The sequence below is a fragment of the Lemur catta genome, chromosome 7, assembly GCF_020740605.2.
Source record: "Lemur catta isolate mLemCat1 chromosome 7, mLemCat1.pri, whole genome shotgun sequence".
NCBI classification, from domain to species: Eukaryota; Metazoa; Chordata; class Mammalia; order Primates; family Lemuridae; genus Lemur; species Lemur catta.
In genome coordinates, this window is record NC_059134.1 from 46892810 (window position 1) to 46953757 (window position 60948).

The 60948-nt window shown below is 39.6% G+C and overlaps 1 long non-coding RNA gene across 1 annotated transcript; it reads right to left on the reverse strand.

Moving 5' to 3' along the window:
* Nucleotides 1-29243: 29243 nt before the first annotated feature.
* Nucleotides 29244-60678, reverse strand: LOC123642250. Its single transcript, XR_006736413.1, has 3 exons — nucleotides 60516-60678; nucleotides 52109-52234; nucleotides 29244-29595 (listed from the first exon to the last, which is right to left on the reverse strand). It is a non-coding gene; the product is annotated as an uncharacterized LOC123642250 (long non-coding RNA).
* Nucleotides 60679-60948: the final 270 nt, after the last annotated feature.

Consider the following 60948-nt stretch of genomic DNA (forward strand, 5'->3'; position numbering starts at 1 on the left):
TAGAACCACAGCGAGACCACAGGCGGAAGAGCAAAGGTCAGACCAGGCCTGAGGGTCAAGGTCCCAGTCCTTGGCTTGTTTCCTTGAAAAGAGCAAGTGCAGAGAGGCCCTGGAGTTACAGAAATCTGAGGGGCCTAGGGCAGGCGAACGAGAGGCCCATTCCAGGGCCTCCATTCCCAACTGTCCCAGGTCCTCTTGAAAGGGAGACCAACTAAAATAACCTGGAAAAGGCGCTTACAGAGCAAAAGCACAGCCAGTTGCTGTCTCAAAGCTAATTTTAAGAATGTCCTTTCTCTTGAAATTTCATCACCATGACTCATCGCACCGCAGGCCAAGATTCTGAAGCTCTGAGTCAGATGGGGCACTGGGAGCTGAAACTCAATGGGAGTGTTACCTAAATAAAGCCTGCAAGCCCAGCCTGCTGGGATACATGCTTAGAAATCTGCTAATTCAGCAAAGCACACGCCCTTGCACCTCTGCTGTTCACACAATTGCTCACACGCTCGTTCCTGGGGCTGTTGGTGAGATACGTCTTCTTTTAGACATGAGGCCCCGTCCCTTTTTCTTGAACCTTCAGTTAGTATGTTCTTATATGTTCTCTGCTAATTTAGTTCTTTTTCCACATCCAGTCAGCACTGCTATAGGTGCTTTTTTGATATCTGCAGCTAGAACAGGTGTGATGATTAAAGAACAAATTTCAGGAAGGATCTAGGGTCCCCTTTTCTAGATGCCAATGAAAGAGAATGGTATTTAAATTTGGATCTGAGAATGTCAGAGCTGGAAGGGGCATCAACTCATGTCATTCACCCTCCCTGTCACTATATAGATAAATCCAAGACTTAGATGTCAGCCAGCTTGCCCAAGGTAGCACAACCAGTTAGGAAGAGAATCTAAATAAGAAGCCAAGGTCTGCTCCAGCCTTATCTATTGACTAAATTGCCTCTGTTTTTATTTATTATATATCCAGATTAATTCCTGGCCTCTACAAACCCACATTTGGGTGTTACAGGAGGGGAGTCATTTCAGGACGTGCAGGAATGAGAGTGGAGGAAAAGTTCAGGGCTGACCACCCACTCCTTGCTGTCTCTTGAGCTCCAGGCCAGTGACCTGAGAAGGTGGCTGCCATAACCATGGAGGTGGGAGGCCTGGAGATGCATCATAGGAGGAACGAGTGGGATGGGTAGGGATAGCCTGGGGGCCTGGAGATGCACTCTCTCCTCAGGGGTGGTGGCAGTAGCAGGTTAACCAAAGCAACAGAGACAAGGAACTTGGACTATGGAAGCTTTGGCTCGTTGACTGAATTGGGACACACAGTGGATGTCGCCATTATTGTTTCACAAATGAAGAGGGACATGTAGTCAGAGAGTAAGAGGGCTTTGGCATCAGGCTATAGAAATCAGAATTTTGGGGGTTGTAACAGAGGCCCACTCACATGAGCTCAGGTGGAAAGGATTGTTGTGAGGCTACAGAGACCTGGACAGGAACCCAAGAATAGGCACTGTAGTGTGGCCACAGGCCTAAAATCAGGACTCTTGTCAGGAACTGGAGGTGGCTAGCTGGAGGCTCCATTCTCTCTGGCTCTGTGCCTATGTCTCTGTCTCTTCCTCTCTGTCTCTTGGTGTCTATCTGTGTCTCTCTAACGTTTACACTCACTTTCTTTTGATATCTGTCCTTCTTTCTGTGCATCAACTCTGTCTGCCCCCTCTGCTGCCTGTGGTTCTGTTAGGTAGATAGTGAGGGATTCCGGGTCTCCCAGGGATGAAAGTGGGTATCTGCCCTGAGCTACTGCCGTACCTGGGGGAGGGAGGAGCACCGTATGAATCTGCCAAACATAACTCAGCATGCCAGCTGCAAAAGGATGCAGAGGACACTCTAGCCTATGGGCCAAACAGCATAGGTACCATAGAGTCCAGAAAGTGACCTAGAACAACCCGCATGCATAGTAAGGCTCAGGTCATGTGACTCCCACCTGTCTAATCAAAGTGGTTCCATGGTGACATCTGAGCAACTAGGGAGGTCCCAATCCAGACACTATAAAACAAGACACAGACCATAGTGGGTCCTTTTTTGGCCCCTGCCTTTTGCTCTCCCTTTGCTGTGACAATGGGTCTGGTTGTCATCTGTGGTATATGTATCATGTTCTGTAAACCTATATCTTGCTCTTGTCCTGTAATCCTCTCTTTCTCTCCTCAATAACCTTCATTTTTGAGCTTGCCTTACTTTGGTGTGTCTGGTCATTCCTCGGCCATGAGCACACTAAGAACGACATTTCAGACTAAAACTTGACAGTTCTCCTCACTTTAGTCTGCACACGGCCAGAATGGCCTCCCCTGCATTTAGTTCACCCCATTAATCTTTGACTCAAGCTCCATAGCTAATTGGCTGTGATTTTTCCAGATTCTAAAATCATAAGAAAGGGACCAAATTGGCCCAGATCACATTTTGAAATCTGCCCACACAAGTCACAGTCTGCTGGCCACTCCGTGGATGAGCTGCCCTTGTGTCAGATGGCCAAGCCTTATTCAATTGCCGTAGCCACAAGGGACAGCCATCAGCAGGGAGTGGGAGCAGTACAGACTATGGAGAGATAGATTCCAGCTTTGCCACTTGGAGGACCTGTGACTTTGGGCATGGCTCCCTTCTTCTCTGAGCCTTATGTTCCACAACTATAAAATGTGGGAAATAATACCTACTTCCAAGGTTTTGAGAAGGCCAGACAAATATATATCTAATCAACCCATGCCTTGTACATGGCAAATACCCAATAAATGATTGCTCTTATTGAGTAGTATGATTTAAGAGAACCAGAGTCTTGGGCATTCAGAGCACATCCTGACCTACAGCCTTTTGAATTTCTCTCTTTTTCATCTTTATTAGGAATCTTTTTTTTTTCTTTTTTCTTTCATGTTTCTTAATTTTTCCCTTGTTGTCAGTGCTGTAACCCAATGCTCGAGGATTTCACAACAGGATGCATTGGAAGCAATGTTTTCCATTTGGTTATGACTTACATACCCTGCCCTGCTGTTGTCAATATCACTAAAAGGGTGGAGGGTGTGGGTTACTGTACTGAATAATGCTGTGATCTGTGTTTTTGAAAACTGCCCCAACAAAGGAAGGAAGTTGTCTATGATGACACTGCTGGCTTTTATAACATAAATATAAAAATATGAAGTTCTGTGTTATTATTTGGCAAAAATCCCAAAATTTCCCTCAAGAAGCTCAGGCCAAGTTGAAAGCCAGCTATGGAATGCAGAGATATATTTAATGAAAAGCAAAAATTACTCCAGATGCCAGAAATTGTTATAAACAACTATTTTGCCAAACATACACAGTCCTCTCTCTCTCCCTATCAGTCCCCTATCTGTCCCCTGTCTGTACACATGGCAAGGGCACTGCCTGGAAAGCCCGATGTGTGAGATGTCTGTGAGAACGCCGGGGGGTGCAGACTGGTCTGGGGGGAGGTAGGCTACTGGGGACTTGGGAAATTGGAGAAAGAGTTACAGATGGGGGAAGGGTCAACAGATGGAGACCTAGTCCTAGCAGAGTCACAGTGGAGGCCGGCCTGTTCCAGACTGGAGCAGGGATGTGTGATGGAAAACAGAGAAAGAATCTGTCATAAAAGTCTGAGTCATTCCAAAAATTTCAGTAAAAACTGTGGCATGGCCTGGGCTGGCTCCATGGGCATGAAACTTGTTTAGTCACATAGGGTCCCACACTCAGAAAAACCCTATGCTTTGTTCAGTGTTCTATTGTTGCTATCTTGAAATTCTTAATAATTTTTGAACAAGAAACTCTACATTTTAATCTTGCATGGGACCTTAAACATTTTAGTGCTGGCCCTGGCCAGGGAGAATTGAAGCAAAGACTCATTTCCAGAAATTCAAGCTGGAAGAAAAAATGAGAGAAAGATAAAGGAGTGACCCCTCTTGGTTTTCAGGGCAGGGGGCAGGTACAGCCATCAAGTGATTTTGGAATCCAACAGAATCAGGCAACAGTCAATGACCTATCTTGAATGAGCAAGGACTGTGGCAACAGCTAACACCCCCAGTAGGGGCTGTGCCCTGAAGTGTGCCTCGCTCTGGGTGATGTGCTACACGGAGCTCCGGCCTTGGGAAAGCTGCCCTTGTGGTAAGTGTCAATCCTTATCGGGTCAGCGCGGCCACAGGGGCAGGGTCATGGGCACAGCCAACCAGCAGGGAGGGAGAGCAGTAGCGGCAAAGCACAGGTAAAGGAGGGTTCTATTAATAGACAGGTAGACCGAGACAGATTCCACTTTACCACTTACAGGGGTTGTGATTTTGGGCAAGGCTCCTGAGTTCTCCGAGCCTTGGTTTCTTCTTGTGTAAAATGAGGGAAACAATAACTATTTACAAGGTTGATGAGAAGATTAGATAAGATACAGCAAATAAAGTTCCTACCACTTTGCCTGGCACATGTAAATACTCAATCAACGGTTGCTATTATAATCTAATATTGATTTAAGAGAACCAAGTTTAAGAAAAGTAGGTTCTATTTCCACTGACTGTGACCTTGAGCAAGCTACTTTACATCTCTGAGACTCAATTTTCTCATAAGTAACAGGGAGATAGAAACCCAATGCCTAAGATAGTGCCTTGCACATAGTAGGTACTCACTAAATATACATTAAATGAATGAATGAAGCTATATAACTTGCCACACTGTGACAGAGGATCTGCAAGCTATTTGCAAAGCTGCAAAAAGCTTTGCAACTATAATAATTATTTTTTGTTGTTGACTTTAGAGAATCAGATTTATATCTTCTGGAGGGTAGGACTCAAATGTGTTTGAGATCACCTTACCATGAAAATAAAATAACTTTCTGAGCACTCAGCTGCTTGGGGATTTGGGTCACTCTTTTGTTACTGGCATCATTGCATAGCTAACTAATCCCAATGTAACCAGACTGGGCTGAGAGTTTTTGCCTTGCTTCCACACTCTCCCGCAAGCCTTTCTTTCTAGCATGAAAGGGAAATACTGTGATCACAAGGATTACCACAAATCAAAAAGTATAATTAATGACAAAACATTCAATATGTATGTGCCTACATCAGATGGATTCAGAGCATGTCATTTCTTTTCATAATAGCTCATGAAGCATGAAGAGTATTTAGGGAGCAAAAAAATCTCATTTGTTAGCCTCAGAGATGCCAAGAGAGGAAATGCCTTATGTACAAATGAAAAAAAGCACATATTTTTCTTTCTTTGAGTTTATATATTCCATATGGGATAAAAGGAAACCCAAGTGTCACCACCATACCAAGTGCCTTGGATGAGAGGAATTCCAGGCTTCAAGGATGGAATAACAGCGTGGACATTCAGAGGCCAAAGGTGAGCCTTACCAGAGATTGAGTATTTTCTTAAAGGATTACATATTCTCTGCTTTGGATGATAGCAGTGTGACATGTTTAACAATTGCTACTGAGGGAGACTTGGCTAAATATCCACCAAAAATCTGTGTTCCTCCCTCCGCTGTATAGAGTTGTGGCTTTTCAGGCAGAGGCTATGTCTCCCAGGCCTCTAGCTTTAGGTGTGGTGTGTAGATAAGGTGTCATGATGAAATGTTAGTAGAAATGATGTGCTCATATCTTCTTTGGAGAAATGTAAATACAAATCCTTTGCCCATTTTTATTTGGGTTATTTGTTTTTTTATTGTTGAGTTGTAATAGTTCTTTATTAGTCCTTTACCAGATATATGATTTGCAAATACTTTTTCCATTTTATGTGTAGCTTCTTACTATCTTGATAGTGTTCTATGAAACACAAAGTTTTAAATTAATAAAATCAATTTATTTTTTTCTTTTGTTGCTTGTGTTTTTGGTGTCATATCTAAGAAGCCATTGCTTAATTCAAGGTCACAAAGATTTATACCTATGTTTTATTCTAAGAGTTTCAAAGTTTTAGCTCTTACATTTTGGCCTTTAAACCATTTTGAGTGAATTTTTGTATATGGTATGAAGTCAGAGTCCAAGCTTATTTTGCATGTGGACATCCATTTGTCCCAGCACTGTTTGCTGAAATGACATTTCTCTATTGAATATGTTGGCACTCTTTTTGAAAATCAATTGACTAGGGTTTATTTCTGGGCTCCTAATTCTATTCTATTGATCTATATGTCTATCCTCATGCCAGTATCACACTGTTTTGATTGATATAGTAAGTTTTTTTTTGTAGTAAGTTTTGAAATCAGAAGGTGTGAGTCCTTTGATTTTGTTTTTCTTTTTCAAGATTGCTATTCCTTTTCTGGATCCCTGCATTTCCATTTGAATTTTAAGATCACCTTGTCAAATTTTATAAAAAAAATACTAAAAAGCAGCTAGAATTTTATTAGCATTGCATTGACTCTGTAGATCCTTTAGGAATTATTGGCATCTTATATTAAATCTTTCAGTCCATGAACATGGGATGTCTTCCCATGTATTTAGATATTTAAATTCTTTCAACGTTTTATAAGTTTCAATATACATTTCTTGCATTTTTTTCATTGCATTTATTCGTAAGCATTTTATTCTTTTTGATATTATTATAAATGGAATTGTTTTCTTAATTTAATTTTAAGATCATTCATTCTTAGTATATAAAAATACAATTGATTTGGGTGTGCTGATCTTGCATCCTGAAATCTTGCTTTACTTGTTTATTGGCTCTAATAATTTTTTGTTTGTTTGTTTGTTTGTAGACTCCTTAGGATTTTCTATATACAAGTTCATTTCATCTGAGATGAAGACAGTTTTACTTCTTTTCTCCCAATATGGGTGCCTTTTATTTGCTTTTCTTGCCTAATTCTTATAGTTAGAACTTCCACTACAATGTTGAATCGAAGTAGCAAGAATGGACATTCTTGTCTTGTTCCTGATTTTAGAGGGAAAGTTTTAAATCTTTCACCATTAAGCATGATGATAGCTGTGGGTTTTTCATAGATGCCCTTCATCAGGTTGGAGAAATTCCTTTCTATTCCCAGTTTGTTGAATGTTTTTTCATGATAGGATGTTGGATTTTGTTTAATGCATTTTCTGCATCTATTGAAATGATCATATGGTTTTAGATCTTTATTTGATTAAAATATTGTGTTAAGATATTTAATTTTTATATGTTGAATCAAACTTGCATTCCTGGGGTAAATCCCAATTTATCATAGTATATGATTCTCTTTATGTGTTGCTAGATTTGGTTTGCTAATATTTCACTGAAGATTCTTGCATTTATATTCATAAGAGATATCTGTTTGTAATTTTCTTTTCTTGTGATATCTTTGTTGGTTTGGGTATCAGGATAATACTGGCCTCAAAATGAGTTGGGAAGTGTCTCTATTTTTTTTAAAAGAGTTTGTCAAGGGTTAGTGTTAATTCTTCTTGAAGGAAGTTTTGGCACCAATGAATCTATTAGTTTTGGGCTTTTCTTTGAGGGAAGTGTTTGGTTACTAATTCAATGTCTTTACTTATTACAGGTCTATTCAGGTTTTTTATTTCTTCTTGAGTCAGTTTTGGTAGTCTGCAGCTTTCTGAGAATTTTTCCATTTCATCTAGGTTGTTTAATTTGTTTACATACAATTGTTCATAGTATTCCTTTATAATTCCTTTTATTTCTGTAAGGTTGGTAATCATATCCCCTCTTTTTTTGCTGGTTGTAGTAATTTAAGTCCTCTCTCTCTCTCTCTCTCTCTCAGTTGGTCTAGTTAAAGGCCTGTCAATTTTGTTGATCATTCCAAAGAAAAAAATGTTGGCTCTGCTAATTTTCTATAATAGTTTTCTCTATTTAATTTGTTTCTACTCTGATCTCTATTATTTCCTTCCTATGCCTGCTTTGGATTTAGTTTGTTCTTAACTTGAGGTCTTTCTTTTTTTAGTTTATTGATTTGAAGTCTTTATTTATTTATTTTTTAAATATAGTCACGTACAGGACTCACAAATTCTTGCAGTAACCTTATGGAGAGGCGGAATTGCCCCCACTGGAAACTGGAAGAGTTTAAATGACTTATTTAAGGTCGTGTAGCCAGTCAGTGGCAGGGTTGGAATTATAATGTCAATCCTGTTAATGGGAAACAAGGAATTAAAATTCAAATCCATCATACTTTTCTCTCTGCCACATTGCTTCTAGAAGCATTAAAATACCCCCTAGAGATTTATAGCACCACATTTTATGTCACATTATCTTACACTATTCTGTAAACATTATGACCATTGTATGTGTGTGAGTGAGTTTTGATAGCTGTAATCTGTGTGTGTGTTTTGAAAGTTCAAGAAGAACATATTCCTGGAGGGCAGAATTTCTATATCTGTCCCACCCAGAACAATAAGTATTGTAACATTTATATACAGTAATAGAATCTACTCAGTACATTTTCTCTTCTATTGTCCTATTTTATTGTCACCAAAATCCTACTGACAAGTGTTACTCCTGGATCCAGAAGCTCAGAAATGTTAGTATGTGCCTAGGTCTGTGTTAATAAGGGGTGGATTACAGACATCAAAACAGGTGACCCATTCCAAATTTTTTGTGTTCTCTCTGTTTCACATATTTATTGCTATAATTTAGATGAAATGGAGTGATTTAAAAATAATTTTTAGATTTTGTTTACACAGCTCAGAATGCTATTTACATGTCCTGGCTTTTTACTGCTTTTCTTCTCAACTCACATCCAGTTCATTCTCCTCTCCTAATACTTCATCTCACATTTCATCGAATAATTTATTTGTTCATTTATGTGGTCAAAATTCATCAAGAGCCCGTAAAAATGGCAGGTACTGATGATACAAAGATGAACAAAAGGGGTCCTTTTTCTCTTGCTAAGACCCAGAATATGATACCTCAACATACGGCACTTTGGCACGCTGAGTATTTTGAACTAAAGGAGACTGAAAGGCTTCAGAAGCAATGTCTCTCTGAAATTTCCCTGCCCTCCTGTCTCTCACTCCTCTTTCTCCCCTAAAGCAAGTCATAGAACCAGAAACCACAATCCCTTTTCTCGGGTGGTTCATAGAAACTAGAACTCTCCTCCAAAGCAAGCTATAAAATTTAGAAAGATCACTCTCTTCCTTCTTTCTTGAAGAGCCTCATTCTAGAAAGGTCATGCTTAGTACTATGGAGGAAGTAATGCTATGCAAAAAGGCCAAGAAGAATCTGAACATACAGGCCTTACTGGGGTCACGCCCCCCTGGCCCAAGATCTATTTCCGTTAGATCATACCCTTTTGTCCAATCACATTTCTACATAGCTGTTCATTCTTCATCGAACTTAAGCATAAAAATTGATAGTTTTCTCTGGGTTTATTTATTTATTTATTTTTGAGACAGAGTCTTGCTCTGTTGCCCGGGCTAGAGTGCCATGGCATCAGCCTAGCTCACAGCAACCTCAAACTCCTGGGCTTAAGCAATCCTTCTGCCTCAGCCTTCCGAGTAGCTGTGACTAAAGGCATGCGCCACCATGCCCAGCTAATTTTTTTCTATATATATTTTTAGCTGTCCAGATCATTTCTTTCTATTTTTAGTAGAGACGAGGTCTCGCTCTTGCTCAGGCTGATCTCGAACTCCTGACCTCAAGTGATCCTCCTGCCTCGGCCTCCCAGAGTGCTAGGATTTACAGGCATGAGCCATCACACCCGGCCTTCCCTAGGTCTTTGAGTTTTCATTTTTGAAGGTTCTCATGTCATGTAAAACTTTGATTAAATAAATTTGTTATGCTTTTCTCTTATTAACCTGTCTTTTACTATAGGAGTGTTGGCTGTGACCCTTATGATGGGTAAGGAAAGGTATCACACGTTCCTGCCCCTATACCCAAGGTATAGGAGCTGGTTCTTAAAGGATGAATAGTAGGAATTTCATATAAATGAAGGGAATTCTACGAAGAGTGAAAAGTATGTACAGAATTCTTTTTACCTCCATGGTTCTTCTCTAGTATGTCTGGGATGGCTTTGGGGTACTAGGTGATGACAAAGAGAGCTCAGAAAAGTCCCTGTACTGAGGCAATTACAGGAAATTCATCCTTCAGCTGACCCTTCAGTGTGAGAAAGAGAACTCCTGCTTGGGGTTCTTCACCTTTGAGGGCACTGGTGCATGGTTCCTGAAATCAGTGTCAGAAGCACCAAAAAGCGTAAATACACATGAGGAAGTTTTGGAGTTAAATCATTCATTCCTGCATCATCTGGAGATTGAACCACCAACGTTGATTTTCTATGTAGAAAAATTCTGCCCAAAGCTGGGAAAGATCCAAGTTCTGTAAAGCCTGATGATTATAAAACTGTGGGGAGAGGGAATTGTTAAGAAAATGAATACAAAGTTACAAATTGAAAAATAGAGGTGAGGCCTTGGAAGGAGCCAATATAAATGAAGGGTCCTGAAGCTTCCATTTTATTAGCTTCCTGGTAAATCTATTTCTAACCAGAGCTTCATCTGTGGGAGAGAGGGAAACATTTGGGTTCTTTCTGTGTATCTGGGCTGTGAAGACACTGGGTTTTGTTTTTTTTTTTTCATTTTTAGCATTTCACAGGATGCAGCCCATCTAGGTATCTTTATGACATATTATTGCATATCAATTTTATTTAACCCTGTTGGGTACCAAAGTTTTTGGAACCCTGGATCCATGCAAGTGATCAAGTAGAGCGCGTTTCTTGTGTTTCAAGAAATCACAGGGACCTTGGGATGCAAGCCTCTTCTTTGGGATGGTTGTGAGTCCTCAGAAGAATAAGCATTGTCCTTCCTGTCAGGGCCTGTGAGGGCTGTGAACCTCTAGAAACCTCCAAAGCCACGAGGGAATTCTCTGAGATCCCTCTTCTGTGCAGGAGGAGTAAGTTGCTTTGCTCTGGGTGTCAGGCATGTCCGCACATGTGTGAATCAACTCGAGTTCTGGATTAAAGGTGGTGATTCACCTTGAAGACAGACGGTGCTGTTGGTGCTTGTAGGAGTTTAAATGACCAACCTGGCATCCAAAGAACTGATATATAAGAAGCATGATTCTCTCTCCCACCAAAGAAAACAGGACTAATCCTTATTAAGGAGGAGAAGACCTGCAAAGACTGGCAGGGAAGGAATGTTTGGGGGGAAATAGTGATTTACTGATTTGCTTAGTATCTTCACTTCTATTTGATTTCCTTCATTGTCTAGGAATTTTAGTTGGCATTGTATGTGCTTAGTCATTTTGTTGTGCATCAGTCAAAGATATTACAGTTTCCAGGAACTGACAGAGCTAGGGCCACACAGAAGCCTAAGAGAGGGAGGGGTCCTGCCTTACAGGGAGTGTACAAGAGAGAATCTGACTCTGAGAAGTGCTTAATAAACATCTATTGAAACAATAGGACCAGATTAAATCAAATGAGTTCATAGCTTGGGGGAAAGTAAAAAATGTAGTTATCCTACAATGTAATAGCTTTTTTTTTTTTCCTTAGAGCAACAAGGTTATATAGAGATTAAGGGCTCTAGATTAATGGCATAAAATCCAGGTTCAAATCCTAGTTTTGTCATTAATAACCAATGTGACCTTAAGCTTAATATCTATGTGCCTGTTTCCTCAGCTGTCCAATGAGAGAGATAAAGGATAGTATTAAATACTTACCTCAAAGTGTTGTTGTAAAGTTATAAGAGATAACATATATAAAGTATGTAGTAAGATACCTGATATGTGAGTTCAATATTAAGAGCATTTTGAGTTGCAAAGGATTTACAAGGGCTAAGGGAACATAAAGAAATGGGAGAGAAGGAAGTTTTGCGTGTTGATGGCTGGGGCCCAGGATGTGGTTTGCAGTGGATGGGAGGATGGATGGATGGATGGAGGCAGGGTAATGGCAATGCAGGAGAGGGGTTAACCCCGGATCTGTTGTTGTATCTGGCCGTGGAAGAAGTTGTTTCCATGTGCTACAAGCTTTCACATCATCCAGAGGATGGACAAGGGGTGACAAAGCCCTAGTGTGAGGGCTGTCTTCCATGTCTGTATAACCCACCACGTGTGACTGTGGCACAGGCAGATATCAACAGACCAGGGGGGTGGGATTTGAGGAGGGAGACAGGCAGAGACGCAGGGGGTCAGGGAAGGCATTGGCCGTGGTGGAGACATTCAGGTGCCTTGGGGCAGGGGACATTAGCAAGGAGGCTGAGGCAGGGGGATAAATGTGGACTTATTTCTGAGTACTGGTGAGACATAGGGACTCCACCAAATAACTGAGAGGATCTCTGAGGAAGAGTTGAGATCCTGCAGATGGGGCTGTGAGCTTACAAAATTTGAGTATTAATGAGAGCTTTTTCATTCCCTCAGGTTGGTGGCACTGGGGACATTTGGGTTACTCCAAGTTTTAAGTATTCACAATATGATTTCTTCCTTTAGTGGTTCTGCTGTAAATTCAAATCATCTTGTTTACTTCTTTCAGTGATACTTCCAGAAGGAAGAAAACTAACATCTAAGTGCCTTACCAGATCCTATGATCAGTTAAGTCACATACCGTTAGCTTTCAGATTATCCTACAAGGTGTGTACTTTTTTTATTACAAATAAACAAAAAAATTAGGGATCAAATGGGTCAAATGACTTCCCCAAGGTCACAGCTATTTATTTGCAGCCTACAATAAATGATACTCAATGTGTGACACCCTCCTGGTGGGGCTCAGAACATGATACCCCAAAGCATGGTGCTTTGTCTTGCGGGTATTTTGAAAAGATCCTTAGAAGCAAAATGTTCTCTCTGACCTTCTCCTGACCTCCTATCTTCTTTCCTCATTTCTCCCCCAAAGCAGGTCATAGAAACTAGAATTCTTCTCCCCCAAAGCAAGCCATAAAATCTAGAAATGTCACTCTTCGACCTCCCTTTTCCCCTGAAGACCCTCATGGGACAGGCGTGCCCCATACCCAGAGAAAGGAACGCTACACAGAAAGGCAGAGGAGAATCTGAACAAACAGGCCTTGCTGGATTCCTCCTCAGTTTATTACCATTAGATCATACTCTTCTTGCCCAATGGCATTTCCACGCAGCTGTCCCTTCCTTATGGAAACTAAACATAAAAACATACAGTTTTCCCTGGGTGTCTGAGTCTTCATTTCTGAAGTCTCCTGTATCCCATAAAACTTTAATTAACTAGATTTGTTGTGCTCTTCTCTTGCTGACCTGTCTTTTGTTATAGGAATGCTGGTCGTGCCCCTTGTGATGGATGAGGAAAAGGTCTGACGTTTCCACCCCTTCGCTCCCTGGGTATGTCCGGGGATACACACAATTCCTCGAATGCTGACTATGAAGCCTCTCTTTTGACTCAAGAAAGCCTATCAGTAAACAATCATGTGACAGTGATGTTATTATGATCAGAAACTTAAATATACTATTTATTACATATATTAAATTGTGGTAAAAGACATAGGACATAAAATTTACCATCTTAAGTGCCCAGTTTGGTAGTATTAAGCACATTCACATTCTTGTGCAACCAACCCCACCATCCATCTCCAGAACTCTTTTCATATTGCACACCTAAAACTTTGTGCCCATTTAATATATTTTAAAGAAAATAACTTGTAAATGTCATTTACCTATTATTTCTAATAAATTATAATACTTTTGGTGACTTGCACAGGCCACAATCTTCTTCTTTGTCATGACACCTCAGCTGAGCAGCCTGCCCTACTCTGTGCCATTCAAGGTGTGTAGTAAAATTATGAAAACCCACTAAGTTACCCACCTTATGATATGGACCAAACACCTAGGCATTGTTTGGAAAACACAGGCAGTGGACTGGCGGAGTCCTTTGTCAACTGGTGCCATGTTCACAGTTCAGGGATGGATCAGCTCCCACAGTGGATGCAGCATGGCTCTCTTGGTTGACAAGTCCTCTCTAAGCAATGATGCTTAAACAAAGTCAGGTAAGTTAGGAAAACTAGCCAACTCCCCATATATTACTGCCCTGAGTGTGACAAAAATAGATTCAATGCATACATACAATTTATTCCTGCCCTAGAGCCAGTCCTAGGAAAAGAATGCAGTCTGTGACCATGGATTCACCACCCCAGGGTTTTCCTTTCTGGGTCCCTCTACCCTCACCACAAGTCGGGGGGCAAGAGTAGGGGTCTTCTACTAATTTTCACATCGGCTTCTCACCCATTGCTCTCTTACTCCCTGCCTTCCATTTCTGAAAGCATGGAAGAAATATGTCCATCATTGCATGTAATATACTAATGCTATGTGTCTATTGCTCAGCTAAATGAAAACTCCTTGAGGACAAATGCTGTCTTTTTCATTTCTATATCTTCAATATGCAATAGTATTCAATAATAAAGTATGCTGAATAAAGAAACCAAAATAACCTTCTTTCCTTTTTGTATAAACAATCTCTCATTGCTGGCAAGGGATCACTTATAACTCACATAAGAATAATAATAGCAGGCTTGTATTAAGAACTACCCATATGCCTGGCACTGATCTAAGGGTTTTTATATATATTGGGGAATCCTGTGTTCCCAAGCCTCACACATGTCAGTCAGAATCTAGCTAATCTCATGCCAAGTCTATTAGAAAGAACATGGGGGTTACAAGAAACGTGGGAGCTTAACTACAATGTCTGTTACATTTGCATCAAGCAATTTCAACTTTAACATGGAAGTATGAAGGCAAAAAATGCACAGGTATATTTTTAAGAGTCTTGTTTCTCTATAGAAACCAGCTTGTCTAGCTCTAGGAAGACATTTTGATTTCTCTGTGTTTATCTCCCTCACTTTCTCCTCAGTGGTTTGTTGAAATATTGACCTAATAAGGAGGCTTTAGCATCTAAATTAAATGCATTATAATCCTGGTATCATTAATGGTGTTAACTCATCTGAACTTCACAACCCCCAGAGGCAGGTACTACTATTAACTGCATTTTATTAATACAAATGAGAGAACTAAGACACAAAGAGAGGGTAAGTACTTACTCAAGAATACAGCTCTGGATAGCATAACTTTAGGTCCTGTGTTCTTAGCTCCTGCCCATCACACTTCTGAGTTGGGTCCACTTACATACATTACAAAAATACCTACCAACTAGACTGATTAAGGGAAGGATTGTTCTTATTATGTTTTTCAGATAAATAGAGTTATACATAAAACACTTTGAAATTTCAACCCTCATCAAACATATTGCTGTAGGAAGTATAGTGGATGTAATAATGAATTCTTTATTAGATCAAGCTCCAATCATAACAGTTCTCCCTTTGGTGTTTCCATCCTCCTCCATGCCTTCCCTTCAGCCCTGTCAGGAGCACAAGTTCTTCCACTCCTCCTCCTCCTCCTTCAGATCAGACCTATCCCCCCAGAGTGAACAGCATTTTGCTGTTCTCATCTTTACAAACCCTGAACTTCAGCTTAATCCTATGTTCAATCTTCTCTGCTCTCTACCTGGCCCTCTGACAGCCACTGGAGAAAATCTCTTGACCGAGCTGTGCAGTGCTATGACAAATTCACAGCCTCTGACCTCAACTGGGCCTCAGTATCACTCTGTGATGCTTTCCTGTGTCTCTGCTTTCTCACGAGGACTATCCAAACTCTCCCTGCTTCCTTTAAACCTCTGCTCTGACGTTCCTAATCCTGTCCTCACTCAGTTGGGTGACTTAGTTAAGTCATTTAAAAGCTCTATATCTTACTCTCTGCGTGTGTAAGAAAACCGATTTTTCAAATTTCGTCCAAATGCATACACATTGTATGTCTTTTCTGGTATTTGGGCCTTCTTTTGTTTCTCTCTGCAATAATTTGTAGCTTTCAGTGTATCAGTATTATTATATATAGTTTACACTAAATTTCCATTTATTCACAAAAATTTTGTATTTTTGATGCTATTATAAATGTAAATTGTAAAATGTTTACATTTTGTCTTTCAATTGTTTGTCGCTAGTATATAGAAATATAATTGATTTTTGCATATTGACTTTGTAACCTGTGGCCTTGCTAAATTCATTTATTATTTCTAGTAACTTATTGCAGATTCTTTAGAGTCGTTTGTTTGTTTTTTTTTAAGAGAACTAGATGCATTTTACCATAGAGCTCACTAAGAAATCCTTAAATAGACCACTTAGGATGGAATATATCAGGTTTTAAGAGACAATTTTACCTCCTCATCACTTAGTAACTAGTGAAAACCAATTCATTGCCAGCTAGTTTGAGTTCTGACGTGTTCAGGTTTCTCTTCTAGAGTTGTCCATGGCTGGCTGCTCCTCCTCTGTGTGTGTGGGGTGCCCGTCCTTGCTGCTTGCCAGTCTGAGATGCTCCTTCTTGCCTCCAACACTGCACCATGCTGACTGCCAGCTGGGACTTCTTTCATTTGAAGATTAGCTTCTCTCACACACTCTACCTTGAGAGCTGGCTGGGCTGTATTTTCCCGCTCAGCCAGTGCTCTGTGCCATGCTTCCCCCTTGGTAGTCAAGGAGGGGAAAAGTGTAATGGAAAGAATGATTTCCAGCGCTTGGGAATAGAGATTAAAAAGGACCCAGTATTTTAATAGAGATTGCACTGAATCTGTAGATTCCTTTGGGTAGTATACACATTTCAAGAATGTTGATTCTGCCTATCCATGAGCACGGTGTGGTTTTCCATCTGTTTACGTCCTTTGTTATTTCCTTCCTTAGTGTTTTGTAATTCTCCCTGTAGAAGTCTTTCACCTCCTTAGTTAAATATATTCCTAGGTATTTTATTTTCTTTGCTGCTATTGTGAAAGGTATTGAGTCTTTGATTTGGTTCTCAGTTTGTTGTTGGCATGTATGAATGCTACTGATCTGTGTACATTGATTTTTGTAACCTGAGACTTTGCTGAATTTCTTTATCAATTCCAGTAGTCTCTTGGCAGAGTCTTTGGGGTTTTTAAGGTATAAGATCATATCATCAGCAAAAAGCAATAGTTTGACTTCTTCTGCCCTGTTGGGATAACTGTGATTTCCTTCTCTTGTCTGATTGGTCTGGTTAGGACTTTCCAAGTGTCATCAATACATAAGTGGTTTAATAAAATGTAGTATATGTACACCACGGAGTACTCCTCAGCCATTAAAAAAAAAAAAAATGGTGAACTAATACCTCTTGTATTAACCTGGAGGGAACTGGAGACCATTCTTCTAAGTGAAGTATCACAAGAATGGAAAAACAAATACCACATGTACTCACCATTAAATTGGAACTAATCAATCTACATTTATATGCACATATGGAGATAACATTTATCAGAAATCAAGCAGGTGGTGGGAGGGAGGAGGGAATGGGTAAATTCACATCTAGCAGGTATAATGCACACTATCTGGGGATGGGTACACTTATAACTTTGACTGAAATGCTACAAAAACAATTTATGTAACCAAAATGTTTGTACCGCTATAATATTCTGGAAAAAAAAAAAGGACCCTGCCTTGGACAGAGACAGACTCTTGTTATTTTCTGTGCAAACTATTAAACCTCCAGGCTGTAGGATCCAGTGTCTTGTTTTCCTACTTGACCTTTGACATCAATTAGCACTTAGGCGGGGTAGGGAGGGAAGGTGTTACACAGAAAATCACAATAGGAGGTACATAAAAAGCAGCCATTTTATTTGACCTTATCCCATACTCTCAATTCTCTTCAAGCTCAGTAATAGGAAAATAATCTAAATGCCATAACCACATATTCGCAGTATTGTTTCTTTTAAGAAATGCAAATATATTTAAGACTTTTCACAAATTTTAATTACGGTTCACCTATATTCAAAGTTGGTTCTTCTTCTTGCCCTTGGCCATTGATCTTTCACTTCTATGGCCTGTTGTTCTTCCTTCTCCATGGCATCCATCACATTCTGTCTTAACTGTCCCTCTGCTACCCGACTGTGAGTTTTGAGAGCACAGGATTTATGTGTGACGTGGTCATAGGTTAGCCCTGTGCCCAACGCACCACCAGGCACAATAGGAGGGCATGGCTTCTAGGATTTTCTATGTGAGAAGTCATGTTGTCTGTGAATAAAGACAGTTCCACTTTGTTCTTTCCAATATTAATGGCTTTTATTTCTTTTTCTTGCCTTATGGCACTGGATAATTCCTTCTAAATGTTGAAAAGAAGTGGTAAGAGCAGGGATATTGATTTTTAGGTTTTTAAAAAATGTAACTGTCTTTTTGATATCAAGGCCATCTGCCCTCTTAAAACAAATTGAAAAGTGCCTCTGTCTCTATTTTCCAAAAGAGAATATGTAACATTAATATTATTTCCCTTTAAATGTTTGATAGAACTCACCAGTAAAGCAATTTGGATCTGAAATTTTCTTTGTACGAGGTTTGTAATTGTGAATTAAATTTCTTTGACAGGCATAGGGCAGATTTTTCTACCCTTTCAGTACATTTTGGTAAGTTGTGCTTTCCAAGGAATTTTTCCATTTCATCTATTATTGAATTAAATGGCATAAAGATTCTGCAGTATTCCTTTAGTAACTATAGGATCTATATATATCCTTTTTTTCATTTCTTGTGTTGGTAATTTGTGTATTCCCTTCCTCCTCCCCTACTTGTTTTACCAGTCTAGCTAAAAGTTAATCAATTTTATCAGTCTTTTCATTGAACCAAATTTTGGATTTTTTCTATTTTATTTCTACTCATATTTATTATTTCCTTTCTTCCACTTTGGGTTTAATTTGCTCTTTTGTCAGCTAATTAAAGTGGAAACATATCATTGATTTCCTCCTTCCCTCCCTCCCTTCCTTTCTCCTTTTTTCTCTCCCTTCCTTCCTTCTTTTCTTTCTTTCTTTCTTATAAAAAAGTGTTTAAACTATAAATTTCTCTTTAAGTATGGATCTAATGGCACCCATAAATTTGGATATGTTTTTATTATCATTCAATTTGAAATATTTCCAAATTTTCCATGTGATTTCTTCTTTGAATCATAAGCTATTTAAAAGTTTGTTAATTTATTTCCAAATAATTGGAGATTTTTACTAGATATTTTTAATTGTTGTTTTATTCTGTTTATTTCATTGTGGTCAGATAACATACTCAGTATAATTTTAGTTTTTTGAAATTTATTGAGACTCATTTTATAGCCTAGAATACAGTCTATTTTGTTGAATTTCCTATATTATTGAAAAGAGTGTATACTCTGCAATTAGTTGTTAGATTTAGATAGATTTGTCTACTTATTTTATCAAATACTCATAATCAAATGTTAAAATTTCTATCTATGATTTTGGATTTGTCCATTTATCTTTTAGTTCCATCAGTTTTAACAGATGTAGTTTGAAAATCTGTTATTAGATAAAATCCTTTCATGCTTACTAAATGCCCCTTTTGTTGCTGATGTTATTCCTTGTCTAGATACCTACTTTGTCTGATATTACTATAGCCACACCAGATATCTTATGATTAGTGTTTGCATAATATACCTTTTTTTCCATTTTCACTTTTCATCTGAGTCTTTATATTTAAAGTGAGTTTCTTATAAACTGTATGTAGTTGGGCCTTGCTTTTGTTTAATCTGGCAATCTCTTCTTTTTATTTTAATAATCGAATCCATTTAAATTTAATGTAATTATTGCTATGGTTTTGGTTTAAACCTGTAATGTTCCTATTTGTCTTTCCTTTCCTAGGTTTCCCTTTCTCTATTTTTATTTTGGATTAATTGTATGTTTTTAAGTATTTCATTCTATCCCTTTTATTGGATTTCAGCTATACCTTTTCGTATTTTTTTAATGATTGCTCTAGGGATCAAAATATACAGCCTTAATTTATTACTGTCTACCTTGAATTAATATTATCTCACTTCACATATTAGAAACTTACAATAGTGTAATTGTGTTTATATCCCTTCTCGTCCTTGTGCTATTGTTACCATGTATTCTATGTCTCTATATACTTTAAATTCCATAATATATTGTATTATTTCTTCTTAAACTTTCAAATAGGTTTTAAAGAGTTTAAGCAAAAGAAAAACAATATTTTTATTAAACCATTTGTTTGTCATTTCTGTGCTCTATTCCTTTCTGTAGATCTAAATTTCTGTCTGACATCATTTTCTTTCAATCTGAAGAATTTCTTTTAGTAGTTCTTGTAGTGCAAGTCAGGTGTGACTAATTACTTTGACATTCATTTATCTGAAAATGTCTTTATTTGACTTTCATTTTTGCAAGGCATTTTCACTGAATATAGTACAGATGCTTCTCACTTTATGATGGAGTTACATCCTGATAAACCCATTGCAATTGGAAAATATCATAAGTCAAAAATGTGTTGCCTGCATTTAGCCTAACATCATAGCTTAGCCTAGCCTACCTTAAGTGTGCTCAAAACACTTATATTAGCCTACAGATAGGCAAAATTATCTACCGCAAAGCCTATTTTACAATAATTTGTTGAACATCTCATGCAATTTATTAAATACTGTACTGAAAGTGAAAAACAGAATGGTTGTATAGGTACTTAAAGTTTGGTTCCTACTGAATGCATATTGCTTTCACACCATTGTAAAGTTGAAAAACCCTAAGTCAAACCACCGTAAGTCAGGGACCATCTCCATTCTGTAAAATTCAGCTTTCTTTTTAGCCATGCTATTGTCTTCTGACCTTCACTATTTCTGACCTGAATCAACTCATATTCATATTACTGGTTTCCTGTATATAGGGTGTTTTCCCTTTCTTTCTCTCTTTTGTCATTTTAGAATTTTCTCTTTCTCTTTTATTTTTAGCAGTGCTTTCCTTTGTATTTATTCTGCTTGAGGTTTACTAAGCCTTTTAGATCTGTGGGTGACACAATTTGAAAAACTCTCAGCCAGTATTTTTAATAGCATTATAGAGAGATTTAATTCAGATACCATAAAATTCACATATTTAAAATGCACGATTGAAAAGTTTTTAGCCTATTCACAGATGTGTACATCACACTTTAATTTTACAACATTTCATCACCACAAGAAGAGGTCATTTACCCATTAGCAGTTACTTCCCATTTTCCTTCTCTTCTAGGCAGCCAGTAACCTACCTTCTCTCTATATGAATTTGCCTATGCATTCTTCAGCCAATGTGTTTGTAAGTAATCTTCTATTTGGTATTGTTTCACACCTCACTGAGACTCTATTTATTTTTATTCCACCTGTTTTTTTCTCTATTTTTCAGATTCAATTTTTCTATTGATCTATCTAAAACTTTACTAACTGTTCAGCTACAAAGATCTTACCCTGTAAACTTTAAAATGTGAGATATTCCTCTTTGTAATTATAGAACTTTCATTTGGTTCCCATTTTTTAAAGTTTTCATTTCTCTGCTGCTCTTCTATTTATTCATTATGATCATATTTTATTCTAAATTCCTTGAATGCATTTATAAAGACTTCTTTAAATTCCTTGTCTACTCATTCCAACATCTGAATCATCTTAGGGTTGGTTTGTATTTATTGATTCTTTAACTTACTATGGGTCACATTTCCCTGTTTTGTTTTGTTTTCACATGTCTTAATTTTTCATGTACACTCGTCATTATGGATAATATGTTGTAGAAGTTCTGGGTTTTATTACCTCTTTTTGAAGAGTGTTTTGTTCTAGCAAAATGTTAAATTACTAGTAGTTCACCTTTGCATTTTGGAGTTTGGGTTTTGGTCTTTGTTCAGCATGTCCATTTTGGCTTTGCACCTAATCCTAGGTCAATTCCCTTACTCCTAGCATGTGATCTTTATTTCAAATCATTGCCTTTCCAAGATTCTGATGGAAAGCCCAAAATTTTTTCCATGCCTTTCTGATTTTGTGGGACTCAAACTCCAAAATCTGTCTTCCCTGTGGTAAGCAGTTGCTGAAAACTCTGTTTAGCTCTTTCAGCTTTCCAGGTCTTATATCCTCCCTGGACAACTTGGTGTTTTTCCCTAAACACTCACAGGTCAGGAGAGAGCCAAGGATTTGAGGGGATTTTATTTGCAGATTTGAGGATCCCCTTCTATGGTTCCTTCCTTTCCAAAATTTCCGACCTCAATTTCGTGCTACTCTGTAAGCCCTAAACTCTGTCATATGATATTTTAAGGCCAATAAAATTGTGCTTTTCTGCTGGAGCTTTGTCCTCTGAGTGTTGCACAGGCTAGAGAATGCCCTCAGGTGGAATATTATATACATTTGGATCTCACCCAATATGAAGTGAGATGACTCTTTCAAGAGTCAAAGTCTCTCCAATTTATACCTGCCTTTTATCCACTTTCTGGGGCCTTCAAACAGTTGTTTTTAAAAATATTTTATCTAGAGTTTGTAATTGTTATCCACAAAATGATCAGTCTGATACCAGCTTCTCCATAAATACTGGAAACACAAATTGTTTTTTTTTAACTTATATTTAGCCTTGTCCTAAGCAATAATATTCATGAAATAATAGGTTTGATGTGCTTATTATTTTTCTAATAAACATTAAAAACTATTAAATATTTTAAACTATTCACCCATAAAATGACATAAAATGATAAAATAACATAAAATGATCTCAGATACCACCTGTGGCAGACATACTATGCTTCAGAAAATACTGGACTGGGTAAGTCCTGAGACTTCTTCTAATTCTAAAATCCCACATTGGTGTCTTTTAACTTTTATTCCATGGAGCTCTGATGTTCCATAGACAATTTATTACTCTGCCGTGAATATTGGAAAAAATAACTTAATTTAAATTTTATAATAATTACTAACCGTTTAATGATGTTAACTATATTAGGTCTGTTTAGTTGCAAGTAACAGAAAGCAACTTGAGCTAGCATACTGAGATAGCTAGCACTGATCCCATGGTCAGACAGGAGACATGTATTCCAGCCTCTGGAAGGAATTGGAACCACGAAGCACTAGACCCTCCATCTCCCTGTGTCACTCCTTTCCTCATTTTGCTTGGTTCTTCCCATTTTGCAGACTTATTTTCTCTGATTCACACAGAGATTCCTAAGCTTATTACTAATAACAAACACTTAAAAGCATAAATAAGGCCCAGAAAGATTCAGGAACTTTTCTCATACATCACTAGTCAAATGCATGCAAAATTCAAAGGTAATGGACTACCCTTAGTCTACGAAAAAGAAAAAGTGAGTTGAGTAGATTGGTCAAAGTGAAAATTTTATTAGTAATGATTGTAGCTAACACTGACTTAAAGCATGCCACATGCCAGACACTCAATAAGCACTTCACTTGTCTTATTATAAAAAAAACTTCACCACACCCCTATCAGTAGAAGCTCAGATATCCATTTCACAGATGAAGAAGCTGAGGCTCATTGAGGTGAAGTAACTGTACATACCCCGCTCTGAAATAGAAACATCAGAATCAATGTTGCTGAATCTAAATGAAATGCTGGCCTCTGGAAAGAACATAAAGCCTTTGAAACAAAAGGGAAGAAATCAGAATTTTAAAACTATTACCCTTCATATTGTGTATGAGTTTGCATTCCCTATCTATATATGGCAATATAAAGATGTTGCTGGCAATTTGCTATAGGAAGATTTTTGTCTAACAGTACTATTGCATATTCAAACTTATAACAGCAATATTTTTTACAGTACAACAAAGAAGCTTTTATGTTCTAAATAGCCAACTGATCACCGTGATAGCAGAAGAATAACAGAAAGAAAGAGGAAAATAACTTTAGTGCTAAGGAGGAATTTTAAATTAGAAGTAGCATAGCCAATATAAATATATTAATAACAATGATTATACTTTGTTAAGTATCTACTATGTGCCAGCTGCTCAGCTAAGTGCTTTATCTTTATTGGTTTATTTACTAATCACAACAACCCAAACAGCAAGTATTATTAGCCCCATTTTAGAGATGGAAAAACGGAAGCACAGAGAGATTCAGGAACTTTCCAGAGAATCACAGTAAGTGGCAGAACCAGGAGTCTCTCTTGTGTGGTGATGGAAGAAGTTATATTAGCCCTGATGGGCTCTTTGCTTTGGGATTGGTGAGGCCCATTCCTTACAGTTATTTTGAAAAAAAGTATTTTATGCCAGTGTCTTAGGGTTCCTGGCTGCCCATTAGGAGAAGACAACATTGAAAATCCAGGAGATGTTCTCACTCTGGCTCTGGACTATAAGACTTGCTGTTTTCTGACTATGGAAAATACCAGCTTCTGCATCCCAGAGGCCCAGGGCTCATATCCATTTCTAGTCCCAAGTGCTAAGGGCTAGAATGTAAATAGTCCTTCAGCATGAAACAGAGCAGGGCAAATACAGGTATACACAGGCTAGAAAGTTTGCTCAATACACACAGCTCTACGGGCAAACACAGCAAAGCAAACATGACAATGAGAAGAAGAAAGAGGAATGGGCCGGAGAAGGGCTGCTGATCACACCCAAAGGTTATCAGCCTGAACATCCGGTTCCCTGGGGATATACGGGGAGGAACCCAGGACCAGACCTGCTTCCTTCAAACTCTTGCTGTACTGATTTTGACCTAGCTTACACATGAGGTAGTGACAGCCATTTGTGGAGGGGGCTGTCTGGCCATCTCACTGTTAGGCATCTAAGATGAAAATATCTCAAATGGTGCCATTCATCCCAAGTGGGTTAAAAACAGAAGACAAATGTCAAATTAACTCCTAACGGCCAAAGTCCACAGGCAATGCTGAGAGTAGCTTGCTCTGAACTAATGAAAATTCAGGGACACTTTGCCCAAAGGAACTTTGTGGTAGGTACCAACTGTTAAAGGCCCTTCCTTAGGTAAAGACTGCCTCTAGTCGGGGCTCTATAAGTTAGAAGGAAACCTTCCTCCTGTTCATCCACATACACTACCCTCATGATCTTCTCCCACACCCAAACTAATAATTGCCATAATATACAGGTGGCTCTTTCAGTGATTGTTGATTAATTGGTACTAAAATCTTGAATGTAGCCAGCTGGTTGTTAAGAGAGAGGATCCTTAATCCTCTCGGTTTTCTATTTACTAAAATAGAAAATAACATCACTTATGGACTGGTCAAATACATTTGTTGGCAAGACTGGAAAATGCCCTTCAGATGAATGATCAATAGCACAAAAAAGGCTAATTCTATAGGGTACAAAGATACAAGATGAACATCATCAATATACAGAGCCCTGTCTCATAATTCTACCTGTTCATTGGTCTGTCTTGAGAAGTCATGAGTCTCTAGGAACAGGGGGCACAACACACTGCAGAGGCAGCCAAGCATATGATGGGTGTGTGAGCTAGTTGGCCTTCAGGTGTCCTGCCAGCTCTGAGTTCTAGTTTTTCTAAATTGTTCTGAAACATTTCTTAAGCTTCCTCTATGTTCCAGGCACAGTGCTAGGTATTAGTAACATAAAGATGAAGACAAAGTCTCTCCAGAAACATGCAGGGTGGCTGCGGGGACAGACACATAGGCCATTTCCATTGGGCATGGAGGTGCTGGACTGGAGTTGTGTGCGGGGCACTATGGGAGTACAGGGTAGTGGGCCACGTCGCCCAGGCTTGGGTACTGGCAAGGGAAGGGGTGGAGAAATGCTGCCGGGAACAATGTCTGGGCTGAGTCTTCAAAAGTGAGTAGGAGAGGGCCAAGTGGAGATGGGGGCAATCTGGAAATGAAGCTGTGAGAAAGGCAGGGGCCAGGTAAGGAGAAGTATGTGTAAGCTATCTATTACTATCCCCATTCACGGATGACAGAAGTGACGCGTGAAGAGGCTAGATTGAATGCCTATGATTTGAAGTCCAATCGTCCTAAATTCAAGTCTCAGGCCTGCAACTTTCTCATTGAGGAAACATCCAGCAAATTGTTTAACTTCTCTGAGTCCCAGTTTCCTCATCTGCAAACTAGAGAGAATGAAAGTACCCACCTAATAGGGTTGTTGTGAGTATTAAACGAGGCAGGGTCTGCAAAGCCATTAACATGCTCTCAGCACATTGTAAGCACTCAATAATGACAGACATTAACTTTGAAAATAAATACATATATATAAATTTGTTCAAGATCACACAGAAAATGACACAGTGTGGATCTGAACTCACCTGCAGTGAACATCCAGGGCAACCATGGTGTAATCTGCCCTGAGTACCAGCAAGGAAAGGTGCACTGTCGGTAGAGAATTTAAAAACTATAATAAAACTGAATAAATGTTCATCTGCATTTCATTGTTGTCAAGCCTAGAGAATTCCAAACAATGCTGGTGGTAAAAATACTCCACCCCCAAATATCTTTCATTGGTCTAAGAATGTCTAAACAATTACTGCATAGTTACTGTTGAGTTTTAACAACATATGTGAAAGCCACAGTGGCCTCTGATGCACGTTGTAAACCAGAGAGGGCCCCTGGATCACATCAGCTGGGCATGGTTTTTAAATGATCACTCCAGCCACTCTGTTTTCCTGTTTTATATGGTCAGCAGATAAACATTCCAAAGGAACCCGCAGAGTATCAGAGCTGAAGTGGCTCAAGTTCTGTTCCTTTGTCTTTTCAATCACTATGATATCACTGTTTACTCTGAATCTATTGTCTCAACAAGGGAATATGTACTTCCACAGGGGTTGAAAACGTGAACCATACCCAAAGTGTGCTCAAATGATTCTGAACCACTAGGAAACTCTAAGGACTTCTCTGAATTAAATTCCATGCGGATAAATATTTACTATAGAATAAATAACAATGATGGGCTAACTTAAAGCTATTTACTACAAATATTAATAATTTTTTTTATATAGAGGAGAGTGTTAAAAAAGTTATCTGGCTGGGCATGGTGGTTCATGCCTGTAATCCCAGCACTCTGGGAGGCTGAGGCAGGAGGATTGCTTGAACTCAGGAGTTCAAGACCAGCCTGAGCAAGAGTGAGACCTCGTCTCTACTGAAAATAGAAAAAATTAGCCAGGAGTAGACAATCACCTGTAGTCCCAGCTACTTGGGAAGCTGAGGCAGGAAGATCATTTGATCCCAGGAGTTTGAGGTTGCGGTGAGTTACAATGACACCACTGCACTCTACCCAGGGAAAGAGAGTAAGACCCTATCTCAAAAAAAAGAAAAGTTATCTGCTCCAACTGTCATTACACTAGGGTTCCCAACCACTGCAAGTCAGTCAGGTTCCAAAGCCTCTGAAATGCTTCCCCTATTCCGTCCTGACTCCTGCAGGGTTCCAACTGTCCCTGTATCTCTCCTTCTTTATCCTACAAACCTGACACCGCTACCAGTGGAATCAGTTACTTGGGTTAAATTCTACCCATCTGAGAGGCCTCAGAGAATTGCAAACTTACCACCCTGAGATGGGCAACATCTTGGCACTTAGTGGCCATGGACAACTTTGGGGGTTGGAGCTCTCTGGAGTAGAGAGCTCTAGAGGAGACACTAAAATAGGGGATGTGGAGGAAGAGACAGGCAAGGCTCAGAATGAGGGAGCTGGTCATCTGGGCGTGGCAGTGGAGAAGGTGATCCCAGGGTGGAGGGGGAGCCCAGAAAAGAGAGACAGCTGGCAGGGAGGGCTCAGAAGGCAGCATCAACAATGAAGTTTTTCCATTTCACAGTTTTGCCCAAGGCGGAGGAGTATAAATTTGTTCTTTGTGTTCTGCTGGGTTGGACGGATTCCAAAAATAAAAAATCCCCAAAGCCTTGGAACTAATTACAGCAAATGACGGGCACTCTTGTAAACACAGGAGAAGACAGGGACAGTACTCTTTTAAAAAGAGAATTTGAAGGAAGTAGCCAAAAATTTGATAGTGACAATATTGTGGTATCTAGGCACAGGCACCCTACGAACTCTACTTGTTGGAAGCCTATGTGTGTGCCTGGTCTTCTAAGCAATTGGATTTTAGGAATTGATGAAAGATGAAATGAAAGATCACTGCAGAGTTTAGACATGATCTATAGAATGGCAGTATATTCTTGCAACGGTCAGTGCCGCCAGCTCTCTTCACTATTTCATGGCATGAAAACTTAACTCAATTAGTCAGTTAGTCACCCTGTATTTACCAGGCATTTACTTTGCCTTGGGTACTTTACTTGGCCCAGGGGATACAGTTATGAACACAATCCCTATCTTCACTAAGATTGGAGACTAGTACTGGTGACAGGCCTTAAACAAATTATTATGTATACAATAACAAATTAAGTGACTTCAAGTTGGCAAAACGCTGTGAAGGAAAAATACAGGGTGCCGTGGGAGGGTATAATGGGGGTGAGGTCAGAGAGGCCTTGCCTGACCTCCCTGTGATTAGATGTCATGCGTTGGAGAAATTCAACCATGGAAAATATGAAAGGCAAATCAAGAGTGACGAGAGGCTAGGAGTAACATGGTGGGATCATATACCCAAAAATGAAACCCCTCACATTGGTCAAGGATAACTCTGGGAAGTTCTTTAACATAGAACTTTATTGCTTTTCATGATCTGGCATAATTTTATTTATTAGCTTATTTCATTCATTAGTTTACTATTTATTGTAAAAATCTCTCTACCTTAGTGTACAGATGCTCCTTGACTTACACTGCAGTTACGTCCTGATAAACCCATCATAAGTTGAAATATCATCAAAGTTGAAAATGCATTCAATGTACCTAACTTACTGAACATCATAGCTTAGCCTAGCCTATCTTAAATGTGCTCACAACACTTACATTAGCATACAGTTAGGCGAAGCATCTAACACAAAGCTTATTCTATAATAAAGTGTGGACCATCTCATGTACTTTACCGAATACAGTACTTGCAGTGTGGAGTATCAGCTGTTTACTCTCATGTCACATGGTGGCTGGGAGGTGCAGCTCTCTGCTCCTGCCCAGCATCACAAGGGAGTATCCTACCACATATTGCCATCCCAAGAAAAGATCAACATTTGAAGTACAGTTTCTACTGAATGCATGCCACTTTTGTGCTATCATAAAGTCAAAAAATCATAAGTCTAACCATCATAAATTGGGGGCTCTCTGTACATAGTTTCTGAGTGCCAGGACCTTGCTTATCTGATTCACAGGTACAGTCCCAGCTTCTCACATAGCACTTGGAGCAGAACAGGCACTGAAATAACTATTTGACGAATCAATGAGTGACATGACATCAAAACTGGGCCATAATGAATAATCCAGATTTGGCGAGGCAATGAAGGAAGTGCATTCCAGATAAGCGACACAGAGTGGAGACCAGTCCACACTACTCCAACTGGGGAAAGTTCTCACATTGAACAAGACTCACACTGCGTTTCTAAGGCTGAACTTGCTGACCTGCACAGGACATGAGTAAACCAGAACAGATGCTTCAGTTTTCCAGAAAATAAGCTGAACCTTATACAACACTAAAGACAAATCAGGAGTTTCATTTTGGACATGATGAGTTTAAGATCAGATATTCTCCATCCAGGTGGAGTTATTAAGTAGGCAGTCTGGAGTCAGGAAAGAAGTGGAGGCTTGAACTGCAATTTGAGAAGATAGGTGATATCTAATCTGGCTGAACTGAAGGTGTACGGAAGGTAGCAGTGGAAGATGAGGTGGGAAAGGTGGGTCAGGGATAATATGTTACAGGATTTCAAAAAGGAAAATACATTCTACAACTTTCAGATGATGATGATAATGACAACAATGATGACAACCAACTTACCTGCCGGACCAGAGTAGATTGGTGAGGGCCAGCACTTGCAGTTGGGAATAAGTGCTTCAGTCCATGGGCCTTCAGAGCTGGCATGCTCAAGCCTACATACCTGCCAACTCCCTTCCACTGCGCCTCCTCTGAAAGGAAAAGGAAGGGGAGCAACAACAGGTGAGTATGATGACAGTGCCCAGACAGACTCCCTGTGCTTGGAGTCCATCTCCTGCTTGGAAGGGACTGAATGTGAAATTAGTCATGCAAAAACACACAGCAGGTGATATTAAGGAGATATATAAACCTGTTCTTTCAACCAGGGATGAGGAGCTACAGGACATTGCTACCATTTTGTGTGCTTCCTGCTATGATCAGACGTCTACCAAGAAGTATGAATAAGTCAAGCACTGAAATTCAGTGATTTCTTTGCTTCCGCCATGGAGCAGGGGCTGTTTTGGGCAGCCAGACCACAAAAAATCCTCTGCAGTGGTAGCTGCATCTGCTGCAAAGAAGGGCCCTGCTACCTAAGGTGAGCCTCCTAACATGGCTATTTATTAAGCTCTTTCTATATTCCAGATACTGTGCTAAAAGCTTTATATACAATATTCCATTTAAATCCTGTGACAAATATTTTCTGGTGGTAGAGCCAATGATAACACAACAAATTACTGTCACGACTGCATGATTGAACTCAAGAAATACATTCTGAAAAGAAGACTATACATTTCAACTTTATGAAGACTTAAAAATTTTTCCATTGAAAAACTTCTGTGTTAAATTCAGTTGGAAAAATCTAATCCTGCTGCTGATTTGTAGTTTGATCCATAACTAGAGTTTGTTTACATGTTCCGTAAGGCAATGCAACTAAGAGATATGTGCTTAAAAGCTCCAGTGAAATAATGGACTGCAGCTCTCAAGATGCACAACAGTTATTTCATGATTTTTGGCTTACTTCCTTTTTATGTGTATGGTAGGGAAGGGACCACATGTTTTGTTTATTTATGTATTTTTCCAATTACTTAGAGTGCTAAGAAGGCTTGACTTTGTTCTTGTATTCAAACTTTTCTTTTCTCTCTTATAACTATTTCTATTACTGCTACGGGCACATGATTTCTCCAAGTCGAGGAAATACCAGCTTCTCTGCCCCTACCCCTTTACTGTAAGTTGCTGATTACTGAAAGGCCTGGGCTACTGATCTCAAAGGTAGAGGACAGTTGTACATTTACTTAGAGTGTTAAGAAGTCTTTCTTTGGCTCAATATACTATATCACTGATCAATATACTGTATCAATGTACTATACTATCAGTATACTATACCCTTATTTTACATGTCACAGTAACATTTGTGAGAACTCAGTGAGCAGTTCTCTTCTGTCTTGTGTATAATAATATGGTTATAAGAAAAGAAGAATTTCATTGCTTTGCCAGCTTATGTCTCATGACAAGATAAGGACATCTTTGTTGCAGGTTTTTGATGTTCTAGAAAGATGTAGGAGTTTTTATCCACACTCCAGGAGGATCCATAAACCTGTAAAACTGCAAGCAATAAGTGTTTGTTATGTACTTGCTTTCTTCTAGGATGGGCCCACAGCTTCCATCTAAATCCCAAAGATGTTCTTGACCCAACCAATGATTAGGATCACTACCATAGAACTTTCTAGATGCATAACTAACCAAACACATGAAATAGAGAGATTATTATAGGAATTATATGAAAATGTAGTGTTGCTCTCCTTGTTTTCAAAAGAGCATGAAATGAGTTACAAAGTCCATGTTTGTGATGCATGTTTGTCTCTCTCTGAGGTTCTCTAAGTCTATCCTATTGTCATACATAAATATCCTACCTACACCCTCGATACTATATAAGAATTCTGTCTTTTGTTTGCTGAGACTTTGTGTAGAGGTGGTATTTTGATTTTTTTTTCTACCAGTAGAGAGAATGTTCTTGCTCCAACACATTCATTCTCACTTGTCAGTTCCCCTTGAATGTCCGAACATTATCTTTAGATAACTGATCAGGCTAAATAATGTGTGTGTACATGAAAGCATATGGGTGTATACATAAGAGCTAATGTCGAAAAATGCCTGCTGTGTAGCATTCAGTATGTACACCATGTAAGTCTCAGCTATCTACTGACTTTGTATTTCCATGGTTTCACATTGAAAGTTTAGTCTGGCATCCAAAATAATCGAGGAGAAATCTAGATTTTTACTGAAGTCTCTTAGAGAGCACTAAATGGGAAGTAATGAAAAATACAAATGATTTGACATTCTTGTTTCCCATCCCATGCACTTTTATCATGTGCATGGTATCTGCCCTAAAGTGCTTTTCTGCCCTCACTCCAGGTTCTCCAAAATTTTCCCCAATTCAGTCTATTTAAGCTCTAATATTGCCTCTTCTCTCTCTGTCTTAATTCTATGTTATGTAAATCAATTAAATGTCTCTGGTTTCTTTCTTTTACCTGTCCTGTCATTACCCCAGTTCCCCTCCCACCTCTACCGGAAGCTGATCCAGCAAGCAAGAATCCTTTCGTGGGGGAGCTGGGAGAGAATTGAGAGGAAGGTTTACATTTGAAACTCATTTCTTTTGTCTTAGACACCAGTGCAAAGAAAAACGCCATGTTCATTTGCAAGCTAAGCAAAACTTCAATTTGAGATTGTGTCTTTCTTGATTAACTTGTCCAATTAAACTATTCACACCTGATTAGTTTGTTAATATAAATTGCGCACAGATTATTCAATATAGAGTTGCTTTGGATTATCCTCAGCAAGTTAATTCACTGTTCATAACACACAAACACACACACACACACACACACACACACACACACACACACAGAGCACCCTTTTGATGTTTAGTTTTTTATTTTAATTGAACTGATCTTTCATTGCAAGTGCCATAGTAGAGAGCATGATCCAGGAAGGAAGAGCTTTAGGCCCCAGGCAAATGGAAAATTGATTTGTATAAAAGCATCTGAGCACCAGTGAAAGTTTGGTACATTCTAAATCCTGTAAGTACTTAGCCTCACTTTTCTTTCACCATTAAAACCTGGGGAAAAAAACCTCCAGGGAGGCGTCATGATGGGGTGCTTGGAATAAGGCACACTGGTAAATGTAAATTTAAGGAGTCTTTGGTCTTTGTTCCTACAGCAGGGGGGCCCTATATGCCACCTGACAGGAGGCCATGGACGTGCACATACATGGAGTTCAGAATGTGCCAGGCCAGAGTTCCAGAAGCCAATAATCCCAGGAATGATTGCTGCTGAAACCTGCCTGGGTTTTAAAAGCAAAGAGAACAGGACAGGCCCGTCAAACCTGCAAATATCCCTCTGAAAATTTCCATCACTAGTAAACACAATTTGAACAGATAAGTCAACAAGTGGCCTTGGGCTGCATTACAACTTTCCTATTCGGGGCAGCAAGATATCTTGCCAGAAATAATTGTCACCCATTATAAAGAGATCCACAATCAATCAGTCAGCAGTGACTATTAATAGAACCATCCACAGAAAGAGCCTCCGGTCACAGAAGAAGTACCAAACTGGGAGTTGGGAGACATGTCTTTTCATGGCTTTGGCATCAACTATCTGTGTAATCTGGCCTTGAAGACACCTTCTAGGTCTAATATTCTCTGATATGAAGGCCTTTGTAATCTATGATTTGGAATGAATGTACACATGAAAACTTTATATAAAAGAGTGAGCAATAATGGTATTTCTGGCTCTGGGCCTTGGTTTTATCATTTGTAAAATGAGTAAGAGCACAGGGGAGAACTTTATCTCCTAAGGTAGGAGTGGGGAACCTGGGACCTTAAGGCCACACGTGGCCTTCTAGGTCCTTCAGTGTGAACTTTTGACAGAATCCAAATTTTACAGAATAAATCTTTTTATTTTTATTAATATGTTTGATACTTTTATTTTATTTTTTAAATGAACTTATTTAAAATACCAAAGAATACAATAAGTTTCAATGAAATAATCCTGCCAGATTGACCAGCACAATTAGAACACTAGTGAGCCAGAAAGGCTAAACTGATGGCTGCTACACTCATGATTTAGTTCTAACTTCCCCCGCCTGACTGGTGCCACTACCAAACCAGGCTGGTTGGTGAGAGTTTATGGGGGTCGAGTACGCCAGTCTGTTATGAACATTTGACAGTGGTGTACTGTGTTTCTCTTTGAAGTAGAATTTGTGAATAGTTGCACAGCTCAACAGTATTTTTTAATTCTGTCTGCTTAACAGCCTATCATATCAGAGAAGACCAAGAGAATGCTGAAGGAAGAAAACAGATTTTTTAATGAGGATTGGGGAATTGCAATATTATCTTGGTTGTGCTAAAGGTAAGATGATTTGCCTGCTTTGTGATACTGCAGTATTAACATTAAAGAAATTCAGTGTTCCTCAGCATTATAACACTCATAAGAACCACAAATATTTTAAATTAGAGGGAGAGGCACAAAAGGTTGTATTGCAGAAATTAAAAGATGAAAAGCAAAAGCAAAGACAATTCTTTCAAGCAGCAATAAGACCTGGAAATAGTGCCACTGAAGCAACTTATAAAGTAGCCTATATACTCGGGGAAAAAAGGGAAGCCATCCAGTAATATAGAAATTGTGAAAGAATGTATTGTTGAAGTTGTAGGCTGCTTAGACCCAGATAACATTTCAAAGTACAAACAACTGCCTCTTTCAAGGAGAACCATAACTGATCAGTAGCATGTATTAGCCTTCAACTTAACAGAACAACTTCATGCAATACTTCAAGAGGAAAGTGTATATTATTCAATCACTTTGGATGAATCAACTAATACTACTGACTCAGTGCAGGAAGGAAAATATATATTATTTAATCTCTTTGGATTAATTAACTAATACTACTGACTTGGTGCTGGTTTTATACTTCATTTGGATCATGACAGAAGATTTTCTTTGCTACAAAGAGTTATTCGCTTTGGGCACTCTTGGGAACAGAACACAGGGAATAGATATCTTCAACAACTTTCAAGATAAATGTCATGAAGTTGGACTGAATTTGGTAAATTTAGTGAGTGTATGTACAGACTGTGCACCTTTCATGACAGGAAAACATGAAGGGTTTATTGAACAGATAAAAGAAGCATTAACAGATCCAGATGCTCTCATTTCTTATCATCGTATCTTGCATCAGCAAAATCTCTGTGCTAAAGCTACTATTTTAAGTGACACTTTGCAAAAAGTTATAAGTATTGCTAACTATTTTCATGCAATTGCAATACAGCATCCTTAGTTTCATAACATGTTAAAGTTGAAGGATGAGATATTCAGAGTGAATTTGCCTTATCATGCTAACGTTTGTTGGCTATCGCAGTGACAGGTGTTAGCCAAAATTTTATCTCTACAAGAATACACAGTTAAATTTTATGAAGAATAGAATCAGCAATGTGAGTTATTGAAAGAAGATTTCTATAGGAATGCAGCATTTCTGTGTGATATCATGTCAAATCAAAATAACTTAAATACTTCTTCGCAAGGTAAAACTAAATCTATATATGATATGGGGCAAAAAATTGAGGCATTTCAAAAAATGCTATCTTTTTTCAAAACACTTCTTCAAAAGGATATTTCAGATGAACATTTTCCCCAGTTAGCAAAGGTCATCAATGAGCAGGATGATATATGCGAATCGTTTGAAGAATACACAGCTGTTATAGACCTATTAATTGGAGAATACAATGAAAGATTCTCACTGTCTTTGAGAATCATGACATCACATTCTAATTAGCATTTCAGCCTCACATAGCTGATATAACCAAGGCACCTAAAGAACTACAGGTGGAATTGATTGAGCTCTCAGTAGATGACATTAAAGTTATTGTTTGATGTTAAGAAAGATCGAATTAAAATATGGAAAAATGCAGTAGAATACCCACACCTTTGGCAACATGCCTGAAAAATGCTTTCTTGCTTTTCAACCACTTATTGTTGCGAATTTACATTCTCCTACCTAACCCAAATCAAGATGACCATAAGGTCACAAATGACGGATACCCACCTAGGGGATCAACTGAAACTGCGGACCTCCATGCTGCAACCAAATATTCAAATGCTTTCCAACAAAAAGCAGACACAGCAAAGTCATTAAGAGATTAGTTAACTTTACAATTAACAGATAATTTTCATTTTTTGAAATTATTAAGCACATAGTAGTTAGATTTTTACAAAATAATGTACATTTTTAAGTATATCTAATTGAAGTTTCCCTAATGTGGCCTTATTTGATTATAGCTAAATTAATGAAGCCTTCCAACATGAAAAGATTCCCCACTCCTATCCTAAGATGTGGTTCAGCTTAAATGTGTATACCTGTTTTTATAGAGAGCACCATGCCAGAAGATCTGTGTAAAAATTAAAAACAAAAACAAAATACTTCTTCCCACAAGAGGGTTCCAATCTAGTTAGCCACAAAGATCTATACACACACACAATCAAATAATTTATGAACAAGAGTTTGATGATCTAATATGTATGAATATCAGCAAATGTTGATTATTTGGAACAGGCTGTTAGAAATAATAGCAGCATACAAAAAAGCACTAAATTGTAATATAAAAAATAGTGTGAAAGATGTGAATTCTTTCTGCTTTCTTCTTTTTTTTTTTTCTTATTGATGTTCAATTTTCCCAGTACCATTTATTGAAAAGACTCCTTCTTCTCCACTGAGTTGTTTTGCACCAGGATCAACATATTTTAAAATTGACTTTCATGAAGGGGTCCACGCCCTCACAGAGCTCACAGTCTCCAGAAGGAAACAGCAACAATCAGCACCTTCAGATAAAAACTAGGGGTACCATACAAGGTGCTGGGAAAGCAGAGGAGGCTCAGCTCCAGTGACAGGCTTCCTGTCCACTTCCCTGCATCCACAGCCCCCTGTGACTGAGTGCCTGGGTCCCTGAAGTCTGCGTGCATACATTCCTGGATTTTTATTCTTTAGTCTCAGCTTAGAATTGTCAGGTCTAATCAGCTATGTTGGAGTAATGGCTCTTGAACTGTGATCCCAGGTTTTTAGCCCAGATCTCTGCTCCCTCCCATAGCAGGTCAACTAGACTCTCACTCTAGGTCTACTTCAGTCTTGGCTATCTAATGCCACCTGAGATAATGTATTCCAATGTATGAGACCCACCGTTTCTCCCCAATTTTGTTTGGAGTTTCCTAATCAGACCAAGGATATCAGGATGGAGTTAAGCAGGGAGCTGTGCATTCCCAGTGAGTTGGTGCAATTCAGGCAACAACTCAGGTATATTGTGACTCTGAATTAAGGAAACAGTAGACAGAAAAGAAAGGGGTGTTCCTTGCTAGACTGACAGCCTACTGCAATTGAGCTCATTGGTCTTCAATGTGTAAAATATAAATTAATAACAATAATAACAGCAACAAAAATAATCCATATGTGGCCTAAACTATCTGGAATGTTAGTCTATATAAAATGCATTAGCCACAGAATTGCTCCACTCTCCCCATCTGAGGGTTTGTTGGGTACTGATAAGATTTAGCTATCTCTGCTTACCTATTTATGGCCTGAACTCTGAAGTGAAGCCTTTGAAGAAAACACATCCTTGCAAAAACAACTAATCCTGGCATGGGGGAGTTTCTCTTCTATGGTAACAATGTCTGTTAGAAACTGAGAAATAATTTTTCCTTGCCATGCTGATAGCTGGAAATGTGATTCATCAATTAAGGCCTGGAAACACTGGTCTCTTTCATAACTTCAAATTCTCAGGATGTTAAACCACCAGAGTCATCCTATTTCCATGGCAGACCTGGCATATAGTCAAGAGTTAAAAGGAAAGATTCTAAACATGACCTGTTAGCACTGAAGAACTTTCTCTGTTTATAAGATTTATTCATTAATAAAGTTCTGCCTTGGGATGTGTGCTAATTAGTCATAAACTGAAGAGATAATACCTGCTAAGGTAATACTAACTGCTGTACCACATAAACTCCAAAGTATTATTAGGTTAACAAAATTGAAATGTGCTTGTTGCTCACTTAAATGGATGCTCCCACTTAGTAGTTGGTTCTAAGTAAAGCACCTAGGCTCCTTCCACCTGGGAGAGCCTCCATCTTTATTATGTGGTTTCCAAGATTGTTGACTTGGGGGAAAGAGTACAGAGGATGGGAACTGGGTGTTTACTTGGGCCAGGTCTGCAAGTGGCTCAGATCTTCCTGCTTACATTCCACTGGCTAGAATCTGGTCTCATGGCCACACTAACTTCAAGAGTGCCTGGGAAATATTATAAAACTCTGTGCCCAGGAGGAAGAGAAACAGGTTTGGTGAATATCCAGTATCTGCCACAGTCCCTGAACTCACTGCATGTCAGTGGTCTAAAACCAGACATGTGATTTGCAAAATATATGGAGCTCTTCCAGGGTGTATGGTCCCGTATAGCCTAGCTTGTTGAGTACAATAATGATAACAATGAGAGTAGGCTGTTGATGCAGCAGAGTTCCTATCGAGACAGTGAGGTCACCATCAAAATGTGTTCAGTTGTGTTGCTTCTTTAAATCTGTATACAAGTGGGTGTATAAACTGGTGAAATCCTTCCCTTACCATTGAAATAAATTAATGATAAGGGATCATTAGCATAATTCTCATATCTTCACCCAGAATTAATATACTGTCCATGATTTAAGCAATTCTTTGTCTAGAGAGGCAATATAGTATAGTGGCTACAAACATAGCCTGGAATTACACCTGGGTTCAAATTCTGTAATATATTATTCATAGCTGTATTAATTAAGATTCCTTAATTGCAAGCAATAGAGACAAACTTGAGCTAGTTTGTGCTTAAATCAACCATTTATTATAAGGATAGAGGGGTATCTTATGGAACTCGGGTAGAAATACAGCCAGAGCTCAAGATGGGCCAGAAATTAGGAGCTGGAAGGCTGCCAAGACTGCCTCTCCTCTCTGCTTCTACCTTTGCAGCAGCTTCACTCTCATTTTCTCTGCCCCTTATGCTTCTCCAACCACATTATTGGAATCTGTCTCCCTAAACCTGTCAAGTCTATATGTTCCAGCCACAAGCAGGGACTTGTAGTCTTTGAATTCCAATTTCAAATTTCTAGTAGGAAAAATCTGATTGGCTCAGATTGGGTGACATGTTCAGCACTGGTCCCAATCAATAATGACAAGGGAGGCAAGGTCCTGTCCAAAAATTTCTTCTAAAGGCCAGCTCCTGTAGATGTGGGCTCACTTCCTGGCAAAAGAGAGACAGAGAGAGAGAGAGGGAGAGAACTCTGCTAACAAATATCTTACCTCTTGGAACCTCAGTTTCCTCATTTGTAAAATGGAGATAATGCCACCTAACTCAGAGGATTATTTTGAAGATTAAATGAGATAATGTATATAAAGTATAGCATAGTGTCTGGCACAAAGAGGATTCTCAATAAAGTATGGATTGATGGAAGTATATAAACTACCAGCACATTATTCCATTTATCAGAGGCTGCAAGCTCAAGAGATAAAGCTGGATAAATAGGTAAAGTTCTGATATGAAGGTTTTCGGGTTTCAATTTTACGTAACTGCATTTCTCATGCTGCAGTCATGAAAACCTAAGATTGTTACACATAAACAATAAAAACATTAGGGCCTTGTACTCTAATATCGATTTTCAGGCTTGCCAAATTCCACATCTGAGCTTTTAAATAAGAATTTATGGAAGTGCAAATACCCCTATTTTGCAATAGGAAACTGTTATTGCTAACTCATGATTTAATGTACAATGGGTCAAGCAGATGAAGGTCTTATAAAAACAATTCATTCTCAGGCTTCCAGCCTGTGACTTAGTTGGAAGTTCCTGCCCAGAGGCAGTCTTTAAAGTCATGTTTATTACTCTGATCTTCCATGCAAGCAGAACAGAGTTAGAGGCAGAACTACACTAAACCCTATGCTGAACCCTATTTGGCTAACACTGTAGACAGTCTAGGTTTCTGCCAGTACCATGTATTACAATATGAGGTCTTTTAAGAAAAACCAAAGGCAAGGTCCTCCAAAGATATCAAAGCCTTGTTCACAGATATATCTGAGTTATCTCTGCAGCATTTTCATATTCACCATGGAGTACCAGTGTGGAAAACATATTCCTCCCAGGAAGCATCCACTACGCTTCTCTTCCTTGAGAAGGACAACTCTAAAGTTCACTTTCCAAAGACTAACAAGGAGGCAGCAGCCAAGCAAATGCCTTTATTGCTATTCCAGTCCCAAAGGAACTAAAGCTATTATTCTCACTCATCCTATACACTTGCCAGTGATCTCTGCCACAGAAGGCCCCTATCAAGTCAGTGACACAAATGCCACTATTTAAAATGAATATGTAAATGGGGATAAGGGGATTACAGAATTACAAATAATATATGTAGCTATTTCCCTCTCAAGGGAATGGAGCTTAATTCCTCTCCCCTTGAGAATGGGCTGCACTTAGTGACTCACCTCCAAAGAATAGATTATGGAAAGGGGAAAATAGTAACTTTACAACAGAGAAACATGGCAGGCACCACCTTAACCACATGATCCAGATTAGCACCATCAGTGGTGAGTCATGTTATCATATACTCCTGAAATGACTGGATGAGAAGAGCACTTAACTCTGTGTTATTGTCTCCAAAGACCTATAATCAAGAGGAAAACATTAGACATACCCAAATTGAGGGACATTCTACAAAATACCTGAATACTCTTGAAAACTGCCAATATCATCAAAAAACAAAGAAGGACTGAGAAACTGTTACAAATTAGAGAAGACTCAAGAGATACAATGACTAATACAATGTGTACCCTGGAAGGACTCCTGAAACAGAAAAAGGATATACTGTTGGAAAGATTAGTGAAATTTGAATACACTCTGTAGGTTAGTTAATAATACTGGACTCATGTTAGTTTCTTAGTTTTGACAAATGTACAATGGTTATATAAAATATTAACATTAGAAAAAGTTGGTTGAATTCACTCTTAGTGAGGGCAGACCAAGTGCCGGCTCTACTTTATTCTTTAGGTGTCTTGTATCATTTTTAGGTAAGTCCTGTCTGTGCCTATTTTGTTAAGCATTCTTACCATAAAAGAGTTTTGAATTTTGTTGAATACTTTTTTTGCATCTATTGAAAAGATCATATGGTCTTTGTGTTTGCTTCTATTTATGTGGTGAATTACATTTATAGATATTCATAAGGAATATTGGTCTGTAGTTTTCTTTTTTTGTTGCGTCTTTTCCTGGTTTTGGTATCAGGGTGATCTTGGCCTCATAAAATGTGTTGGGGAGGATTCCTTCCTTCTCAACGTTGTGGAATAATTTCTGCAGGATAGGCACCAGTTCTTCTTTGTAGGTCTAGTAAAATTCAGGTGTGAAACCAGCTGGTCCAGGACTTTTCTTTCTGAGAAGGTTTTTCATTGCTGTTTCAATTTTGGTACCTGACATTGGTCTGTTCAGGAGTTCTATTTCTTCCTGATTGACCCTAGGGAAGCTGTGTGTTTCTAAGAATTTGTCCATTTACTCCACATTTTCCAGTTTATGTGTATAGAAGTTTTTATAGTATTCATAGATGATATTTTGTATTTCCATGGCATCAGTTGTAATTTCTCCTTTTTCATTCCTTATGGAGCTTCTTAGAGTTCTTTTTTTTCTGCTTCTCATTAATCTAGCCAGAGGCATGTCAATTTTATTTTTTCAAAGAACTTACTTTTTGTTTTATTAATCTTCCATATAGTTTTTTATTATCAAATTCATTTAGTTCTGTTCTGATCTTTATTTCTTCTCTTCTTCTAGGTTTGGAGTCGGTTTGCTCATCCTTTTCCAGTTCTTTGAGATGATTCATTAGATTGTTTATTTGTGATCTTTCTGTCTTTTGGAGGTAGACATTTATGGATATAAGTTTTCCTCTCAGGACTGCTTTAGCTGTGTCCCACAAATTTTGATAACTTGTGTCTCCTTTATCATTTAGTTCAAAGAATCTTTTGATTTCCATCTTGATTTCCTCCTTAATGAAATAATCATTCAGCAGAAGGTTTAGTTTCCATGACTTTGTGTAGAGATGAGAGTTTCTGTTGGAGTTGATTTCTAATTTTATTCCACTGTAGTCTGAGAAGATGCATGGTATAATTTCTATTTTTTAAATTTTTTTGTGTGTTGTTTTTGTTTTTATTTCAGGATATTATGGAGGTACAAACATTTCGGTTACATGTTATGACTTTGCCACACCCAAACCATAATTTGAGGCATGCCTTTCCCTCCTACAATGCTCACTGCATCCATTAATTGTGAGTTTACCCACCCCCAACTGCCAATCCCTGAAGAATATTACTATTGTGTGAGCACCTTAGTGTTGATCAGTTAGTGCCAATTTGATGGCGAGTACATGTGGTGCCTATTCTTCCATTCTTGTGATACATCACTTCAGAGGATGGCTCAAGCTCTTTGTGGCCAAGGATATGGTCATTCTTAGAGAATGTCCCATGAGCTGATGAGACAAACGTATATTCAGTGGTTTTTGAGTAGAACGTTCTGTAAATGTCAGTTAGACCCATTTGTTCTAGAGTTCTGCTTAAGTCCATTGTTTCTTTGTTTATTTTCTGTTTGGAGTCTGTCCTGTTCTGTCAGAGGGGTGTTGAAGTCTCCGGCTATTGTGGTGTTGCTGTTTATCATTTTGTTTAGATCAAGTAGGATTTGCTTTATGAATCTGGTTGCACCTGAGTTAGGTGCATAAATATTTAGAATTTTTATGTCTTCTTGTTGAATTGTACCCTTCAGCATTATATAGTGATCCTCTTTGTCTTTTATTACTTTTGTTGATTTGAAGACTGAGTTATCTGAAATAAGAACTGCCATGCCAGCTTTCTTTTGACTTCCGTTTGCTTGAAATATTGTTTTCGTCCCTTCACCTTGAGTCTGAATGCATCCTTGAGGGTTAGATGTGTTTCCTGAAGACAGCAGATACTTGGCTTGTGTATATTTAGCCATTTGGCCAGCCTATGTCTCTTTAGTGGGAAGTTCAAACCTTTCACATTTATTGAGAGAATTGATAAGTGGGGCAGATTTTTGTTCATCCTGTTGAGTTGAACTTTGTTGCTTTCTTTTCTCACTTGAACTAATGTGGTATCTGGCTTTTGGATGATTTTACATTCTGGCTTTTGGATGATTTTACATTCGTGAGTGTTTATTGTGCTGATCCATGTATAATACTGTTTTGAGTACTTCCTGGAGGGCAGGTCTTGTCTTCATGAATTCCCTCAGTCTTTGCTTGTCTGAGAAGGTCTTTATTTCTCCTTCGTATACAAAACTTAGTTTTGCAACAAGATTCTAGGCTGGGCATTAGTCTGTTTGAGAATAGTGAGAATGGGGCCCCAGTCTCTTCTTGCTTGTAAGGTCTTAATTGAGAAGTCTGCCATTATTCTGATGCATTTTCTTTTGTAGGTTACATGATTCTTTAGCCTTACAGCTCATAGGAGGGCCTCTTTGGCCTTTTGGTCAGTCTGATAACTGTGTGTTGTGGTGTCTTCCTATTTGTGATGAATCTCCCAGGGTTCCTTTGAGCTTCTTGTACCTAGATATCTATATTTTTAGCAAGACCTGGGAAATTTTCCTCTATTATATCCTCAAATACCTTATCCAACCCTTGTGTATTTTCTTTTCACCCTCAGGGATGCCTATGAGTCTCACATTAGGCCTCTTAACATAATCCCACATTTCTTGTAGGCTTTGCTCTTTTCTCTTATTTCTCTGCTCTATCTCTGTGGCTGACTTATTTAATTGAAAAGTGTTATCTTCAATCCTTGAGTCTTTCTTCTGCTTGCTCTCCCCTGTTCTTGAAGCTTTCCACTGAGTTTTGTAATTCCTTGAATAAATTCTTTATTTCCAGTAGCTCAATTTGATTTTTCTTTAATATTTCAATTTCTTTAGTGAATTTTTCTTCCAAGTCCCGATTTTTTTTTTTGAGGTTTCTTTGTGTTGGTTATCCATTGTTTCTTGCATATCACTGAGTTTTCTTACAGTCCATGTTCAAAATTATTCTTCTGTCATTTTAGTGTTCTGAATTTGGTTGATGTCCATTGCTAGAGAGCTGGTGTTCCCCTTTGGGGGTGTGCTTTCCATTTGATTCTTCATACTTCCAGAGTTCTTTTACTGATTCCTTCCCATCTGGATCAGCTATTACTTCTTACCTTTAGATTTTTGTATGGATAATGACATGCCCTGTTTAGTTCCTGAGTCAGTAGGTGGTGTTTGTGGGTGAGATTCAATCACACCATTTATGATGAGTCATTAGATGCAGTAAAAGGGTGTACAGAATGACCTCCCTGTCATTAGGTGGCGCTTGCTGAGAGGAGCAGCACAGTGTTGTTTTCCAGTCCTGTAACAAGCTCTTTTTCCTCTGTAGAGACACTCCAGTGCTTCAGGTGATCGGTGGGGCCCTGGGACTTCGGGATGTGTCCTTATTCTCCACCTCAGTGGGGCAGGTTGGGGAGTGAGGCTAGGCAGAGCTTGGTTGGGTGAGCCTGCCCTCAAGCTCCACAAGTGCTGTTAGCAAGGGTCAAAAGTCTGTTCTCTGTTTCTGTGCAAAGCTGCCATGGAGGGGCTGAAATAGCCCCACTCAGCTGAAAAGTCTGCATGTGGGGGTGGGGCTGTCTGAGACCTGCAGTCTAGAGTAGGCCTTGCTCCTTTCCACCTTCCCCTATTCTGCGGTTTCTCCTGGACCTCAAGCCAGTGGATATTCCCTGGCTGTGATGTGGGCAGGAGGTACCCTACCCAGGATCGCAGCCTGAGCTGGGCACATGGCCGTCCCATGGGAGGAAGATTGCCCCTCAAGCACGCTGATCTGCCCCTGAAGGCACACGCACCTCAGTGGGCTTGTTCACCAATATCCCTTCTGTGCCCCAGGGCAATGCAACCGAGACCTGGGTGTACAGGATCTGGTCTGCAGGCCTGTCCCCTGGGCCCTGGAGATCAAGCCCTGATCCTGCCAGGGAGAGGAGTGCTGGTATCAAGTCATCCATGGGGTGCCCAAGGTGGATCGATGTCTCTCCACCTGGGAATTTGCCCTGCTCTCTTGGAGTCACCAGGCAAGCAGCATCTGGGAGGGCTGGTGGGTTTCTTTGTGTTGGTTATCCATTTTTTCTTGCATATCATTGAGTTTTCTTACATTCCCCTCAGTCTGCTGTAGGGTCCCTAAAGGAAAGGTCCCATTCCCTGCAAATGCCTCCGGGTGGTGGCTAAATTGTCTCTCTCAGCAGCCACAGGTAGGGAAGGAGAAGGGGAGAATGAAGCAATATGGTGCCTGCCAATTGGCTCAGGTCTGCAGGGCAGCAGGTGCCCCAAGGGAACTGGGAGCCTAGTACCCTATCCACAAGAGGCTCACTGCTCACTGGTGGCTGCCATCTCTGGCCTGGTGTTAGCAGGTCTCTCCAACCTCTCAGGAGCCTACCAGCAGTCTAAGATGTGAAGGGAGAGGAAATTTAACCTCTCCACCTACCCTTGTCACTGGTTTCCAAGCCTCTCAGGGGACTTTCTCCTCTGTAGTTTCAGGCACCCTTCCTTACAACTCTCATCCGATCTATGTTTGTCTGCCTGTTTAATTTTTTTTTTTTCACTTTCTTCTAAAATCTGTCTTTCTTGCATAGACACTCTGGCTGGCGGGGTTTCTTTTTTTTGTCCACCATCTTGCCCCGGATCCTCATTGTGGTCTTAATTTGCATTTCCCTGATGATAGTGATGTTGAGCATTTTTTCATATGTTTCTTGGCCACTTATTTATCTTCTTTTAAAAAGCTTCTGTTCATGTCATTTGCCCACTTTTTAATGGGATTGTTTGTTTTTTTTCTTGCTGATTTGTTTGAATTCTTTATAGATTCTGGATATTAGCCCTTAATCAGATGTATAGTTTGTAAATATTTTCTGCCATTCTGTAGGCTGTTTGCTCTGCTGATTATTTCCTTTGCTGTGTAGAAGCTTTTTAATTTCATTAAATCCCATTTATTTATTTTTGTTGTTGCTGTAATTGCCTTTGGGGTCTTAGTCATAAATTCTTTGCCTAGGAAGATGTCTAGAAGAGTTTTTCCTACATTTTCTTCTAGAATTTTTATGGTTTCATGTCTTACATTTAAGTCTTTTATCCATCTTGAAGTAATTTTTGTAAGTAGTGAGTGATAGGGGTCCTGTTTTATACTTCTGTGCATGGCTATCCAATTTTCCCAGCACCACTTATTGAATAGGGCTTTTTTCCCTCAGTGTAGGTTTTTGTTTGCTTTGTTGAAGATCAGTTGGTTGTAGGTAGATGGTTTTACATCTGGGTTCTCTGTTCTGTTCCATTGGTCTATGTCTCTATTTTTGTACCAATATCATGCTGTTTTGGTTACTATAGCCTTGTAGTATAGTTTGAAATCTGGTAATGTGATGCCTCCAGATTTGTTATTTTTGCTTAAGATTGCTTTCGATATTCAATCTCTTTTTTGGTCCCAAATGAAGCATAGAATTATTTTTTCTAGACCTGTGAAATATGATGTTGGTATATTGATGGGGATTTCTCACTTCTATTTCTGACTATAACAGTGCATCCAATCAAACCTCATGAGAAACAACTGAAAAATTTAGATAAATGTAAAAAGAAATAAAAACCTGTTTGAAGCATCTGAGAGCTAAAAGAGAGCCAGGATTAAGGTCCCAGAGAGAAAAGAAGTGCCCTGAGGTGAGCAATATTCTACCCTGTGTTTCCTGTGAGGCATTTACCCATTGAGAAGCAGTGGAGTATAGAAAAGCTGAGAGAAAACAAGCAGAAAGCAGCAACCGAGCAGAGCATTGACAGTCACATGCAGATAGTATTCAAAAGTTTATGGTTACCAAATGCTATGGACTGAATGTTTGTGTACTCCCAAAATTCATATGTTCAAACTCTAACCCCCAATGTGATGGTATTAGGAAGTGGAGCCTTTAGGAGGTGGTTAGGTCATCAGGGTGGAGCACTCGTGATGGAACTAGTGTCCTCATAAGAAAAGACAGGAGAGGGCTCGCTCCTCTCTCTTTTTCTTCACCATGTGAGGATACAATGAGAAGGTGGCCTTTGTGAAGGAGAGGGCCTTTCACCCAACCAAATCATACTGGCACCCTGATCTCAGACCTCTATCCTCTAGAACTGGGAGAAATCAGTGATTGTTGTTTAAGCCTCCCAGTCTATGGCACTTTTGTTACAGCAGCGTGAGCTGACTAAGACACCAAGGTATGCAGAACTTGAAAAACTGAGAACCTTGAGGGAAGTAAAGTGCAGAGCAATGAGGCTATGAAGTGTTTGTCAAGTCCTAAATGGCCCCCAAAAGAAAGCTGTCCATAGAGGGCTGAGAAACCTAGATGAGCTTTTCCAAGTGTCTCAACACTTGGAAGACAAAAATTAGAGTTCAGGTCCCACTAAGGAGAAGGAACACTAGTAGATATTCTAGACTCTCAGTTGGAGACCCAAATGGCTGTATGTTAGACATAAGTGAACTAGAAACAGGGCAGGCCTTTTTTAAAAAAGATGAAGTTGGGAATTCCTGGTCTTTCTGACTTTCTTCTAGATCATTAGCCCAGGATTTATATCTTTTCTTTTGTGGTCCAAATTCACTTTGAAAGTGCTCTTCCAAGTCCATTGTTTAGACTTGATAGATAAGAACCACATTCTCTTGATTCTATTTTAATTTCTGCTGTAATAATCTTACTCTGCAGACTTAAACCTAGAGCATGAAACTGTAAGAATTCTAGAATAAGAGGTCAGAAAAACTGTTATAGATATTGGTCTAGGCAAAGAATTTATGAAGAAGACCCCAAAGGCAATCACAGCAACAATGAAAATAAATAAATGGACCGATTAAATTAAAAAGCTTCTGCACAGCCATGGAAACCATCCATAGAGCAAATAGACAATGTACAGAATGGGAGAAAATATTCACAAACTACACATCTGATAAAGGGCTAATAACCAGAATCTACAAAGAACTCAAGCAAATCAGCAAGAAAACATCAAAGAACCCCACTAAAAAGTGGGCAAAAAACATGAACAGAAGCTTTTCAAAAGAAGATAGACTAATGACCAATAAGTGTATGAAAAAATGCTTAACGTCTTTTATCATCAGGAAAATGGAAATCAAAACCACAATGAGATATCATCTAACTCCAGTGAGAATAGGTTTTATCATAAAGTCCCCAAACAACAGATGCTGTAACAGACGCAGAGAAAAAGGTACACTCATACACTGTTGGTGGGACTGCAAACTAGTACAACCTCTATGGAAAGTAGTATGGAGACACCTCAAAGAGCTAAAAGTAGACCTACCATTTGATCCAGCAATTCCCCTACTGGGTATTTACCCAAAGGAAAAAAAGACATTTTATAAAAAAGACACTTTCACTTGAATGTTTATAGCAGCACAATTCACAATTGCAAAGATGTGGAAACAACTCAAGTGCCCATCAATACATGAGTGGATCAATCAAATGTGGTATATGTATATCATGGAGTATGACTCAGCCATAAAAGGAAATGGTGAACTAGCACCTTTTGTAACAACCTGGATAGAACTAGAGACCATCCTTTTAAGTAAAGTATCACAAGAATGGAAGGACAAAAATCATATGTAATCACTACTAAATTGAAATTTATAGATCAATACTCACGTTGCACATATGGTAGTAAATTCAACAGAAATCAAGCAGGGAGAGGAGTGGATGGGTAAATTCACATGTAACAGGTACAATGCACATTATCTGCGTGATAAACACACTTATAACTTTGGCTCAAACTGTACAAAACCAAAATGTTTGTACCCCTGTACTATTCTGAAATTTAAAAAAAAAAAGATTTGGTAAAAAGAATCAGGGAGGTTTAGAACAGAAGTCCTTCATTCTCACCTTGGCCTTGCCAGAACCTTAGAGGTTTTAGAGAGCAAAGCTGTAGGTTCAAAGGCTATTTCTGTTTTACAGAAACTGAAAGCTTGTCACCCCAGCCAAAATAAAAGGTCAAGTTCCTGTAGGCCAAAATAATACCAACTTTGTGTTAACATTGCTTAGCTCATCTCATCAGTAGCTTTGATTGCTTGTCGATGACATTATTGAAATTTCTGGGATACAATCAGTGGGTGACATAATTTTTACAGACAGTCATTTGGTGGTTTCAGTACTCCAAAGGAACATGCCCAGAACAGGCATGACCCTGGACAGAAGTACAGCACAACAGTTGGAGTTAGTCCACTAACTGCTGACTTAATGTTTCCCTCATTATTATAATTAGTGCCACGTCCATGACAGTGACTCGTGTGATTATTCAATTCATAATACTAAATAAAAATGACATTGTTGGTAGTTACACAGTAACTGCCCAAACAAAAAGCACTGATTGAATGGATGAACTTTTTCCTAACAAATGCTGTTGACTTGGGTAACACACATCTGTAAAACATGGAATTCATAGAAGGGAGAAGCGTATGGGGCTGTGTCTGTCAAGATTTGGGAACTCATTCAACTGAAGCACAGACTGAGACTTTGAGTGATATGGGAGTTCTGAGACAGAAAAAGATGTATTAAACGAAGCTCGGAGGGTGAAGTGGCATATGAACTAGGCCTTAGAGAATATTCATGATTTAGACATCAGTGAGTAATGGGTGCTCCAAGAGAAGGTAACTACTTCGCCAAAAGCAAGGAAGAGCAAGGTGAGAGCACTTCTGGGGGAACCCAGAGTAGCAAATCCTCAATTTCAGAGTAGGAGAGGCCAGCATCGATGTATTTCCAGTGTTCCTGCCTCAGATAAAAAAACTCCATGAAATTAATTTTCAACATACCTTTCTTGATGAATTGAAATTGCAGACATCTTGAAAGATAACTATGAAATTGTTAATACCAAAACAAGCAAAGGAGTGTACAGATTGAGCATCCCAAATCCAAAAATTTGAAATCTGAAATACTCCAAAATTCAAAACTTTTTGAGCACTGACATGATGCTGAAAGGAAATGCTCATTGAAGCATTCTGGATTTCAGGTTTTCAGATTTGGGATGCTCAACTGGTAAGTATAATCCAAAAAATTCAAAATATGAAAAAAATCTGTAATCTAAAATACTTCTGGCACAACCTTTTCAGATAAGGGATACACAACCTGTATTATATTTCTTGTTCTATATCTTTTGCCTATTTCTAAGGCAGCTAATACTTTGGGTACCAATTGTAAAAGCTATACCTACCAAAAAAACAATAAAAAGAAATACAATTACCATCTATTTATATATTTATTTATACATATATTTTATACACATACTTGCACGCACACACACTCACACACACATATATATATGTGCTGGATATTAAACACTCTGTCTCCAAAGCACTTCTGTTTTTATTTGCTCCAATAAATAAATAACCTGTAATCCCATTATGTTAGATAAACTTGAATTAAATATATTCAATGTTAAGATTTGTTTTAGTCTTTCTTCCTAAGTTTTTATAATATCCTAAACACTAAGTAATTCCTGTAATCTCTTAAATGAGATCACTTTTGTCCATGATTTTTCAGCATAGAAAATCTGCATTACCTTCCATTGTGGAAACCAAGGTTTTAGAGTTAAGAGGCATTATATGTTCATCTTTTCTGCTTTACCAATTTTACCATTTGGGTGATTTTGCATGTTCGGACTCATCATGTCTGACCCTACGAGCCATGCAGAGTTGTGATCAAATCTTCTTTGGGCTCCCCAAGGAACCATGATTGCCTCGAAGAGGCCGTGTGGTCCAGGATCCCAGGCACTGTCAGGACATCCAGGGCAGAAGTATACAGGGGTTTCATATGTTTGCATAATGGTCTACCAGTAACAATAGTGATGGGATGGCCTATTGAATGTGATCCAAGCACGAGACATATACATAGGAAAACTTAATCCAAATCTGTTTCCTGTACTCAGTAATCCTTCTTAAAGCCCTGGTATCATGATAAAGTATTAATGGAATTATACCCCAACACCTCCAAATTAGAAAACAGCATTCACTTTCTTCCTAATGATTAATAGACGATCCAAGCCTGCTGGAGTGACACCTCTACACAATGGCAGAGTCAGACAGGTAGTTATAGAATTCTGGCTTTCTAGTTCAGGTATGTCATCTAATTATAATAGTTAACATTTTTTGTTTTGGCTGAAATTCTCACTCAGAGGGAGGTATCTGGTCCGTGAACTACAACCAGATGCTTGTGCTCAGAGTCGCTTCCCCTCTGAACTTCATGTATTATTACCCACTTCTCCTGTGAGTTGTTCCTTTTACTAAATTCTCTCTGCTCTCCAACCCACTTTCCACCATACCCCTCAACTAACATTTAGGACAAATAAAAAGAGAATAGGTTAGTTATATCAAAAATTAGAGAATAGGGGTATCTGGACAAATGATTTTTCCAGTTAACTCAGGGTTAAATGGATATTTGGGGAGTTTCATATCTTGTTGAAAATAGATTAATCCATTCTTCTATTTTTGTCTTGCAATGATTGAAAGTCATTAAAATGAAGATGAATCCTTACTTTGTAGATCTATAACTACTATTGGGGGTAGAAGGGAAAGAAGAGATTGGGCAGAATATAATTTTTTTCTTACTGACTTTCATGCTAGCTATTCAGTTAGTATTCCTATTTCCCTAAGAAGTCCAATACTGCAGACATTACTAAATGAGGGCTTCTATGTCTTGATATTTTAGCTGACTGAACTCTCTATCAATGGCCTCCACTGGCTCACCATAGAGCTCTGCCTTTGAGCTTATCCTATCCCCAAAGTCCCTGTTAATACAGTCCCAGAAGGACAGTTTACCAAATGTGTGTATGATGCAAAACTATGAGCAAGAACTAACACACTGGACAACAAAGTCAACATTATAAAGATTGCAACAAGCTGAAAACATGAGCTGAAATGGACAAATCGCAGTTGCTGTGAAAGAACTGAAGTATTTAGGTTCGAAATTTTCTGTAATCTCAACAAAATCAATTGCTCAAGTAGATAGCTGCCTCTTCAGCCATTCATCTGACCTTCAGGTTTCCATTAGTAACAATTCAATGTTGGCCAGCAGTGTGACAGAGCTCTTACAAATCTGAAGTGATATGAGGCTGCATTACTAGAATTTTGATTGATTGCAATAGGTAATAGTCTGGCTGTACTTTCTTATCAGGCTGTATCTGGAATTGGTAGACAGGCAGGTGGACAAGAACATCTGCTATTAAAAAAACTGCTTGTTCTCACTCTTCTTGCTTCAGTGATTGACAATTCATATAGTCTTATGGTTTAGATCTCCATGGGTATTTGTCCCAAATAGCTAGTCCTGTCCTCATATACTATTCACTGAGAACACATTATCACACTTCCCCTCTAAATAGTGCTTTTCTTATTTAAAAAAAAAAACAGATTTCTTATATTAGAAAAGCATAGCCTATTAAATAATATTAGTGTAACCAGTTTATTGACTATGCTGAACTCAGTGGAACACAACAGGAAATGCTTGTCTTATCCCTTCCCAGCACTGCCTTCAGTCATGCTTGGGAGGTCTCCCCTTCATGACCCTGTAGAAACTCCCAGGCAGATCTCAAAACTTCAAAACTACTTTGAGGTCATGAAAGTTTAGTGAGGTACAATGTAAAGTTTCAAACTCACATTCATTCCAGAGATTCTTCTCCCATTCTTGGGCAGATTCCACGTGGAGTGGGGAATCTCTGGGTGGTGGGGCAATGTCTGTGGCTTCCTTCCTCTTCCCTTCACCCTGCTGATTCTGGTCCCTACCTGGTTGGAGGAGGAAAGGGGGACAAGGAATGTAGTGGGTTGAATTGTAACCTTCCAAAAGATATGTCCATGTTGTAATCCCCAGGGCAGGTGATTGTGAATGTATGTGGAAAAAAGGATCTTTGCAGATATAATTAAGTTAAAGATCTTGAGTTGAAATTGTCCTGAGTTATCCAGGTGGGTCCTAAATCCAATGACTTGTCATTATAACAAACACACAGAAGAGACCCACTGAGAAGGGGAAGAGGCAGTGTGACCACGGAGACTGATTGGAGTGAGGCAGCCACAGGCCAAGGAGCACCTGGCGTCATCAGAAGCCGGAAGAGGCAAGGAATAGATGGTCCCCTGCTCTTATAGAGAGAGCAGCCCTGCTGACACCCTCACTTTGAACTTCTGGCTTCCAGAACTGTGAGAGAACAAATTTCTTATGTTAGAAGCCACCAAGTTTATAGTAATTTGTTACAGCTACCCTGGGAAAGTAATATTTAATACAAGCGGCAAAAAGGCTTTTTATTTAGATTATGCTGTTTTAAGTTCCCTCATGGCTGTCGATGCCCTCCATGGGCGAGTGTCCCAAAGCTGGCTGTGTCACCGATGCAATAGCAGGTTTTCTTGGAAGGCTTTGAAGGGGCCTGGCTTGGTGAAGAGCTCCCTGGCTGACCTCCTGTTACCTTCTGCTCAGGCCCAGGCTGGGAGATAAACCCCACAGCTCCTTACTGCTACTGCAGTCTTCTCCCTGGAACAGGCCCCTTCACGGGTGCCAGACCCTCAAGTGACTCAGGTGCAGCTACTTTCTGTGGTGTCCTCTGGCCGTCAAGAGTCTCCACCCGCCTCACCTACTATGAAGGGTGGGAGGTGGCCCCACCATGCAGCTGCTCTCTTTCCTCCCACCATCACCGACTTCTCCAGTCAGCCTCCTGGGACCACTACTCAGCCTCTCTCATGCCTCAGGGTGGTCCACCCTGGTGGCCCCACCACATTGGACAAATCACTAAGTGTCAAGCCAGAAACTGAGACACTACTTGCCCTCTTACAGCAGCCCTCATCTCCACATGTGGTCCTTAGGAAGCTCCATTCTTTGTCCACCAACTCACCTCAGCTGTGGGCTCTAGCCTTCTGCTCATGGGGTAGTGGTGGTGAGAGCTGGGGGATCCCTTTGGCCACCCCTTTGAGCATTGGAGGCCAGGTCTGGTGGCTCCTAGGTTTCTTTACAGAATAGAAAGTATCACCTAGTGACCTTAGCTTGGGGCTTTAACTGAAACCCTGAGAAAGAAAAATTCCATTCAATATCCTGTCATACATTATATAGAACAATAAGCAAGACTTTAAAAATGAAAACATAATGTTCCAATTTGATAGCTTTGCTACCAATTCTCATCTATTATTAATCACTTCTTATTTTGTCCAGGATTTTTGTCGTCTTGGCTTGGCTTGGTTAGAGCTTGTCTGCACTTGTAATTAGATCAAAAGTCCTTAACTTAGAGTCTTCTAATTTCCATGAACTTTCTCTTTATGATAGCTCCAGTGCCTGGCATCTGGATTATTTATTAATTCACTCTGTCGTTTTCTTCTTAGGAAGGAGAATGTGTCTTTTTGTCACATGAGGCTTGATAAAAACTGAGAAATAAGAGGGGGAAAACATGGCTGCCAAGTGTTAGCATCCTTTTTTTAATCATAAGGAGTGGTTTTCTTCCTCAAAGGAGAAAGTTTTCTCCATCTCGTTAGGTAGCTCACCACTGCAGGCTTGCTGCATCTCCTTGCCTCCAGAAAACTTTCCAGGGAGCAAAGTTTCTATTCTTGGCACTACCATTGATTTATTATTATAAAACCTAGATCCCTTCCAACTTTAGAATTATGTAATTTCATGTACTCTATAATTACCAGGAGTTTTAGAAAGCTCAACTTCAATACTTCTGATTCGTGAAGAAATGCCATTCCTCCCCTCATCTCTGTCACACACGTCTTATTAAAGCTAATGTTTTTAAAGCTATGTGGCAGGGTATCTCAGCTAGGTAAGAACTTGGATTTGGATGCATATCTTTTGAATTACACAGCTTCCTCCAGAGGTCCTCTATATGCCCTGGGCAGACAAACTTCTTAAAAGTGACAGGGTACTCAGAAACATGTAAGTTGCCATCCGGTCACATTGCTGATTTACATGGGGCCTTGGATTCCCAAGAAGAAGACCGTGAGCTGAGGTACAATTGGCTGACATCTGTGTCTATGAAACCTGGTGGGCCTCCTGAAGCTCAAATGCAGAGGCAGAGAATGTCTTTCCCCCAGAAAAACCATAGTAAATGAAGAATGTTTGCAGGACAGGCCAGAATCAGAAGTAGGCACTAGGGGAAGTGAGGTTCAGAGTGTGGTATGAGGTTGTACTGGAATCCACTTTGGCCTGGTCTTCCCCCAGGGCCATTTGTGTGCTCTGTTAACAAGAGTGATATATATAAAAACTGAATCCACAGAGGCCCATGCCATTCTTCTAGGGACATGCCCTCTTCTGAGGGGTGGTAAATCTGCAGGAACCATGTTGCAAGGAGTCCTAGGGCTTCATCTCTACCTTCCCCTGCCACAGAAGGAAAGGAAAAGTGAGAAGCCACAGAAATGCAGAGACAGGTGGAAACAGCAAAGAGTCTCAAGCAGCATGGCTAAGAAAGCAGCTACCCAGAGGGCTTCAGAAGTTACAGTGGTCAGTGCCACAAATGCAAATCTGAGCTGCATTTCAGCTGTGCTGGGGGCTGAAAGAGGTGGCCACAGCCCCAGTGAGCAGAAGAGGAGCAGAGGGGCCACAGCTGTAGCTCAGATAATATATAAAACCTGCCTCTCTGCTAGGTGAACTCCCAGATAGGCACAAAGTTGGGGTGAGCTGAGGTCCTGATATTTGATAGGTGGGGGAAGTAGATCTAGCAAACTAAAGTCCAGTGGTACAAGTGAGCTTACCTGCAACACAAGATAGGTGTGGCCCAGGGGACATTCACATGAGTCCCATTTTAATAGAACCTGACAGTATCTAAAATAATCTGTGTGTGTGTGTGTGTGTGTGTGTGTGTGTGTGTGTGTGTGTGTGTTCTACCACCATTTAAATGCAACTGAACTCAATGAACATTCAGTCTCTACCTCTGGGCATTACCTGGCTTGGAGATATACCAATATTTCACATTGAGCCTTTGCAAGCTGGGCCTTTGAAAACTCAGTTAAGTGCAATTTAATCAATGTTTATTCAGCAATTATTACATGCCCAGAACTGTTCTGTGGAAATACAGAGGAAGTATTGCAATAATGATACTTAATATTTGTGGAAGATTTACTATGTGCCAGGTAGTTAATCCTCACAATGACCTTATAAACTAAATACTATAATTATCATCTTCATTTTGTAGATAAGAACACTGAGCTTCAGAAAAATCAAGTAAATCTTCCAGAATCACACAGGTAGTGAGTAGCAGAGCAGAGATACAAACCCACATGTATCTGACTCCAAAAAGAAAGCTCTTAGCTACTATACAAAGAATTTGAAATTTATACTGGCAAAAATCTGAGACAACAACCTTAAATGACAACCTCAGTATCCCTGTGCAAATTGAAGTGTTAAACAATATGCTGATGGAGCTCGTCTCAAAACCTACCTCTAAAACAGCAACATCAAGCCTGTAATAACTAAAAATAAATTAAGAAATAAGGCGTGTAGCAAATTATGATGCCTGTAAAACAAAAAAGTATCTCCCCAGTCCGTATCAGCTGTGAGCTGCCTAATCAGGTTCCACTCCTACCCACTGTAAGTCAGTCTTTTAGATTTAGCCCAAAGTTCAAGCTAAGGAGAACTAAATCCACCCGCTGTTAGAAGCCCAAATATTCTTGATAATAAAGGGGCCTGTGGTGAACAATTGGTACGACCTGGAGGGAAAAACATCAGCCTTTGGTCACAATCCTCCTTCGGTTTCACAGCGGAGTGAATGCCTGCTCTGGGGGCTGCCTGACGACACAGATAACATCCACTACAATAATAAACTACACAAGCTCAAGCTCAAAACCTGTGAACACACAAAGGAAACAAATTACATCTCTTTGGGGGGAACTCTCAGCGAATCAGGCCAAGGGTTTGGAAGCTGAATGTGAGCTGAGAGGGGAGGGGTCGAGTGGCCCTGAGAAGGGAAAACAAAAACCAATTGACTTGAGAAAGAGCTGAAGAGACCCCAAGTTCAGTGGGAATAGCCTGTCTTCATCTCCCCAATTATACATATAGAAAACATGCTTTAAAAAAACATCGAAAGTAACCTACACTCTAGTGAGAGCCTCAGGATTCCTCCAGATGGCTGATGTTTTTTGTTCCACTAAGAAATAAGAATGTCAACAGGAAAAGCTATTTTTTTCCCCATTATGGAAGTGTGTCGGGACTGTTGCAAAGTCAATTAGGAAACTCGAGGATATGCTCATTACAGTTTAACAAGCTCGGAGCCCGTGAAGGAGCCAGCGAAGCAGCTGGTGGCAGGGGTCAGCCGGACCAGGGGATGCTGAATGGGCCAGATGGGCAAATCGCAGCGCGGACAAAGAGCCCTCCCTCGTCCCGCTGGGCCACCGCCCTGACCTCCAAACAAACACTAAGGGCACAAATTTGTTCCCCCTTATCAGCTGCTTAGCTCAGCAGCTGCTGCCACGGATTTCTGTTTCCGCGTCTTGCCTTTTTCTAACAGTTGCCTTTTTGTCTAACTTTTGTGTGAGACGGGAGGAGGCCGAGGGGCCCAGAGCATAATGAAGCAATGGCGCTGCGGCCATCAGAGGGCTGAGTGCTTGAATAGGGTGTTTCAAGAGGGGCAGAAAATAGATTTTTTAAACAACCTCTGGGAAATCCGGAGGCCTAGAAAGGACACAAAAAGTACCGGTTATTAGTTCTCTCCCTGGCCCCTCTGATCAAAGACAACATTTTCTTCTTGGAACTCCTCTGGCCGGGTGGAAGTGGGGGCATGTATGAAATGGATTATAAATTTTTTGTGCCTAAACCGGCCATGAAAATAAGAGCTGGCCCGGAGGCCAGGCTAGGAATGGAAGCAGGCCTATTGAGAATTAGCTTCAGGACTAAATGAGAATGAGGCAGGGAGTCTGATGAGAAATGAAATATATTGTATCTTGTCTGGAAGCAATTAGGTTTGGTGCAACAACTCCTTGAATGGAAGGCTGAATGAGTTTATAAACAAAGATTTCAAAGTGTTTTTGTGGTAATGGGATAACAGAGCCTGGTGGGCTGCCCCTATTAGAAATACGGTTATGTAAAAGATACTCATTTCTTGTTAAAATTAAACACTAAAAAATTATGGCAATGCAACAGAAGAATAGAGAAATAGAATTCAACACAACAGAAAAATAACAGAATAATGTTTTCTTCTGCTACCCACCAAAATTGCTGTTTTATTTCTCCTTGCTATATTTTCAGAATGTCAGATAACTGTTTATTTCCATTTAATAAATAGAAAAACAAAAGTCAAGAAGCCAAAGTATAATGGGACAGGAGAAGGGTGGCAGGGAGGTGGGGACAGGGATAAGAAGAGAGGGAGAATCAGTTGCCCTGGTAACTACTCCAAAAGAAGGAGGGCCGAGGGATAGGATGCAGAGGCTTCATGGTCCCACTACCTCCTCCACGTCCCTTTCTAACTCAAGCCACTTCTATGCCACCCTGTCCTCCTCTAGGTACGTAATTAAACTCAATTCAATGGGCATTTATCACGTACACCCTGCGTTAGGTGGCATGTGGGATGCAAGGTTGAAGAGTGATGATAAGGGTGACGCAGATGATGACTGGAGACTACGGGGCTGCTGTCCACTCCCATGCAGCAGGCCTGGGGGAGCACTTCACAAATGTGACCCTCTGTGTCCTGGACCACCATGGCATGTGGAGCCTGGGTTTAAATCCAGGCCCACTTCAGGTGAATTATTTAACTTATCTGGGTTTTGTTTCCTCATTTGTAAAATGGGGATAATAATTGTACCAACCCATGACAGGCAGGTCCACTTGAGAAGGCAGAACCACATGAGGTATATCTCAACAAAGGGAATTTAATATAAAGAACAGGTTTCATAGGAGCTAGAGGGCTGAATGAGAAGGATTGGAACACTCAGGCCACCACCACAGGTGGTAACCAGAAGTAGGTACTATCTCTAAGGATGGAGGAATGAAGGGAAGAGGCTGGGACCATCAGAAGCTGGACATGTACAGAAAGAGACCCACTGCTAAGACTGTGGGGGCCTGGGGCGCCTGGTTCCAGGGCTTAGAAGGGTGCTGGAGGCTGGGATCAAAGGCTGATGCCGCGTGAAGGGCTGTTGTTGGTGTGTGTGTGTGTGTGTGTGTGTGTGTGTGTGTGTGTGTGTATGTCTGGGGGGCGGATAGATACTGCAAGGAACCAACAGCAAACAAACAGAAAGGAGGAAATCTCCCCTCTCCAGCCCTTGGTCTTCCTCTAGTGCCCCCTATTGGCAGAAATCTGACACAGGAAATCTGGGGCAAGAGGAGAACGGGTTTGTACGGTCCAAGATCCAGCCATAAGCCAGAGTACAGAAAGGCAAATCTGGAGGTGAGAGAAATAGCTTAATAACCAGCTCAGTATTTCATAGAAAAAGTATGAGGTTAAATGAGTTAGTATTCATAAAGTGCTTAGAACAGAGCCTGACGTGGTAAGTGCATTATAATGCATTTTAAATAAATTAATTAATCCACCAAAAACCAATGTGGACAGTAATGTTAGGATCCCAGTTTTGTCCATGAGGATGATGAGGTTTAAAGAGGTCACCTTAAATGCTCAAGGTCACACAAGCTAGTCCCTGGTGGAGTTCAGAATGTCTGAATCCAAAGCTGTGAGCCCCTTGGAGGCTCAGAGAAGATAGGCACATATTAATAAATAAATCACTTCATGGAGAGACGGCTTTAAAAAGTGCAATAGGAAAGGTACAAATAGCAGAGTTTGGGGACCATTACAGAGGGAGGGCAAGCTGCTGGCTGGGGAATGTGGGAAGGCTTGCTGAAGGAGAAGGTTTGAGCACAATTCTGAAGGAAGGACTGGGCTTCAACTGGCAGATGCTGGAAGCAGAGGAAACTGCTGGAGCAAAGACCCAGAGTGCAGGGCACATAAGACAGGTGGTGAGTATGCAGGCTAGGAGGAAATAAATGTTCCTCACTATTCTCCTTTGGTGTAAAAAAAATAATACACTTGAAGTATTTACAAATATTACTAGCAGCAATATGAACTAAAGAGTTCTTTGGGGGAAATCATGAACTTAAAATGTCATGTAGACTATTATGAATAACTTCGTAAAGCAATGTAATTAACTGAAAAATAATGGATTTTTAATTCACCTCCTTTTAAAAGTCCATATGTAAGTTCATTAAAATCTGCTTTCAGAAGACTAGTGATCTTGCTTCAAGATAGCTGACAGTTAAAAATCTAACTTGAAGCTATTTTAATGCCCTTTTAAAAATGCACCAGATTTGGTTTTAATTAATTCCACTCCTTGGAAAATTATACAAAAATTTGATTCATACAATTTATTTAATTCAACAAACTGAGCACATTCTCAGTGCCAGGCACTGTTCTAGGCACTGGAGATCCAAAGAATTGTAAATGATAGTTCCAGTCCTTAAGACACTCATAATCTAGTAGGGCAGTAGGTAGATATTTAAATCTCTGTAATCACAATGGAAAAGCAAAGGTACAAAGTGCACCTGGATTATGGAACCTTTGGCTGGAGTGGGGGATGGAATGGAATTTCTTCCCTGCCACCCCAAGAAGCAATGTTACAACTATGGCAGAAGTCAGTAATTGGGATGTGAAGTGAGAGAGCCAAGATAAATTATGGAGACCCATTAGTTTTAGCTAGTGCTGGACCAGATCACAACACTGGCTGGCTAAGGAAGTCAGAGTTATATGGAGTTGGAAGAAGTTCTGGAATGTTTCCACAGTTGTGAACCTGGTCTGTGAAATCCTATGTTCAGCTCTAAAAGTTAGGAAGTTGCTGTGAAAGCAGAAATGGAAACCATATATGCCAATAATAACAGTTTCTGAGCACCCACTACATGCCAAGCCTTTAATATAAAATGAGTATTAGATTTCTAGTTACCAGTCCCTAGGAGCCATTCTCCCCTCCTTCCTTTTAGTAATAGACTCCCCCATTGAGCTTTAGTAGAGCACATACATGTCTTTCTCACTAGGAACTATATTGTCCAGCCTTCCTGGTAGCTTGATGTGACGTAGTTTTCACCAACAGAATGTGAGTACAAGTGTAATGTGTCACTCACCTAAAAGAAAGTTGCTTTCCCTTCATTTCTTCTTTCCCCCTTCCACAGGCTGGGATGCTGATGTGGTATTCATGCTTCTGCATAGAGGTTGGCAACAGCTAGAGAAGAGCCCAACAGCAAGAGAGAAAAAAACCTGGGTCCTTGGAAAACTCTGTAGAGCTGAGAAGCCACCTCCTCTTGCTACCACCTTCTGCCTTTAGCACCTTTTCTCTCCTGTGGCCAAAGAACAAATACACACAAAAGAAAAACCATACTGTTAGAGTTATGTTTGGGTTAGAAGAGCATAGGCCACAAGCAAGGACGTATGAGAGACTCTTATATGTGAACTGTATAAGCTGTAGTGAATTGATGCTAAAAAATTATATTTGCTTCTTTGGAAAGCTTTGTTATTTATATCCTTATTTCTAGCTGAGTTTCAAATGACTGAAATTAC